Source organism: Lytechinus variegatus, chromosome 4 (assembly GCF_018143015.1).
Source record: "Lytechinus variegatus isolate NC3 chromosome 4, Lvar_3.0, whole genome shotgun sequence".
Taxonomy (NCBI): domain Eukaryota; kingdom Metazoa; phylum Echinodermata; class Echinoidea; order Temnopleuroida; family Toxopneustidae; genus Lytechinus; species Lytechinus variegatus.
The window spans coordinates 11,985,416-12,057,504 of NC_054743.1; the positions used below are offsets into that span (position 1 = coordinate 11,985,416).

At 36.4% G+C, this 72,089-nt stretch overlaps 1 protein-coding gene across 2 annotated transcripts; it reads right to left on the reverse strand.

Moving 5' to 3' along the window:
• Positions 1 to 26,543: 26,543 nt before the first annotated feature.
• LOC121413398 (biotin--protein ligase-like) lies at positions 26,544 to 59,078 on the reverse strand. 2 transcript variants are annotated; one of them, XM_041606203.1, is made up of 12 exons: positions 58,863 to 59,078; positions 58,028 to 58,232; positions 54,400 to 54,567; positions 51,617 to 51,794; positions 46,454 to 47,364; positions 45,861 to 46,010; positions 36,451 to 36,722; positions 35,405 to 35,472; positions 34,013 to 34,173; positions 30,216 to 30,330; positions 28,967 to 29,180; positions 26,544 to 28,343 (listed from the first exon to the last, which is right to left on the reverse strand). In XM_041606203.1, the coding sequence occupies exons 2-12, from the start codon at positions 58,199 to 58,201 to the stop codon at positions 28,166 to 28,168; spliced, it is 2,589 nt and encodes an 862-aa protein (XP_041462137.1). In that variant the 5' UTR covers positions 58,202 to 58,232; positions 58,863 to 59,078; the 3' UTR covers positions 26,544 to 28,165. The 2 variants fall into 2 exon arrangements, with proteins under 2 accessions (XP_041462137.1, XP_041462136.1); XM_041606202.1 differs by having other exon boundaries at positions 58,028 to 59,076.
• Positions 59,079 to 72,089: the final 13,011 nt, after the last annotated feature.

Genomic DNA, 72,089 nt, shown 5'->3' on the forward strand with positions numbered 1-72,089 from the left:
AGATAGCAAGGCCCGTTGCAGAAAGAGTTGCAATCAATCGCAACTCTGAAAAATCATGAGCAACTTGATTTTCAACCAATCAACAGCGCGCATTTGGGACTTGCGATTGATTTTTGGACTTGCGTTTAAACGCAACTCTTTCTGCAACGGACCCCAGAACATGCAGAAAATAAGGGCAAACGTCAAATGCGGAATCACAACTGAAGAGTATTGTATTGCGTTGTTATATTTGTTGTTAATATGTTGAATATGATGTCTCTCTTTAAGATTTATCAGGGCATAACAACCCCCTGTGGGGTTTGATTTAAAGCGTGCGAAAATAATTATCCCAGATAATGTATCCAAATAGAATAGGAAGAGGCTGTCTTCTTGATCATTCTTTATATTTGATATGAATGAATTTTGTTTTGAAATTTGAGTTCAAATCATTCATCATTTTACATGAATAAGGAAACCCAAACTAGTGAGAATATTTTGCAATGCTTAGAATAGCTGTGTCAACAGCTTCAGTCATTTCAATCACACTCTACACTGGTAAAAAAACCCCTGATTTTACAGAAAAAAAGCTATAAGAGAATCATTCTGTAAATTCATGAAACATGAGTTTTTTCTGCAATTTAACAGAACAGGTCAGTTTTAAAAGGGGAAAAGGGTGTTTTATTAAAGGAAATTTGTAAGGTTCCATAAACCAAATACCAATTTCCTGTAAGATTACGCAATCTGGTAAGATTAAAGGTGTTCTCGAGATTGCTGCAAGAACTTCTTTCATTTCAAGGATAAATTTTCTAACAGTGTACAAAATAGAATAGATGATACCTTATTTTGTTTTTGAGAATGGCATGGTTGTTGTATTTATTTTTTTTATGAATTATTAGATTTTTTTGTTTATCTCAGCATCGATAGTGACATTAGATCTGATAATCACATTAATCAATTATAGCAGAATCCATGCCATTTGAGCTTTTAATTTTGTGACGCATTTTTACGAAAACCTGATTATATTATATTTTATTATATTATATCATATTATATTAATTTTAATGAAGATTTGTGTTCACACGAGGCTACTGTGTTTCAAATTTCAAACTAGCTTCAGACGTTTAAGTCTTTATTCTTTTACATTGACCACATTAAAAGGATATCAAACAAAAAGAAATATTGAAGAAAATGAAATGCTACTTTTCGACCCATTTCACTTCCAATCTAGGAGCTCATTCTTCTATGAAATTGCGATTGGACTGGGCGAATGGGTTGCGGTAGTATGAAACGGCGCTTGACTTCATTACTAAATGAAAATGATTTCTCACTTTTATCTATACATCTTGCCTTCACTGTAGACCTCGAAATATGATCAAGTCAGACATAATTTCAAGACCAATTTGGGAAATTTGTCCGGTCTTTGTCATTTAATCTTCTTAAACGTCATTCTATTTGTCCTGTCTAACGGCTGTTTAACGACAGAACATTCGAATACAAACACACCAACGCGCAGGCTGCAGAAAGTGCAATTTTTCGATTTCTCGGCTAGTGCGAAATGAGTACACAACATCACCCTAAAAATGGCATAACGAGAAGGGGGTATAAATTGCTGGGGGAGAGGGGTAGGAGAAAACATTGTGATAAAAGGTAACAGATCAACGTCTCTGATAGATTAAATCATTCTCGGGATTGGTTCTTTATTAACATGATTAACATAATCAATAATTGATGATGAATATACATATTATAACTCAAATAGAAAAAATGTTGAAGATTTTTTTCGTAGTTTGCTCTTTGACTTTTATTTGTAAAATAAGCAAAAAGGCAATATATCAACCTCGTGAACTACATTAATGACTGCATAATGAAAACTGCTGAGTTAGGGGTATCAAAATAACGTTGGTGCTTTATCGTGTATCAAATCAAATTAAGCTAATTACAGATTAAAGAACTAATATTTCTACATGATATGATTCTCCATACATCTCCTATGAGAGCAGATTGAGTACATGAATACACATTAAAACCTTTCATTTTCATTCCTTTTTTTACCTGCTGAAATAAGAGGAGGGAAGTACGACCCTGAACCTCCTTGCTAATCTAGATTGGTCTAAACACAATGTCAAGGCATTGACGGAACACCGGTAAACGATTTTTAATTCCATCCCACAGGGGTTTTCCGACTGGCCGCAGTTATTTGAGATTTTGACCTTGAATTCTAAACCCCACCCATTAAGTATAGGGTGTTGCGCGTCCTCGTTCAACGCCATTTAAACCGTGTTTGCCACTCGAAACTCAAACCGTTAAGCAAACCAAACGGCCCCGTCGCTCAGGATTTGCAGAATATACGTTTTGTGCTTGTTTTCTTTCAACTTAGAAGGACATGAAAGTATGTGTATGATATATACTCTCGTCACCCCCCCCCCCCTCTCTCTCTCTCTCTCTCAAGTACACCCCCCCCCACACACACACACACACACACACACACACGCACACAATCGAGATTTGAGTGTTCTAACAACAAAGACTATGTACAAACCTTCAGAAAATGTTACTCCCCGAGACCCTCAACAAAATACACTTCAGCATCCTACAGATGAAAAGTGTTTATATAAATAATCATTGGCACATGAAAAATGTCGTTCGAACAATGGTATAATTTTGCAAATACTTGGAGGTATCTCAATGGGATTTCTGTTTTATACAGACAATTGCCACTGATCATGCTGTTTGAAACTCGTCTTTTATACTGAAGCGCCGGACCATGCAGAACGAAGGATTTCAGTATATACGGAGGTGATAGTGATGATGAAGATGATGATGATGATGATGATGTTGATGATGATGGTGATGATGATACTGAGGATGATGGTGTTGGTGGTTGCATTGGTGGTTCACTGATGATGATGGCGGTGCATGTTGGTGAAGATGCTTCTGCTGCTGCTGATAAATTCATGGTAATGACGTGGTGGTAACAATTGCAATGGTGCTGACGATCATTTACACATTTTGTTATTCGAAAACAGCTTGACGTCTTAAATCCTGAACAGTTCTTGAACGTAATAAGTTCACCTTGTATTAAAAATGTGATTTGATAAATGTGATATATTCCAAGTATATCACAACGAAGTTGTTTTTTATGTAACCTTGTAATCTGTTGAATATTTTTCAGCTTATGGATTAGCCAATCATGTGACGATGTGTCTTTAAACAAAGACAATTGGAAAATAAAGCGATGACCACAATTAGTTTTTGATCTAGAAGAAAAGATGATAGGAAAGATGAAACATGATAAATATAGCAAAGTTCGTTGACATCATTCTACCCAAATACCATATGTCACTTTTTCATTTATCTTTAAACGCGAAAGATCATCTTTCTAAAAAAGAAGTTGATAGAGACAAATTAATAAACACTGCTTGCCCGATTAACATTGACCATGTTTACAGGACGATATTTTTTCACACAAAGTCAGAAAGCTTTAAAAGTGGGTTATGATAAAGTGGGATTTTTACTGTTGACCTTGATATGTCTAGATTGACATTAATAATTTCCCTCGAAGAAGTATTATTGAATAAATTCAAGAAATGTTTGAAACAAATAGCGACATTTAATTTCTTCCATCTCTGCCTCTGCTACTCTCTCTCACCCTCTTTCTCTCTCAATTAGTTTCCTTCCTTCTTATACTTACTTTCTTTCTTCTTTCCCTCTCCCCTTTTTTCTTCCTATTTCCCCTGTCTCTTTCTCCTTCCCCCGCTTTAGTCCACCTTGTAACCTCTTTTCTCTCCTCTTCTATACTTAGTTCCTTTAACGTTAAAATAAAACGCACCCAAATTTATCGAACCTTTCTCACAAAGAGACCGTATACGAACCAAAATGGTAAGGTTCAGACGGCATACGTGGGACTATGATGTTCGTGATTTTTGATCGGATTTTCGCGCGTAGCTTGGCAATGAAACCGTGACACCAACAAAAGGTATTACTCTCTTCTTAAACTAACATCTGTGCCGATCTTGTTCTCCCTCACCTCCCTTACTTTTTTAGCCGATTCTTTGAGAAACGAGACGGATTAGGCATATACATGCCGGCATAATATTTGTCTTTGCCTTTTTCTTTGTTGCATCTGTCCAATACAATAGTTTTGTTGAAACACATACCAGGTATAAAGTGAAAATTATGATGTCAGTTGGAACAGAGCGAACGCTGTCAAGGGCATCGTTGATCACAATCATGTGATGGATTTAGATGATGAATTAATATATTCATGGTATTGGGAGTAATATTCAATTAATATTCATTGTACCAACTTCACTGAAACTTTACCACAAATACAAAGGGGTATCAAAGCCCCCTCCCCCCATACGATTTTTCAAAGTAAGAAATAGGAGAAGAGGGAAGAACTTTGAGAAAAAAGACGCCACTTTACGTCGTCGTCACCCCATCCCCGACCCATCACATACCTGGTATCACCCTTGCTTATACATAAGTCAATTTAATTTAGTACAATTTAATCAAAGGTGCTCTGAAAACACAGGAGTTTCGACTCTTGAACGGTTCAGCTATCTAAGACGAATTTTTCATTTGTATTTGTTTATATTTGATTTGTATTTGCTTATGGTGTTGATAATGGAAATTGAAAATAAAACTCTCAACCTGAACTAGTGATATATAGTTTATTTAGTCTGTATCAATGGGTTTGTTATTGATTTGTGAAGAAAACTATAGTAATTTAACAGAATATTTGTAGATGTGATAAACAGGAACATAAGTTAATATAATTCTATGAGTACAATAAATCCAGTCGAGATGACGCAAATAATATTATGATAAACGATAACGATAAAAATGCAAATTATTACAGTGCTTCATACATGTCTGCAAGACTGCAATCCGGCTTTAGCACGTATCTGCCAATAAGGCGCTTTAGCATTTTAAATGATAATGTGACTTTTAAAGCGACAATTCCACTCTGTAGAGTGCTCAAGGCGCATGAAGAGCTAAGAGTTAAATAAAACAAAACGTTTTTAGAAGATTTTTGAAAGTTTCGACAGAGGTACATTTTTTATGTCTTCAGGAATGCTATTCCACAAAGCGGGGCATTTTAATGAATAAATTCATGTCAGGTATCCATTTACCTCACCTGGGTCGAGTGTGTCAAATGGTGATCATCGCCGAGCCAAATTATGTAGGTAAAACAATAAAAACTTGTCAAGTATAACATGTATTGTCAGGTCCCCATCTATTTATTGCAAGATATCTTTCATACAGGTAACCCCAATGCTATGGTTATGGGGCATATTTATTTATTTATTTTTACAAAGTTCCGTTTATGGGATACCTAAGAACTTGGTATTAGAATGGCTTTGAAATATGAACAACCCCCTGTTCTGTTTTTATGAAACCGGTTTAAGTGGAGATCGTGCATGGGCATCGGTGGTCTTGCAAAGAGGTTCAACTCGGAACTGAAACAGACCCCTATTGCGTCCTTATTGTAACCTTTACCTGACATTTCATTATGATACCTTCGACACCAAACCACAACACAAAACACCTACTCCCTCGGGTCAACTTTTAAAATACACCAGAAAAATGCTATTAGTCCCACCCATTAACAATGGCGTTACAACACCGCCCGATGGGGTACAAGAAATGGGGTCAACTATTCAAAAGTTTACAATGGGATATTGGTAATACTGAGTTAGAAGACAATGGGCTTGTCCCGATTTTAAGCTTTTACGAATACTCCACGTATGCTGTAGTATACGTTTTGAAAGAAGTGACTGTACTTTAGGGGGAAAAAATCACTTCCAGTGGTCAGGGTTAAGTCATTTCAAAGAACCAAAATATGAATATCTGTCACCCCTTTCTTAACTATCTAACAGTATGTTCATCTTTACTAATATTACGTATCAAAATATTTGACGAATCTGATGTATTTCTATATCTATATAAATTATAAATATTGTCAGTAATCAATCAATGCACATATACTGATATATCCTTTATTCATAAAAGTATGATCAATCTGTTCATTTTTAGTGTTCGCCAAATAGATGAAATCAATATTATTATCACAAGAATAAAACTACAAACAAGACTATTATGGTTGTAGACCGAATGATAAGCATTAAAGAATTATGTTGATATTTCCTAACATTTAAAACAAAAATACCGAATATTGTCACAGAAAACCCGCACTGACCTTTCTTGAAAAGGGAATACCTCTATGAGGCGTTAAAGTAAATTGAAAAAAAAATGACCTCAGTGAGCCAGCAATAATTAATCTCCTATAAAATCACCTTCAAAATCAAAACGAGCAAATTGCCTCTTACTTACGCCGAAGGGTTTATGGAGTGCCGAAACCCTTTTCTCAATTTCCGAGTACCATACTCGACACTAACGCTCTCAAGGTTCGCAAACTTTTCAAACTTATTTTCCCCTCTCCTTATTGAAATATTCCTAACTCTTCTATTGACGACATTTGGGTGACCTAATTTTCATTGTGTTCTTTGGTTTGTCAGCTGGGTCAGCTATTTTCTTTTAGCGAGGATTTATTATTCCATGGCCTAGATAAGTTGGTGTTATACTTGTCAGCCATTTGTATTGGTATGAACAAAATCGAGGTAGCCTTCATTCAAAATTTATTGTTAATGAATATAATTACTTAATTATATGACGCCCTCTCCACTAGAAACTCCTTCATGAATTTCCATTTGCCATTTTTAAATTTATTTTTTAATGTCTTATTTCAGTTTGATTATGGTCAGACACTTCAAAGAAATGAAGACCGACTTTATTTAAAACAAATATCATCATGTTACAAGACGAAAGTTGACATATTCGGGGAAGCTTTTTTATGCAAGTCCCCCCCCCCAGAAAAGTTATTTAATTTGGATTTTTTTTTTGGGGGGGCTTTATACTGCGCCTTTCGATAGCTTGCAAATCCAAAAAAATGCATATGCTTTGAATTGTGTAAATATTGACCAGGGGATATGAGGTTTTTTCCCCTCTCCGAGAGACAAAGTATAGTTGTATTATTACAGTACAAGAATTTGTCTATATTTTTATTTTTCCCTCCCCCTCTCTCTTTTTCATCTTTCTCATTCAGAAAGAGATAAAATATAGTCAAACATACGAGTCAGTACCTGCATTAAAGCTGCGGTGTACTTTTAAGTTGGATGTGTAATCGTATTGTAGGGTTGATGTTGACGATAAATACTTTTTAACATTGTTTACTGAATTATGTATGTTTATCCAATTGTTATCACTCTTGAAATTCAAAAATAAATTATCCTATTCATAATCATTATCAATAATCAACGGTAATTAATTATTTTCGAACGAATATCTTAAAAGTAACGGTACATTCATGGCAAAAAGTAGAAAACATTTAAAGATATGTTGTGCTTATGAACGTTCTCTTTTCTTAAAGATTGTATTATTATAAGAATTTGATTATACTTACTTTTCTGAAGAAATAATTCTTTGCCTTGAATGTATTTATCGGTCACAGGATATTCACCGTCCGGTCACCTTAAATCAACTTCTGAGATGTATGACAGTATGTTAATCGTATAAGAAGACCATTAAACTCTGCAAAACTTTGCTAGGGAGAAAACAATGCTCTTGGATAATGTTCGGCCAATTAAAGTTTAACCTCAGTTCAATAAAATAAAGTTTGAAAAAGTTATCCTCAAAGCGACATTAAACTTGAAGTGCACCGTCCCTTGATCCCGAGGTAGAGTGGTAAAATGCAGCAAAGAAAAAAAATATGAACGAATATGAAATTAGGCCATGACCAAACATCACCGCGAGGTCCACCAGACCCCAAAAAATGACAAATGACATACATCGTAATTACTAGTTTAGCGCCTTTTATTATCTCCTGTATTGTTGATTGCGACTAATTTTTCGTGTGACCTTTGACATCATTGAACATCATCAAACATTGCATGTAGCATTTGTTAAAAGGCATCCATTGTCATGGTCGTCAATGTACACCTAGGCTCAATGGATGTTAAACTGGATCTCGTTGGCAGGATAAGGGGTGTGATTCCGAAAGGGGTGGGCCAGGGTGTAAAGAACATTTAGATGGCATTCCAAAACTGTTGTCACTGTCATGATCATAATCAAATTTTTATCATGAATCTCATTAAAACAAGATCGATGATAGTTTGCTTCAATGCTGGTTTTGTTTGTTTGCACAGAGTGAACAATGTTTAAGAGTCTCTTTGAATCTTTGAGGGGGTAATGATTTACCCCCGTCTCACCCCTATACCATGCACCATTCTCGATGGAGGGTAAGTTGGTTGGGGTACTATCTAGTATGGGCAATTGATTCCGTGGTAATCATCATTGTCAAACCTACCGGCTTCTTTTGTCCGAAATAGGTCAGGCTTGTTCAATAGCAGACATAAGATAATGGAAAATAGGGCATAATATTTTGTTCATCTCAATGAGTCGGAAGGCAGGAGTGAGGAACATGTGGGTAGCAAGCTCTCAAGAGGAGAGAGAAAGACGAGTGGTGGAATGCAGGGTGAAAATTAGGAGAGACGAAGTAAAAATGAGTGAGCAAGAATAAAAATGAAACCAGTGGATATAAAATCATACTTAAAGGGAGATTGAGAGATAAAGAAATAGGAAGGGGGTTCAGACAGGCATACAGGAAAAGAAAGAGAAATACAGAAATAGACAGAGAGTAAAATGAGGGAGAGGGGGATACACTGGTTTATTTCCACTCCGTCTAATACCAATACGCCCAACTGCCAACTCGTCTACTATCAGTTGGTCTACTATCAGTTCATCCAATATCCACACGGTCTAATTGCCATTTCGTCCACTCACCATTTCGTTTAATAACCAGTTGGTCCAATAGCCATTTAGTCCATATACCATTTGGTCTAATTAGACTATAGGTGTTAATTGGGCAATATGAAATGGATATTAGATCAACTGGTTATGAGACAAAAATGGTCATAGGCGAAACGGTGATTAGACAAAATGATGATTGGACCAAAAGGTCAGTAGACCAAATGGTTGTTAGACGAAATGTTGATGGACGTAATGGCATTAGAAAGTAGACTATGTTGTGAGTGGACTAGTTGGCAATTTACCGATACACCGGGGTAACTTCAAAAGTATCGCCAATCATTCAAAGAACTACGAACGTTGAATATTGGAAGAGAAACCGTAATGCCTGATTTTTATACGCGTTAGAAACAATAAAAAATGATAATAATGATAAAATAGGCATTTATATAGCTCCAACTGTTGCATAAAAATAGGATCTTGAAAAAGAATAGAATGTATTTATATTTCAAAATATTGTTTTCGAAATTTGAATAAAGAATAAGAGCAACATGCATTTTCAATTTACCTTGAAACTCATGGATGTACAACAGTCCAAGTTTATAGTACTGGAACTTAAAGGACAACTTCACCCCAAAAACTTTTAATTTGAATAAAAAGACAAAAATCCAATAAGCTTAACACTGAAAATTTCATTAAAATCGGATGTAAATAGGAAAGTTATAACATTTTAAAGTTTCGCTTTAATTTCACAAAACAGTTATGCACATCCTGATCGGTATGCAAATGAGGAGACTGATGACGTCATCTACTCACTTTTTCTTTTGTATTTTATTATATGAAATATGAAATATTCTAATTTTCTCCTCATTGTCAAGTAAAACAACGATTAATTCTTCCCAGAGCATGTGGAATTAGCATTGTTTAATACTATATGGTTCAGTCAAGTTGGTCCTTATTGTCAAATCTGTAAAAAAATGAAATATTGTATAATTCAAACAAGAAAAAAAATTGTGAGTGAGGGATATCATCGATTGTCTCATTTGCATGCCACTGAAATGTGCATATCACTGTTTTGTGAAAAATAAGCAAAACTTTAAAATATCATAACTTTCTTATTTTACATCCGATTTTGATGAAATTTTCAGTGTTATGCTAGTTTGATTTTTCTATATCTATTCAAATCAACATTTTTTTTTGGGGGGGGGGGTGGACTTGACCTTAATAAAGTTACAGATATATACGAACCGAAGAATGAAATTGATATTGGACATTTTCATATTAATATTTTGAATACCCAGAATATCAAAGTCATCCTTTATTAACGAATCATTTAATTGCTAGCATTGTGTCATCAATATGATTTACCATTTGCTTTGACGAATAATATCTCTGAAAAACATTTTTTATAAACATTACAGATGATATCCTCAGTGAGACTCAGATGTATACCGTAAATTTAGAAATCGGATGTGTCGTATTTACCAGACCACATTGTATTGATCCGCGTGAGAATGAAGAAGAATAACAGTTTTGACAAGCCTCCTTTGAATCGAATTGAGATGTCAAAGATACATCTGACATTAATCTCAAAGCTGTTTTATGTTGTTAATCTAAAGGTACAATAGGACCAATCGGAGGTGTTACTTGTGGGGGGTTGATGGATTGGAGATACCCTCGCGTGCAGGTGTCACTCTAAAAGAACCCGGTCACACCTTACCAATAAGGAATACTTCTTTTCACCTTTTGGGTTTATTTTTAGGCATTATTCATCGTCTGTGATTAAAAACAAAGAAAATTTAATACATACCAAGAGTTTTTCCCAGTAATTCAATGATCACAAATGAGAATTATGAAATGCAGTCCTCTTGCACTGCTTTAATGTTTCTTGTTGACTGGCTAAGCAAAATTACTGGACATTTCTTGAAATCCTCTTACATTGTTAATCTAAATTAAACCGATGATTGATGATTTGTCTTCTTTGAGACTACAAGGGAGTAAATCATTCAAAGAGAAAAATCAAGAAAAAATTAAATCCCACACGAGAATTAGCGGAGAATGAAAAGTGATATGAAAATGAGATGCCAAGATCTGTCAAGTGTGACCGCCGTGTAGACAGACAGGTTGGTACAGACCGGGTACTTTGTAAGAGCAATCATTATTTTTAACAATAATCTCAGGAGTACAATGATAGAACGGAAATGACACTTTGGTCAACATAAAGCAACAGAATCGTCTCGTATCCAGATTGTGCTACGAAGAAAACAGTTTTGAAAGTGTGAATCTACCCTTAGGCGTTGGATCACTTTACAAACATTATGTTAGAACATGGACCTGTAGGTCCATGGTAATCATGGTAATAGGGAGACCTGTTATAGAGTGTGACGTTAAATGACTGTCTTAAGTCATTTGTGAAAATACTAATTTACCTTTACATCATTTTCAAATAATATTATCATCATTATTAATGTTATAATTATAATAATAATTATCATTGTTTTTATTATTGTTGTTGTTGTTATTATAATTTTAATTATTATTATTATCATTATTATTAGTATTATCATTATTATTATTATTTTAATCGTTTTTGTAAATCAAGCTTGCATTTTTCGCCTATAAGATTCTCGCAAACAGTATGAAAGGTATTCCAAAAGAGAAAAGGTATTTTGCTTTCCACAGTTGCGTCAATCTAGAAATTAAGCGGCGTGTATACAACTTATACAAGTAACACTTCCGTACACGGCCTCCCCAATTAACAACTTCTGCCCATAATAAAATGATAACGCCCATGTAAACCAATTGACGATTCTCCTTCATGATATAGTTTCTGAACTCAATCGGATATTCATTAATTTCCTCCATTTTCCGCAAAACCTGCTAAATCTTGTCACCTTACTTTTAATAGGCATGAATGAGGAAAGGGTATTGTAATTAACACCAATTGTTTATGATGCAATAAATAGATATTGATGTTGAAAGAGGTACAAGCCCTCTATCCGCCATTTTTGGTGATTTTTGTGACGTGAGACAAACATCTTGTGAACGAACTGTCAACAGACATCAAAACAATCACAGTAGCTTGAAAAGAAAAATGAGCGATGGCGTCATAGTAACCAATAATTTGGATAAAAAGGTAAAAGAGAAAACTATTTCATGATATTTATCTTTCATAATTATTATTAACTGGTTATGTAGCATTATAACTGGTTATAGTAAATAGTGGTAGTAAAACACGAGCTGTGATTGGCTGGATTTGTACCACCTGACCTCCCTTCAAAAAGTTATATTGTACATATGTACAATATAACTTTCGATTTTTGGATGGCAAAATCCATGATGGGGGGCTTAGATTGAGGGATCTATTTACTATAATAAATAGTGAACGTTCTATCATACAATTACTGGACTATATGAACTCCAAATATAAAATTATCCCTCGTGCAAGCCTATTTCACCTCGGCCTTCGGCCTCGGTGAAATAAACCTGCACTCGGGATAATTTTATATTTGTCGTACATATAATCCAGTATATTGTACAACAGATTGTACACTATTTATATAATATAGCACTTTATTCAAGATTTTTAATGATTTTTAATGTTTTCAATCAAGAAGTAAGTCTGTAAGCGATTAGTTACATTTCAAGAAAAACCGTGACAACCGAACTCATGAACGGAATGCAATTTATGAAGAAAGGTGCTTTAAAAGAAAGTTTTGGGTCTACAGCACAAAGATCGTCAATGACTCTATATTTTCAACGTGCCACGCCAACTATCGATGCTGATAAAGCAACGAGTATTTGAAGTCTCGCCTTATACGAATCGTCGTCTGCTATTGATCACGCCATGCAGTTTATCACGGGTATCCTCGCTCAAAAACTCAGTGTTGGACTTCAATTTGGACCCTATCAGACCAAAAGACATCAAAAATGTCCTCCAAAAGAAAAGTTCACATTCTATTCCAGATTCCGATGGTATTTTACTATGGTATGCTTAAATAATTACAATATATTTTCTTGCAACGCTCATACCCTCCACAATCTTGGTCTCGTATATAGTAGAGTATCCTTAATTCATAAGATTTTAGAAAGATAGCAATATCAAACACAATGGATAGATCTTTCATTAAATATTATTTACGAAATATGTATATGTTTCAATTATTGACGCTCAGAGGCAATAATTCAATAATAACGAGAATCATGAAAGAAATACAGTTTTCATCAGGTATGATTGTACAAATCTACAAAAAAAATTATTCATAATGAAAGAGAATAATACCATCACATTTACGGTTTCATCTGTCTTCTGAGGAGAGATCCAATTATTCTAATGAGGTTATATCGGATTTCAGCGATAATTGATGTTAATTAACGCGGATATCGTGTAATGTCAAGTAATTAGAAGATTTTACTAACGAGGTGATTAGATGGGTGTCAAATTAACGGCATTCGCGTCATTATCTAATGTAGGCCTATACCTATAAAAAGTTGGCCCCTCAATTGCATACATGTTAGCGAGAGTAATGAAGGCACTTTAAAGACCACAGCACACCTTACGACTAGTCAACGATCCGATGTTGGAACAAATCGCATTTTTATCATTCATTCTGAAAATGTGAATGAAATGTATCCTTTTGTTTGAGGTTCAAATTAACTGTAAGAATACCAGTTAAGTTATTTTGGATGATTTCTATATAGCTTTTATTTTGGAGTAAAAGTAAAATTAGTTTCAAATTGTAGCCAATCGTACGATCGCTCTGACGTCACGATTAGATATCAAATCCGCTTTTATTCTAATAAGGATGATAGCATAGTAACAGATTTGAGGTCTGATATTCCTACGATGATTTAGAACATTAAACAGTATTCTATGTCTCAAGTAATATTAGCATAAAATTCTAATGCGTTTTATTCCAAAAGCGGGTCGTAGACCAACCGTAAGGAGTGTGGTGGCTTTAACATTATGTCATCCTAATCAATGGTCGCACTCCTATAATTATATTATTCCATAGGTTATGTTTAAGAAAATATATTTAAAAATATCATAAGGGATAAATGTTAATAAACATATGATTTTAAGGGAAAGTTTTCATTTAGTAGATAGTCCGATATCCTCCATATATAGGAACATGTTTTCGGCGTTTTTGTTTTCTTCGATAGGAGGTCTGCATCCAAAAGCATCACTAAACATGACTGCAGTGGTGTTCTGTAGGGTGACTGTTGGGCAACTATAAAGGAGTCCTCATAAAATAAAAAATGACCTCTTCCTCGTTTGACTCATATGAATCAGCAATATAATCCCAATAATAACAATGTCCATATTTTTTTTCAGATGTGCTTGATTCCTTCTGTATAAATTTTCCCCTATTCAAACTGTACGAATTGAGAAAATCCCGAAATACGACAGAACCAACAGAGGAGATTTCGAGGAATGTCAATGTAGATGTTCTGCGCATACTCAGCCCTACACTCTTAAAAAGGATTGGTCAAAATGACCAATCTGTTGGTTAATATGTGTCCCACCGATAAAATTGGTCAATATCAACCAATATTTTGGTCGATTTGAACCAACAATTTGGTTGCTTTTGACCAATTTTATCGGTCGGACACATATTAACCAACAGATTGGTCATTTTGACCAATCCTTTTTTAGAGTGTAACATTCTAACGACAGAGCATGCGCAGATGGAATTCCATCTAAATCTACCATCCATCTCACTTGTTTTACTGTATTTTAAAGTTCCTTACAATGTCGAGAATGTCCTCTCTATGTAAATGAAAGATAGAATGAAGAATAGATGAGAACCATCCCCGGGAAAAGGTAGAGGGCAGTATTGTTTTTTGAACCACAGTTGTCAATATTGTACCGAAACTGATTTATTTTTCCATTCGTCATTGTTTTCTGTCTTTGGGGCCTTTTGATCCTCTTATTACACCTACTTGACGACATCGACTAAATCAACACTTGTTTAGATCGAAAGTAAACTCGGACTCAAAGAACGAAACAGGTACTGGGGTCCCAAAACAAATTTTAGAATGAATAAAAAAAAATCCCAACGGAGATGAATTGCCGGCATGGTATGTGAATAACTTCAATTGGTTTTTCAAATAGTGAAGTTGAATTTCTCATTTTGTGCTTATCGTACTGGCACAAATTAGCACAGGTGATATCGGACAATGGACAGGTAGATGATTCTATAGAACTCCAAGTTCGTGAAGAGTTTAAACGACATTCTGCTCCTTAAAAACACTTTGAAATAAGAAATAAATAAAACAAAACAAAATGAAATATGAATTACAGAGAGAACGATTGCTGTGCAGCCTCATGATACGTCAGCATTATCGTATTGACATGATTAACTTGTATTATTACTCTTTGTATGCCTCCTTTGGTCGTTGAAGGTGAGACAAAAGATTAAATTTGACCATTTTATCCTCGGCATCTTAAAAATTTGGCTTTTGCTTGATTCATTGAAGAACTGTTGTAATATTAAAGTAATTTCGATGAAAATGATCAAGAAATTGCGAGGAATATCGACATCCAAAATATTTGTATGCTTTCAAGCAGGGGCATTGCCACACGACGAGGACATGGGACGACCAATTCGATGATTTTTAGAGATTAAATAAATGAATAAAAGAGGGGGGGACATAATATGGGGGGACCCCTCTTCGCCTATATACTGATGTAGCAATAGCGAATGACCGTACCCCAGAGTCAAAAGCAGCTATCACATTTATAACCAATTATAATACATCGGTCTCTTTGAAGTCGATTCTGTTGGTAAAAGTTAGTGTCGGAAGTTGGATTATTTTTGGAAAGATTTTTTTGTATGTTTTCAGTGAATCAAATGCATATTTATACTTCCGAAATAAAGGAGGATCGAGTCTACATTGTACATACTTTTACAATGAATTTTTCCTTGAATATTTCATTATTCTCATACATAATGATAGCTGATGATAACTGAATCTGAAAGTGATCTCAATTAGGCAATGAAGATGCGCTTTGCATGATGATGATGTTGTGTAAACGAATACTGTGAGAGGTGCAGTATATTGGAGCAGGGCGTTACAGCACGATGCAGACATGGGACGACCACCCTTGTGATTTTTTTTTGTTGAGGGGGGGGGGTGGGGGGTAACGATAAAAAAGAAAATAATATACTGGCATTGCCCCTGCATTTTTTTTTCTCGTTATCGTGTATCGGCGCACCCCTTTTTCAGCCTGCATCAGTGATGCGTACGTCAGTTATACCATAAACTACGAAAAGGCGATCTTTTTTAATTGTGAAAATGATCTATTTTGCACCTTCCATACTTGTCCTTCCCGTCTTTGTTTTGTTTACACTTTTATTTCCCGAACACACGTGCGTTGGGGAGATGGGTATCGGCGAGAAAATCCCTTAACAATGACTTAAAGTGAGAGAAAAGGGAAGCAATTTCCACCCTGAATAAAATTTCAAGTGGTTTATTGAGTACTTTGGTAAATACGAGATCTCTTGCTAAACTCATTGTGTTCTGTTTCAAGATGCGATTGGGGGCCATACAAAATAAAATTTGGTTCCCATGCAATAGCCCCTTCAGACGATGGTCAATTTGGTAATAAAATTAAAGCAAGAATGGAATTGGATTATGTGTAATCAAAGGGTAACTTGATTAAGTTTACGTATCAATGAAAGTTTCATATCATTTTCATATCATAAAAATGTTAATAGGAAAATCCATAGGCCTATACAAAAGTTTATAAATGAAAAAAATATCAATAAGCTTGTATGAAATACGAATCAAGTGTTAATGCAAGTGCATTATTCAACGAAATTATATAGGCCAACTTTACAGAGATATCATTTTTGAAAGGAAAGACTTTGCATCGGATTTTTTTTGAATCATAGAAAATTTGCATTAAAGTGTAACAAATTATAAAAAATCTGTCAAAATTCTATTAACTTCAATGAAATGTGTGTGTTTCGTTTTGCCTTTGTCAATTGTTGCAGCTTCATTGTAACTAGTTGTATCTCAATCACTTTCACATTCTTCGACTTACAACTCCAGGTTACTTTTTTAATTTTTACAGACTTCAGCTAATTGTAACAATACACGTCTTAATAATTTCACGTCATCTGCATTGTATTTATATTGTTGATTGTATTTTTTTTACTTGCCACTTTAGCTTTGAGATTCCTTCACATGTACTTACTAATTTATTTATGCCTCTCTTATGATGTGTAAATGAATTGTTGTAATTGTTATGTTATGCTATGTAAATTGTCACATGGCCCCATGGGAGACCAACACATTGTTGAATGGGCTTCCCTGTTTTTAAACAAAATAAATAAATAAATAAATAGTATAGTCCCCATGATGTAGGCTTACACAGTCATCGTACTGCTTTACGAGCGCTGCAACGATGGGCAAAGGCAAAATGAAACACATACATTTCATCGAAATTTTTAAAAATTTTAAACAGATTTTAAAATCTGCCTTTTCTTAATTTTCCTCCTGAGCTTTTATTTTCGGGGGGGGGGGGGGGGATGAGTCTCATACGTACCGAGTAACAAAACGCCAAACGTCCAAGTTTCTGATAGACGTCCACTACAGTTGAAATGTACACGAATCAATAGCATTGTTCGGGGCTTTTTCGCACTTCAAAACAAAGGGTTTTGATCGCGGTGAAATGGACAACAATGCTTTGTGTTCATCGATATCTCAGATCAAAGTAGTCAGAGTTCTATTCCCGTGTATTCCCGCGGGAATTGAACGGATATACAGGTGTCCTCATATGCATTCATTATAATGACGATGGTTTTGATTGACGGTAACGATATAAAACAGGGAGGAGCGGAGGGGGGGGGGGTTCTTTTATCATGTTTATCGGAAGGGAGGGAGAGGTCGGATGGCAAAACACTACTACAACTACTACTTAAAAAAAAATCAAAATCATTCTCAAAACCTTTCATTTTACTTCTTAATTTCTTTTATGCACCTTGAGCATTTTACAGAGTGGTTTTGGCGCTTTATAAGCCACATGTATTACTACTACTACTACTACTGGAGCGTTGTGGCCCAGTGGATTAGTCTTCGGACTTTGAAACAGAGGGTCGTGGGTTCGAATCCCAGCCATGGCGTAATTTCCTTCAGCAAGAAACTGATCCACAGTGTGCTGCACTCAACCCAGGTGAGGTAATTGGGTACCGGTAGGAAGTAATTCCTCAAAAAGCTGTGTGCGCTATGAACGCCTAGCTTAGCCGGGTAATATAGGAGCGCCTTGAGCACCTAACAAGGTGGATATGTGCGCAATATAAATACCCTATATTATTATTATTATTATTATTACTACTACTACTACTACTACTACTACTTCTACTACCACCACCACCACTATTATTACACCACTACTACTACTACTACTACTACTACTACTACTACTACTACTACTACTACTACTATACTACTAGTACTACTACTACGCATGATAATAATAATAATAATAATAATAATGATGATAATGACGATGATAACAATAATAACAATGTGATTATAATATTTTTATAGTAATAATACATTTGTAATTTACTTAACATCCATATAGTACTATAAGCCTCTTTTGTGACTTAATATCAAATTCAGAAATTAAATTACTTTGATTTTTCATTTAACTGCCACACTGCTCTATATTATCTTCCGCTTATTATTTTTTTTAATCTATGTATGTCCCCCCCTTTTTTTTACAGTAAAGGCCTTCTTTATTTATTCCTGTGTATGCCTGAATATTTAATTCTGTCTGTGGTCATGATTGTGTATCTTTAATTGGTGCCCACACGTGCATGGCCTGGCGCCTCTGACGTTTACCCTTGCATTCACCCATGCACCTGTTGAGATCTAATTATCACGTGACATTATGACGCAACAACGGAGATCACTTTATCTTGAAGAGCCGTGACAGAAGTCACAACTAAGATTTCCTTTCTGTTCAAGATTATCTCTCTCGATACCTAGTTTCTTTATTTCCTTACATCCAATATTACTTTATTTTGTAATTGTAATACCGCAGATAGCTTCCACGACTAGCTTAAAGTAATAAACATGTAAGAATTCGGAACGTAATTGCAATAAACAACACAATAGCCAAAATGTACAATGTATGAGACACAATCATGTAGTGATATATTAATTATCGCATTGAAATGTCATGCTCCTTTTATTTTTAGACTTTCTTGTCCCCCTCTCTCTTTCCCTTTTCTATCTTAATTGCCCTCTATTTCCCTTTATCTCTTCCTTTTGTTCTTATTTTTTCTTCTCACGGTCCTTTTTAACCTTTCCCTCTTCTATTTCCTTTTCGTTTGTCTTGTATTTCCCTTTCTTCCTTTTTTTCTATCATTCGCTTTCTATCTCTTCATCCCCTCTCTCTTTCTATTTCTTTTACCCTATTCTATATCTTTCCTTTCCCCTGACGTTTTAGTATTATTGTGTATAATGGCCGATCGCTTTACTTCGCAGGTGTAGCTACAAATAACTCAAATGTGATTTTTTTTAACGCTCTGTCTTTCTACAAAGTTATTCCAACTTTCCGTTTTATATTTTGTCATGTACTTTTATACAATTGTATATTAAATATGCAATTTTATTGTTAGGGGACATCAAAAAATCTATTTAGTTGCTCTCCCTGGCCCTCAGCAGAAATATGAAATGTTATGTTCTTCAATTTGTATTCTTTTGTATGCGGTTTTTTAATGTGTATTGTGAAATATCAGTCATGAGATGATTTTATGCAACTTTTGTTTGTACATGACAAATAACAAATTCAATTCAATTTACCCCTTCTCCAACGGCAGTGAATAAACTAAATACACGATCCAAAAATACTCATCAGTTTATTGAATTACTCATTCGTATCTATTAAGTTATCCATTTATTAACCTATCTATTATTGATTTATTTATTCATTTTTCACTCATTACTGCATTCATTTATCTTTACTGCTATTATTCTATGTTTGTACTTATTTCTCTCTTTAGAAAAAATAATTGAAAAAGCCCATGAGTATTAATTTATTTTTGCACAATATTGTTCTATTATATTCAGTATTTTGATATTTTCCAGGATTGGGCTAAAATAATTCTATTTTTTAAACGATATATTGTTTCAAAAATTGAAGTCTATAAACAAACGAAACAAAATTTCCTCATGGCGCAGTCTTGTAAAAAAACGAGAACGAAAAAGGGACATGATTTAAACGTAGAGGGCGGAATGTCAATAACTTTGAGGAGTGAGTTAATCCCAGAGATCTACTAACCCAGTCTATTGAAATATGTTTATTAACCTCGTGCTATCAAATTAAATGCAAGCCCGATCTTTTAATCATGAACTATTCAAAAAATACCCCAGTTTAAGAAGTTAATATCAGTTTATCAAATCAAATCTAATAGCTGTCTAAATAGTTTCTTTAGATATACAAAGTTTGTGTGTTTTGTGATCACACACTGGCCTATACATAGCCGGGGGTCTGGGAGGGGGGGCACTGGACCCCCCCCCCCCAAAAAAAAAAAAGATAAGTAGATAAAAAATAATAAAAACAAACAAATAAAAGTAGAATAAAATATATAATAGAGAAAATATTTGAGACCCAAACCCAATGTGCTAAATTATCCCCATATATACATTGCATCCCAGAAAAAACGAAACCAAGATTTATCATAACTGAAATTCAATAGACAAGTGACCTACCATTGTAAAGCTTAGACTATCTCCTCTTTCATCTGAAATTACTTTGATAATTTCTCATTCACGCATGAGTGAACAAAAACAATTTGAAGAGGGGATACCAAGAAGTCACTTGGCGGGCTGTATCTGGGTTTCAAAAATAAAACCACATTTCAAAAAATTCAATATCTGCTCTTTAATTTGATACCTCAATTACAAAAAATGGTCAAGAAATAACAAAGTTCTGCTTATTTGAAATAAAGTTTGAATTTCAATAACTTTATAAAATGAAGAGGTTTTACAGGCTGGCGTTCCGAGTCACTAGTCACTCCGTTATGTTGATGATCAGCCATGCACTAAGTCTACTGTGGGAAACCGGTGAAAACATATTTATTTAATGAAATTATGAAAATACAAGCATTGTTTAGAGGGAACAGAACTTTTTCACTTCTCGACCATTTTTGGTGATTAAGGTATCAAATAAAAGAACAGATATTGAACTTTTTAGATGAAAGAAAGGATTCTAAGCTGTACAATGGTAGGTCACTTGTCTATTGTATTTGTGATTAAGTTATGATAAATCATCAATAAATCTTGGTTTCGTTTTTTCTGGGACGCACTGTAGTCTGTATAGGCTATGGAAATCCAATAAACCCAAATTTTCAAATGACACCAAAAAGTTGGAAAATTATTTATGCATAAAAAAGGGATAAAAATGAATCTTGATTGGTTTTGGCTGTATGAACAAGTTTCATGAGTTACTATATTAAAATTTAATTCATGAGTTTTACCTTATCTTGTGGACCTCAGCAGAGTGTACATGGAAGTCAGGATAATGTGATGGTAAATGATGCATGCCAGGGGGTGAAAAAAAACTTAAGTGCATTTTCATGTTACACGGCACAATTTTACACTTTTCATTGTGTGCTTGATTATCTCTAAAACAACAAATGATGGGAGTTTGTTTTAGTGATAATCATATGCAATGAAAAGTGTGTTAAATTGTGCTGTGTAACGTCAGTTACCATGAAAATAACCTTAAATGGGAGAGATAATTACAGCAACAAAAAAAGGAAAAGTCGGTGAATCATTTAATGTATATTTCTTGAAATTTACTCCATCATAAACTCAATGTGAATGAAGCATTAAATCAATATTTTTATCAAACAATCCTGTATTTGCACCCGTAAATAAACACTTCACAATGCAAAATTTGCAATGAGAAGAAGACAACAAAATATCATGGCACGCAAATATCTTACATCTAGATTAATTACTAAAGCAAACTTCTCCCACAACATTATACAGGTGTAATTAACAAAATGCATCAGAATTTTCTTTTTAAAACAGTATTATACACTCTGAAAGGTATTGGAATTACAAAATAAACAGATGTTTCCCTTCTGTTTTATATAAATATGCAATAATAGCTGATCAGAATCTAAACAAATTATAAATGTACACAATTTCACAATAGGTATACATTGAAATATATCATCATACCATGTATCCAAACTCCAATTCAACCTGTTCACACTAGCTACAACTAATAGTAAAACCTGTTCAATACCAATAGGATATGCAGTATTCTGAAGTTTGAGTAAACACTCTTTCTTCTTTCACTAGTCACATATCAAATTTTCCTATGCGACTCCATAGTATCTCGTGTGAAGTATCAAAATAACTTCATAAGCAAAGAATTTGCAACACTTATTCTATTTCATTTCCATGAAAACGATAAGAAAGATCATTTAAAAAATTGATCACTTTAATTTTTGAACTCTTACATGATTCCCCATGGGTTTTCATTGCCAGAGGTATCATAAATCATCTGACAATTTACTGCCATGAAAGAGAAAATACTTGTTCATAATGCATAATAGTTGCCTGATAATTCATTCAAAAGAAACCTACACAGTACATGATCTTACAGTATCCGTCAGTGTGCATTCGTAAAAGGCAACTCATTTATCACATATTTATTTTTGGCAAAAATTTAGGCTACATCTAAATTATTTACTCTACATATGAAAATACAATAATATGTCAACATACATAACCTGCCATCCATGAACTATGCTTTTTATCATGATTAGATGAGAGTACTGAGGATATTGATAAAATAGACAATATTAACAAAAAGAGAGAAAAATCAATAAATCAAAACAAATTTGTGGATTTCTATTTCTGATACTCACTAAATAAAATCAAGATGGTCAGATTCAAGGCAAATTCTCTCTTCATATTTCATGATCTTTATTTTTGTACAAACTTTGTGATGAAATTTCAAACGGACGTGGGCTAAAATTCTCAAATACTTTTCAAAATGTGACAAACTTATCTATGCTGGTGCGTCTGCTATATAATGATGTCACATCTCATTCAACAAATAGCCGTAGAGAAAATTATCTAGCTATATTCTATAAAATTATTCAAGAATGCTCAACAAATATTTTTCATTGTATAATTATGACACAAATCTGTCCAATTTCAATTGCACAGGCTAACATATATTATAGAAAAGCTCTGCTTATTTACAAAATGAAAATAGACATTTACCATTCTTAGCAGACAAAAATAATTCAACAATATAAATACAATAGAACACAGGACTTACAATACATTTATTTTGCAATGAAAGTGACTTTGGTTGTCATATAATCAAAGGTTATAATTTTAGAAGATATCTGGAATTCATCCAGTTGTACACAGTTCAGTATGCAACCCTTTTCTCAAGTATATTTACTCTTCGCAATGAATTAGCTGTGTGAATAAAACAATCACAGATATGACTCATGGATAGATGGTTGAATCAAATTTCATCCAAATTCAGAAGTTGAATCATTCTGCAGCGTATGTAAAGCAATCAGGATAAAAATCAAATCCATCATTTCATTTTTGGAGGACAAGATGAAGATCATTTGAATTTTTCATTCAAATTTATCTAGAACAGAAACAACACTCTCAGTCTATGCATAGAAATATTGACCTGATTACTACGGTAAGTGATACCACATAACTTCAATCAATATTTTCTCCAATAAAATAGACAAAAACAAGCAGGAATCGCATATCCACATGAATAACATTTGACACACAATGATCGTAACATACATTTAAGGAAGACTGAATATGATACATCATTTAATTATTCAACAAAAATTAAGGAAAATCTGACTTTAACTACTGAACCAAATGTTTAACTCTCATTCTAACTGAAATACACAGCTATATTACACAAGAAATGTCAACTCTGAATAAAATAAACAACCAGGGCCACGTTACATAAAAAGTTACTCTTAAGGTAAATTTGCCATCCAATGGTAACTTGCATTGTAACAATGATCAACAACCAATTAGAATCAAGGATTCCATGCAAGATACCATTGCATGGCAAAGTTACCATAACTTTTACCATAATAGTAACTTTCATGCATTGGGCCCCAGGATTAATATATTTACCATACTTAATTTCTTTAACCCTTTGCATGCTGATGTAGCAATCTTGCACATTTGGACAGTTAAATTCAACAATAGCAATAATTAGTTTTCTCTCCTACCTTCAAATTGGATATAAAGCTAATTAAAGGCAATAGTTCTTGGATAACATCTATATGATAATAACAAGTATCAATGGTGCAAAATGGAAATCTTGAATTCAAGAAAATAACATGGAAAGAATTGTCATTATTACCCCCCCCCCAAAAAAAAAAAAAAAAAAAATTCAGCATGCAAAGAGTTCATAGATTCTTGATTTCTTAGTTGGAGGGGGGCAAGTGGACAGATGTCCCTGGTGCCTGGGTCAATTTCAAGGGGAAGCTCAAAGGCAAAAGTTGGGGGATTTTATGGAAGGGAAACAATCTTTTTTAATCTGACCAACAGCCAAAGTAGCTTACAGCATCAAATGATGCAAGGGGCAAAATTTTAGTGCCATTCATCTGTGTCAAATGTTGGAAGAGGAGCAATGTTGTGTTGCATCATAAAAGAAGTGGCATTGCAAGTATTTTAACATGAAAGTTATAATTGGAATTAATAAAAAGAATGAAGCTCTTGACTAATCTGGTTTGCTTGCACACAAATTATGCACATTCTCCACTCCCTGGGGAGAATTCCAGCAATAGTGACATGTTGGCATACCACTTGGCTTTTGCATCATGGGTACCCACTGAACGCTTACATGGAAAAGTGGCAAAGAGTAGATCGACGTCTTGCCAAATAACACAAGTCTATGGTAGTGATGATATATAAAACAACCCTCTAATAAAGGCATGAGTCAGAATCATTGTATCACAATGACTTAACAATGTTGTAATCACAGACATGATAACAATTATATCAAATCTTCTGCAGCAACTATCTACATACCCTGTGTGAGCTTTTATCTCAACATGGTGAAAAAATACTATCGCCTGATCAATTTTTTCCCCTTCTAAATGACTTGCATAATTAGTAGTAACCTGGTTGAAAGTTCAGTGTTGTTTGGTGCAAATCACAGTGACACCCAATGAGTAATAAATGTACCTGAGGAATTAGAACTATTCATATTCATACAATCTGATCATACTTTTGTATATACTACTGTGTGTTAGGTTAGAGCAGATTACAGTGTTTGCTGCCATCTGTTGGTGAGATGTGTCCAGTTTAGTAGTGTCAGATTTTCCTGCATTTTCTGTTTTTTGTTAACCCCCTAATGGTGGCTGCATGATCGCGAGCCGTCAGTGTACGATAATTTTTTTTATAAATGTAAAAAAAACTCCTCGAAACAGACAGCTGCCAGCTGTCTAACAATGGGGAGACTGCAAGATTTTTCTATCTCATCACAACCACTTCATTATAAAGACATAAGGTAAATGCCAGTTTTGGTAACGATATCAAAATGAGTTCAATCCAATTAAATGACCACCAAAGTGTCTGTTTGCATAAATAAAACATATGTGCCAAAGGATTCTGGAAGAAATTGTGTAATTGCTGAGAAATCAGCAAATAAGCATATCATTAAATCATTAAATTTGGGTAATGGGATCATATGTCAGAAATGCGTTAAACATTGATTTTCCTCTCAAAAACATGAACATTATGGGGTGTATGAATGCAATGAAAAAGGCAGAATTTATAGCTCTGTGCGCATTCATCAAAAAAATATTAACACCAGTGCTGCATGCTGAACACAAACTGCTGGGAATAAGTCACATTTTCCATCTTCATTCCAAACAAGAGTCTCATTTCATGGTGTTGTGGCTGATGTTGTCACAACACCAACACCAGATTTTAACACCATACCGGTACTTGAAATCAGGGTTAAAAACTGCCCACCAGGTATTGCCGTCAACATTGATAGACATCATGGCAGAGATTACTTTACTAGTTAAATATACAAATAATGCAAATTAGGCCCGTTTCGGGTACACATGTACACGTGTACACGCACGGTCAAGTCAGTGCACGTGTACTAAATTCCATCACCGTGTACACGGTGGCATCTGCATAAAGCTTGCATGGGACTACAAAGTCAGTGAACAAGCTCACAGCTTCACATTAAATCTTAGTTCTCAGAGACTCTACATGATTTAATCACTAATATGCCAATATATTTCAATTAATCTTGAGTGACTTCACTTCCAAAATCGCCGATTTAATCCACATTCATTCTGGAGACTCGAGTTTTTGTACCACGAAATGGGTCTGCTCTGGTCTTGAAAGCTCAAAAGCGTTGCTTAATCACACTCAGAGCCAATTTGAGAATCACCAATTGCGACAGCGATCATTGCTATAACTTACGTGTTATACGCCCGTACACATGTGCTACAAGCCTACAAACGCTCCTCAAATTGGCAACAAAATAATGAAAATCAATCGATAACTTCAGTTACACTTAACTCTGCAGCGATCTGTGCATGCATGTACGGTACAGTATACAAAATGCGCATCCAACGAGCGTCGGCGCTAGCTAGGGCCCTGCACTGATTTTATTATGAATTCTTTATTAATTTAATGCGCTGCTAAGCTGAGTAAACTTTTAATTTGCACCAATTTTTGTGGATTACTTCAAAATTCTCAGGTAAGCTTTAAAACCGTGACTTGGGCTATATATAGACCCCTTTTTATGACATGTTGATGCGGGTCCATGTCGACATAAAAACATAACTTGCTCTCACAGTGTTTACTACGTGTACACGACCGAAAAACATGCCGTGTACACGTGCATCAAGAATGGTCTTTCAAAACGGGCCTAATGCAAATTATGAGTGTTTTATCGTGATGCAATGCATTTGAGGGTACTTAAGAAAATATGCTTTTGCATGTATTATTGTAAACATCTAAAGATGCCTACATCATCGCAACAATTTCTAAAATGTGCATTATTTTATAAACAAGTGGTGTGCCTCTGACAGTCTCACCTGCATTGCATGATTCAATATAGTCAGCAGAATGAATATGTAGTGAGAAATTTGTTCATATCCATCCAAATTTTCTAGGCTGGCACAGATGAATATGTCACATAGATCTGCTTTCTTTATAACATGGCTGGAAGGTTGCATAGGACAAGGCTTGTATGCCACCGATATTGGCAAAATTGTTTAATAGATTAAAATAAGAATAAACTCCTCAATGCATGTTTGCATTGTTTAATATCTCAGGATACCTCATACCTCTTGAAGATGAGACAAAGCAAAGTAGCCCAACCATCAACAACATCTTACAGTGTGCCGAGTGTGGTGCTGAGGTCTCGTTCAGATCTTCAAAAATTCATCTCAAGATCATTGAGCTGGCAAAAGTGCCATAATAAATAGGACCAAGCCTCTGAACTTGGACTGTTGAGAGTGGGCCTGGCGGATCTCTCCAGCATCATTGGAATAGCACCACTGCCGTAACAGCTTCTGATCAGGTGAGTAGATAAGTCTTGTCCGAGGTTAATTTTATTATGTGATAAAGTGTTCCGAAATCAAAATCCAATGGCTTTTAAAATACTTAAGAGGAAATTGAATACATTTGACTCTGCATAAGTTTACCTTCTATAAATAGAATAACTGCCTAACTCTAAGCATTATTTCAGACCAGATTAGATTTAGGCATAGTTAACTGTAGAAATAAGATCCTTTCTTTTTCCCCCTTGTAATAAGGATACACATTTTTCATTTCATGTATAGTGTAAATTTATTAAAGGATGAAAAAAATCTGATGCTGATTCAATATCGACCATGTAACCAATACTAAAAGGATTCTTCTCTTTTTTTTTACAGGCATGTAATTGATGGAGGCTGCACAGTGCCTAAGGGACAGGGCCCACAAAAAGAAGACTCCTCCATAAAAGTGAGCTTTTCTGAGCTGACCTCAAAAGCTGATTTTGAAATACAAAATTTTAACACCTCAGTGACAATACCACTTGGCCTGAAGTCACATCATTGGCAGAAGTCTTAGATCAAGACATCACTGACAATACGTCTAGACTAAAGAAGTAAGTCTTAGACTAAGGTTTAAACCGATTTATAGCCTAAACTTACATCTCGGACATTATCAAAGTGTATGAAGTACATGCCCAAGTCTGTTTCATCAAGCTTCTTCTCCATGACGGGTTACAAGCTACTGAAAGGCCGTTGTTTGGTCAAGAGCAACTTTGCCATAGCCTTTATCATTGACGACAGGTACTTTGAAACAGGGTCCACAGCCAAGTTCAATGCTTGGATGACTTCATACTGATAAGGTTCTTAAGCATATCAAACGTATTCCCATCTGGTTGGACACTGAGGATAGAGCCGTCCGTCTTCTTGACCTGTAGGAAACCAGAGTTGTCCAGTCCCGTTATCGTTACCTCGTCCCCGTTGGCACTCTCAAGCCTGATCTTGGCATCACTGGGGATAAGATAGAATCAAAGGATAGAGATCAATAATAATCTTAACAAGACAACTTGAGGTAGCTATATCGTGAAAATAGGTCCTGTATTAACACAAAGCTCAATGGCCCATATTCTGAAATCAGGTTAAATTTAGACCATGGTCTAACTCTGTGCTAACATTATGGGAAGCCAAAAGTGTCAATTTTTTTATTTTGTATGTTTCATATATTTACTGTACTCTCTTTCCTGATTCTTTTGATTTGCATATGATTTTACATAATGCTGAATGCGATTAACTGCAATAAAATCAATAGATGTCCAACAATACACACGCCAAAGGCATAGCCGAGGCAACAAGTGTTTCTAATCTTTTCAAAGGCAACAAGAGTAAGTAATATCTCATACCCGAGCAAAATAAAGAGTATTGTACATTATATATGAAGGTGATATGGATCCTTGTATTTTATAACCATCCTCATCTAAAAACCATGACCGGTCGATAAAACAAGTCGTTGATATCACAGTCATTAGCAAAATTACTTATTATCTGAAATAAATGACTAGTAATTTGATATATTTCGTTCAATCAATCAAGATCCTTAACACCATTTGATTACATTTCACTATCATATCCTATACCTGTGTAGCCACCTCCTATAGTAGACTGGTAGGAAAGACTCCACTCCCTTCTCTTGGAAAGCATTGATCATCTTCTCCATCTCAGTAATACTACGAGCTATGACCATCTCCATCGTGACAGGATTAAGACTGGTACGCTTCTCTTCATTGTGTTTGTGGATGAGGTCATTGATGCATGTGGTTGGGACACTGTTAGAGACGTTCACACCAATACCTGAGGAGGACAGCGTAGGAAATACATGAGAGCAACAGGCAATTTTGCCTTCATGAGAGCACAAATAGCACCTAAAATGCATGCTTAAATCCGTCACAAGATCCGTCACAAGCAATATTCAAGATTATTTAGAAATTTAATATTCCAACTGGCAGAATGATATTTGAATTTACTGCATTACCGGTAATTGCTTGTAGCTCCTAAATAGTAGCTCTTAAAATAGAAGAAATAGCCCCCTAAATTCTGCAATCGCCCCAATGTCAAGAAAAAGATAAAAATTGAAATGATTTCCCACCCTACAGGAAGAGTTGGTACAGAAAGTTGGTGTCAATCTAAGGTTTTTCATTAAGCTGTTCAAATTGTTTAATGTACAGACCAATGACGTTTTCTTTCTTTTTTGTTAATCGTAACTCCAACCTCTCTCCTCTTATTCTTTTTAAATACATATGTTATCAGAAATAAGCGATCATAGTACAGGGGGCTGTTGTAGAAAAAGTTGTGTTTAAACGCAAGTCAAAATATCAAGCGCAAGTCCCGAATACGGGTGCTTCATTGGCTGAAAATCAAGTTGCACAAGATTTTTTGAGTTGCGTTGATCGCAATTCTTTCTGCAATAGGTCCCTGAACTTTATATTAGTTGTTGTATTATTACCAAAATGTAATATTTCATGTCCATCATAGTTGTGTTAGAAATCTGCCCCATCCTCAGCGTTTCTTCTCTTCCCCCTCTCTCAGTTTTCCTCCCAGCTCTTCCCCCCCCCCTCTGTGAAACTCCCTTTATTTCTCTCTCTCTCTCTCTTGTTTTCATTTTATTTATTCTGGGGTGTTTCACAAGATTTTAGGTATGAATTCGAGTTGCACTTAAATGCTGATGAGTATATGATATGCATTTTATTGATTAATATGTAGTAGTGCACGTCCTCTTGGCATGATCTGTGGTCATGCCTTTTATAATGCAAGCAACTAGGCCTTTAAGTGCGACACTAAAGTCATACTTAAATCTTTGTGAAACACCCCCTAGTATTATTTCCTTACCTATTATTGCATGGAAGACACCATCAAGGCAGGATGAGTTCACAATGACCCCTCCCAGCTTCTGTTTGTTACCGTAGTAAATATCATTTGGCCACTTCAGACGCAGGTCAAAATCCTAATGAGAAAAAGGAAAGGAAATGCAATTAACAAAACAACACACACAGCTAGCTTTAGGATTATCCCCGGAATTATCTTCATGAAGCAAATATTCATTTCAAGAGTTTTTTTTGCAAAGTTTGAGATTGTTTTCACTTGATATGAACTTTGATGTTTTTCTGTAACATTCACATTCAAAATTTTTAATGTGTTTTTGAATAATGCACAAAACAGATACATAATTTGCTTCTAAAAGTGCCTCAAATTTAATTTGTTGTCACAAATTGACCATGCAGGACAACTGATCAATAATGCTCATTTTCTTTAACCCTATCTAGGCCAGGGTATTTTGTGAGATCATATGGCCTCCTAGACCCCCAGCCCCCTTCAGATCTCACCAAAAAATGACATTCAGGTTGTCTGGGATATAATCTACAATATTGATTTATTTCATGCGAATTGCTTTTAATTTTTATGAGTAATTAGTATGCAAACTCATACTTTTTCCTCTAACTCCATAATTAAAGTTCCAAATGTTCTAATTTTTTGTGTAAAAACTCTTTGTGGTGTTTTCACAATTGTACGTGAAAAAATTGCAATAACAGATCAATTTCCTATGTATTATATTGAGTTTTGCAATTTCTTATTTCCATGTTTTTTTTTACCTTTTGTTTTTCATTATTTTTTCGATGAATTTTGTCAGGGACTCTTTTCAGATCATACATTTATGATTTTTGGTTGAAGCACAATTTGCATTGACTTCGTATGCAAAATCATGTTTCTAAAGCAATTTTTGGTCTGACATACGCTTACAAAATCTTGCATGATTTTGAAAACTGCTTAAACAGTGTACCTTGGTCACATTTGCTCTACGGCGGCCGTAAGGCGAGTCGAAAACAGCTGTTTTATTCATTTTATACAAACCACCTATAGCTCGTACATTAAATGTTAAAACGGCTGTTTCCGACTTTCCAACTAGAGCAAATGTGACCAAGTAATTACACAGCATCGCAAATTTTGTCTCAAAAGATGCGCAAGACTTAAAGTAAAAGTCAGTGAACGGTGCGGTAAAAAGAAAATCGTGCACTCCCACGCAGTGAAAATATTGCGTGAATTGTTGAGGGGCCCCCACCAGCCTTGATAGGGTTAAAGCCATTATCTACCTAAATTTGAATATACTTGTAACACATAAGGTCAAAATGAATGTTGACATCAAGAATTCAAGAAAAGTTTTTGTTTTCATTTTAAAACGACACTTGCACTGCTTATTCAAAAAGTTAATTAAATAAATTGATGGCATTTATCAAAGAATAGCACAACTGTACTGCACTAGAAAAAAAATCAACTTTTCAGTTTGGAGATGTGTGTTTATACATGGTGTACAGGCCTGTATATGAAGTGCATGTAGTAAAGGTCATCGTCATTAGATTTTGTGTTCTGAATCTAAGTGGAGATATTTTGATAGCTTATACAGATGCAAATCACAACTCCAGATATTCAATTAATTAACAACAATGAGACACTTCAAATGCTACATCAGTTACTGTCTGGCTGTTTAGTGTGATTGGAGATGGGTAACAGGTGCAGAGGAGGTTAAAGGTCCTAGTCAGCTTTTGATATACAAAAAATTAAAGGTGAATGAAACCTTTGGAACAAGATAGCTTGTGTGAAAATAGAAAAATCAAAGAAACAGATCAACTAAAATTTGAGAAAAATCATTATGAGCATTTGAATATTGCGATCACTAATGCTATGGATATACTCACATTGGCAATGCGACAAATATGTGTGATGTCACTTGTGAACAACTCTCCTCATTACTTTAGTATATATTTCACTTAAACAGCCTCTTTCATCACATCTATCAATAGATCATACAGTATGTTTGGGAGGGTATTTTACAGTCCATCAAAGGGAAAGTTGTTCACATGTGACATCACACATCCTTATCACATTGCCAATGGGAGGATCTCCATAGCATTAGTGGTTGATTGCAATATACAAATGCTCGTAACTTTCTCATTATTATGTTAAGCATTACAAACATTCCTTAATCAGTCCGGCATGGGTATTCAAATTCTTTCTAATACCCGTCTTTATTTCTTTTACTGTATCTTGCCTGGCGTTACATACTTTTTAGAATGTTTGTCAATGTGTTTTATTTGAATTTTAATAATGTGCAATTTTATATATCAAATGTGCAATATTCTCTCAACGGTTTTTCCATGAGGGCTCGCATGCCTCTGGGCAATAGTACTGAATTTTACTTTTGCGAGCCCTGGCCCACGGAAAAACCGTTTTCTTACTCTTTTCTTTTTCATTTCTACTTTATCTATATTTAATTATTCAATTTCAAATTGTATTTATGTAATTGCATTGTACAATTTTTGTATGTTTTTATGGCCAAATAAATAATAATAATAATAATAATAATTATTTGCCAAATTTTTCTCAAACTTTCTTTGTTCTTATTCTTTGATTTTTTTTTGGTTCGACAGAAGCTTACTTGTTCCAAAGATTCCATTCCCCTTTAAGTATCAAAATGTCAATGGAAGCAAGATTTCATAGTTTATTACAATGAGAATTTTCCATGACACCTTTCTTTGCATTTTGAGGAATACATCCCTGAGCCTATGTGTATAAGCTTTTCCTTCACTCATGTGGGTCAACCTTGTGGAATTTATAGTTTAATAACCAAGATATCAGTGACCACCTTCAATCAAGGACAACCTAGAGACATAACTAAGAGTTGTTTCGTTGTTTAAATTTTGAATCAGTAATTTATTTTTGCTGCTGTCGATGTTGTTGTAAATATCTCTTGAAGCACCTTGAGCATCCAATAAAGATGAAACGTGTGGCATATAAATCTAATGTTCTGTGTTATTACTATTAGTAGTAGAAGTTAATTGGATTTTAACCTTGTGGAAAATTACATCTGTTTCGTACTCACTTATTCTCTTATTTGATTTTGTGTCATTCATGCATTAGTAAATAAATTATTTAGGGGGCAGTAGGAACCGGGGGGATGGGGCAGTCAAATATAAATTGCTGTACACACACATGACCCAAAAAACACGTTTAAAGGGGTGTTTTTTCAGTTTTGGATGTGGTCTGCATGTGGACTCGTTAACGGTAACAAAAGCACCAATTTTCAAGAAAAAGGATGGTTTTGAGAGACTGGTCGACGGTCAAACATGGGGTCAAACATATTTCGGGTATGTTTTTTTCCCAAAACCCTCTTTTTTAAAGACTAGCCAAACGTGTTTAGGGTATGTTGTTTTCCCAAAACTTTTTCTCCGAGGTCATATTTTGGCGAAAACTTGTTTTGGGGCCAAAATGTGTCAATAAAGCCAGCGATAAACTTGTTAAGGGGCTGTTTGGAAATTCCTTGGTCACGCGTGTATTTGACTGGGCCTCCCTGGAGTAGGGATGGATGGAGACAGGTTGCTATTCAGATTGGGTCGGAGTGAGCATGCCCCTTTACTTACCTCATGACCTTGAGGTGACCTTGTAGCCTTGACTATCACTGCCCCTCATGCAATGTGATGAAGGAATGAAAGTCCATTTGTTAGGTTGAGTATTTAATGGGATAAGAACATGGACTGATAACATGGTATATTCGGAAAGGGGTATAGAATAGGATGGGGGGGGGGATAAGATGTATAGTAGGGGCGGTTGGGGGGTAAGATCCCGCTACTTACCTCATAACCTTTGAGTGACCTGACGGCTTCTACTACTGCTGCCGATGCGATGTGCTGAAGGAATGGAAGTTTATCTGCCAGGTGTGTCTTCAACGGGATGCGAACGTGAAGAGAGAACATAGCACAGCCTATGGGAGCTAACCACCGGTTACCACCACGCCCTATTGGAGTTGCAGAAATACAATATTTACAATTTATAAGAAAAAAAATGCCCCCCAAATGCCTTGGATGGAATTCTTGTAGCATTGACTCAGCTTATACCCTAAATTGAATTAGAACACACCTGTATCTAGTGCCAGTCAACTCCTTTACTAAATACAAATAATTCAAATTCTCTTATGAGAAATTGTCTATATAATACATTTTTTTTTCTTCAATAAAATGAAGAGAAAAAGCGATATGGGTATATCAGTTTCAAATCACCCACTGCTTTTAGGATGGCAAGTGGTCTTACACCAAGTCGTATTGTTTTTCACTTTTCAATTCATATTATTTTCTTCTCTTTTTAATCCAAATGAAAACAACAGGAACATTATAAGAAGCATTATTTCAGTATACCTAACAGAGATGTTATTGGACTATCACAAATAGACATGGCTTTTGGTATGGTGTGCATGCTCTTTGAGTTTTTAATCATCATTTGATGCAGAAATTTGAATATAACTATTGCAAGAACGTTACTGTAAACGCTGTTATTTTCGCAGGATTAATTTTTCACGCTTGGCGGCTTCAAAACATATTCGCGGTTCTTGAATTCGCGATGCACACTTCATAATCACTTCCTTCTTCCCCATCTGTGAATAGTTTTAATTAACATTTCAGCAATGAAAATTGTATTTTCTGATCACAATTTCAGCTCTAAAGTAGTGTAATTCAGCATTGTTTTGATGCAATTGTTTTCTTTGCAAGGCGGACATGGGGGAAGGCAAAACGAAGGCGCTGCTGGCCTGGTATGGACGGCCGAGGACCGGGGGGATATGGCTATTCAAAGTGCATGGGATCAATAAACAAACCTGGGCGATCGGCAAGACGTCATCTTAAAAACTAAACAGATCTAAACACTCACCAATCAAACAGCAAAAGAAACTTACCGGTATATTTCAAGCAAAATCATAATTCAATACCAATCTGCGACTGTAAAAAAAAAATGATCACATTGGAACAATTATCGGGATGCATATGATTTTGGAGCTCAAGCTTGCTTGCTTGAATGTCGCCCTCTATAGGTCAAATTATGCAGTCTCCTTGCCAAAATGATATACGCAATTGAACCATGGTTCAAAACTTGCATTAAAATAGATGCTCATAAATTCGCGCTCGTCGATTTTGCCGCGAAATTTCCACACCGCAAAAATTTCCACTTTTACAGTATATGAGCTTGAATACATTTACCTTTCCCACCAGTCATTCTCGTTGCTATGCATACACATCCAATGTTGTCTGGAACTTTGAACATGAATCTGAAAGGAAACATGTACGATAAACGTTATTAAAATGTGTAATTTTTACCAATTAGTTCACAAAGATGGCAAACTTTGTACTTATTTCAAAACTGGGAAATTAACCTCGCATGGAAGCCAATCATGTGCAAACTCAATACACATGTTTCAGAAACCCGATTTTGCCCAATAAATAGCATGTATTATATCCTACATGTACATGAATTAAATCCTGTATGCCTATTGGTTTAAATAGCATCATGTGACCAAACATATTCTCACTATTTTGCGATGTCGAAAATGAAACGCCCCCCCCCCCCCCCCGAAGAAAATGTGCTATTCCGTGACGTCAATGATGGAATAGTTGACTATTCAATCATTGACGTCACAGATCATGCAATTTCTCGGGCGCACCGGTCAGCGAGTTCTGTGAAGGGATGGCGCAGGCACAAATCTGCGTTCCGCTAAGTGCGTGGTTTCGGGAAAAGTAGATAAGTCTGTGCAGCGCGTTAAGAAAAGATGATCTACGTGTACAAGAGTACACGTAGATAGATTATTGTTTTATATGCCTTATTAAATGTAGGATATAACACAAATATACCAGGCCTTTATTTCGAAAGTATAGAGGGAATTATTTATCCTTGGTTGTACTGGCAAAATTACTATTTTTCCCTCGGGGCGAATGCCAGTCCAACCCCTGAAAATAATTCCCGCTACACTTACTCAAAGCCTGGTATATTTGTATAATTATTGAATGCAATGGTAGTACTATTCATGACTTCCAAGCGCATTAATTGTAAAAATGTGAAATAGAAATTGCTTTGGCAGTTTCAATTTTTCAATAAAAGACAATAAAATATAATGAAATTCCAAAGTTAAGACACAAGCAGACTTACAACTTAATAATTTAACCTCACAGCACTCAAAATACTCCCGATTTAATCCTACTGGACTCAATATGATGTACAAAAAAGATGATCATGAAGTTAGTGATCTTACCCATCAAACACATCCATCGTTGTTGGCAACACCTCTGCGTACAGGACCACATTACCCAGAATCCTCGTCTGGAGATTGTTACGATAGACATCAAAGTTGAAGAGCGACCCCATGGGTAAGCTCTTGCGCCCTATGACGACCGGTAGGAGGGACGGGCTGACGTGTTTGATACCAGATGGATCGTAGATAAAATGAAGAGAGACGGGCGTGCCTCGTAGGATGGGTGACGCATCTTTCTGGCTTGTTATTGATTTGAGGAAACGTTCATTTGCCTGGAGGAAGGAGCAAGGAGAAAATTAAATAGATTCAAAGTGAGGTACCATGTTTAACGGTTTTGATTGCCATATTACAGCAGTGAATTATAAGCATCTCAGAGCTTAACTTTTTTAAGAACAATGCTATATAATAAAGATTTATGAATCTTATTTTCTCTGTCTGATTTTGTATATGACTCTCACACAATCGCTTCTCATGACATCCTTAGTAATCCTGAACCTATTCCCATAGGTAAATCATGACACAGATCTCTGACTAATCTTCTGGCTCTTTCACTCCCACATGTATGTTAGAGGTAATTTACTTTATATATATAATAAAACATGGGGCTAAAATATGCATCTCATCATAACTCTAGCTGGAATAGTAAGAATCCAACCCATTATACTTTCATTACCCATCAATACATGCATACACTCTCACTCTTTCTTGCAGTACAGATACATGTATGTCTGTATCCCTCCTCCCACTCCTTCTCCCACTCCATCCCATATGTACAAGTCACATTGCAGTGCATACCCGCTCCCTCATCCTACAGACAAGCCTGCAGCCTTGCTCAACAGATACCAGTACATAATTGATAGTGACAATCTGGTGATCTTTCTTCCCATCTGTTCTCTCAAATGAACACAACTTTGATCCAGTGACACAGCCCTCGAGCGAGCGGCAGAGTTATAGATGAACCAAGTCAAAAGAGCTGAGCTCTCAAAGGTGAGGAAACAACAAACATGCCCCTAAGCAGAGACTATGGTATAGAATCAATCTAATCCCATTTTGATCAATTCTGTCACCGTTAAAAGAAAGCATCTTGATTATTTGCAGGAAACAAACTTGACAATAATAACCTCAAGAAAGATTATAATCATGTACATGTAAGACTCAAATATAAGTACAAATATAAAGTTGCTTTCTCTATGCCTCTATTGCAGAAAATGGATGAGGAGACTCAAACCATGAATTCAGATGCTTCCTACCATTATATTTTATTTTTGCATAGAATTGCTTTTATCAATTCATTTTTGTAATTTCAATATATTTAAATACCTTTTAAACTGCTATTGTTATCATTTTCATAGACATTATCATCACTATCCTCATCAATTTGATCAATTAATCAAATCCCATCATAATAACTACACTAAATACATGTAACAAAACAACTATCAAGCTTCATACAGCTAATCATACCAAATATATAAAGGAATCAGAGATGCTCAGAATGACTTAAATAGAAAGCTCTATTATCTGTAGTCAAGGCTCGACATTAGCGGTGGCCCGGTGGCCCGGGGCCACCAAAAATTCATCTCGGGCAACCATTATTGAAAAATGTTAAGTTTTGGTGGCCCGAATCGGGCAACCAATAATTTTCAAAGTAGCGCAATTTTTCTCCCGATTTTGCATGTATTTATCAACTTTCTACAGTTCAAATTGCAAGCCAATTCGTCATGCGCCTTTTTTGTTAATCTACACACAAATACACACACACAAAGATTGCATAGTCATGACAGTATGTAGGCCTAACGCTAGCATACAGTAACTATTATTCAGCCGGCCGTGCCGGCTGTCTGGCTGAGCTTTGCATGCATGAAACCACTGCAGCTAGCTGTGCGCGAGCAGACTATTCACTTCAAACTCAGGGAGCTGCGATACGAAATGTTACTGCTAAGAAATCTTCCCCAGAACTCTGAAAATCTACGTCAAAGTCACATTTTACACCAATGAAATGCCCTTCTACAGTCCGTATTACTGAAACCTGATTATCTGCAAGCATTAAAAGGAGGAATTATGACCTCTCTTTTGACTCAAAAAGACCGATTTCCAAATGCATTAATACACATAAAACACATAGGTGAGTACTTCACAGTCCCGTATGTGCATTTGTATGTATGTTGATATTTGGTTTATTTCGAAGCTGTGTCTCTTCTAGCCAAAAATAAATAGGCAGCTTCTTTCTTTCTTGTTTACAAATGACTTCTTAAACCACTCTTAAGGAAGTTAATACTTTGGGAAGGCATTTCATTGATATGAAATGTGAATTTTTCCATCATTTTGTCAAATATAGGGAAGGAATTTTCTCACTGTTTTTTCCAGATAATTTTTGCCGTTTTCTCATTTTTTTTCTTTCATTTTTTTTACAGTGATTAAACCATTTATACCCCTTCCCATTGAATATGCCTGATTAAAGAACATGTTTCTACTGAATAATAATCATAATTTTCCCCATTTTTGGATAATTTTGTCTTATTAATTTTTTTCTTACATTTTTTTTTTGTTTTTTCTCAATTTTTTTTTCCTGTTCTTTGTTTTTTCTTTCTTCATTTTTCTTTTGTTTTATTTCACTTATTCATTTTTTTACAATATTTGATTTCTTTTTTCAGTCACAATACTATTCTAAAAATGATTTTTGTTTATTTCCCCCTTTTACACATTGTTCTAATTCTGCAGCATATTTTTCTGTGATTTTCTCCTGCTATACCGGTACTATGCTGGAAAAGAGAAAATAAACTGGATTTGGGGCCTGCATAATCTAGGTTTTATGATCAAAAAGAAAGAAAGGAAAAATAATTGTTTTGTAAATCTATCTGAGTTTGCTATATGCACTATTTCATTATCTACTTTACCATTATGAGTGTGTGTAGATACGGAGATTAAAAGTCCACAACCTGGGAACAATACAATTCTTTTATTCTCTTTCAATCATTTCATATTTACAATGATAGAACAATTTATGTATTACCACAAAATAAGCAAAGTAAAATAACAGCAAGCACGATTTACATACAAGATGTACAAAGAATAGTGGTACGTGTTACTGACTGCAGAATATTTCAATTTGTTTTATTAATTTTAAATTGTTTTTCTTTATATTTTTCGGGCCACCAAACTTTACTAATGGGCCACCAAAAAAAATTATTTGAAGGTTTTGGTGGCCCGAACGGGCCACCACCAAAAAAAGTTAATGTGGAGCCTTGCAATAGTGTTTATATCTTCCTTTTCAAATCACAGAAAAAAATGGTGAATATAAATAATGACTTTTAAAAAAGTCTATTTTGACAATGTCTCAAACATTGAGTAGCACAGGAGGCTACTAATACCCCTTTCATAAACCCAATTACTATGAATTAGGCGGCTAATAGCAGCATAATTTGGTCGTAAAATTGGAGGAGGACAAGAGTTATCCACATTACTCTGATGCTGCTATTATCCGCATAATAGCGGCATCGGGATAAGATTTTGAGTTTATGAACGCATTTCCAAATAATGCGGATAATTGCCATGGTGCGGTCACAAGGTCACCCTTTTCCAACACAACCGCATCGGAGGGGGCGTGTCCAGTTGTCATGGCGATTATCCGCCTTTTTCAGGACGGGCGCTCGTAAAAATAATGCGGCTTATTTTCGGAGTTTATGAACGCAATTTTTATTGAATTATCCGCATTACTCTTTACGCGGCTAATTGGAGGATAGGTTTATGAAAAGGGTATGACTTGTACTCTGTAGGCAAATTAATATTTCAAAACTAAGCATAAATTATATAATTTCATCATACAAAATTCAAAGAGAAAAAAAATACATTCTACAACCCATGTAATACTTATTATTAATGACACAAATACGTCATCTGAATCTCATTTTGTTTTCAGTTACAGAATGTTATCTCAGATTGTCAATGCCAACTACCCATGTCACCTAAACAACCCTTCAAGACAATGTACGCCAGCCATTAATAGCAACATGTCATTGCTGTTGGACACCCTACTGATACGGAGCACGCAAGTCCCCTGGGCTGGAAGGAAGGATGACATTTGTATTCCACCTGTCTAGGGGCACCCAGAGAGTACTCAGAGAGCAGACTGAGATTGGTCTCTATCAGCCAATGTTTTTTCCATGTTAAGGTTGTTGCCCAATTCGCTCTCAAAGAAAACATTTTAGTTTCTATAGAATTGACTCGGTTAGCTCAAGCGGAAGGCGGGGGGGAGGGGGGGGGGGTCGTGGATTTCAGTGATTTTGCTGGAGTATGACTTTTTGAATCTCAGCATCTCATGAGCACCTTAAGCCATTATTCTGTCTCCAAAAGGAAGTTCACCCTGATGAGAAGTTGTTTTTTTTTTTATAAAAGCAGTCAAATTTAAATGAAAAGTATCGGTGAATGTTTGACAGAAGTTCATCAAAGGATATGAAAGTTTTCAAGTGTTTGAATTTGCAAGGAGCTGCACCATAAGTCGTGTAATATAAATTCAATATGGTTCACAATGATTAAAAATATTTCCTCACAGTAGTATGAAGTGATGAATCTGATGCTTAACTGAATTACTAGGTGAAACCAATAGACATTTTCTGAGAAATGTTACTTCACAGAATCAAAATTAGAAATTTACAGCTCTTTGATTGATTTTCTACCAAACCTTCACTAATATATTTTTTCTGTTTATTTTTTTTACATAAAATTTTCATATCCGGATGAACTTCCCCGAAACTGCATCATCACTTCCAACAATCTCATGAAACCTTATTCTTGTAGCTCAAAAGCTGCAAGATAATGAGTTAACTCAGGCTAGTGACAACAGACCCAATGACTAGGGAATAGTGAAGAGGCATCGTCTAGTGAACAGAGGTCAAATTCAATCAATTTAATTTGCATTGATTCATTGCCTGAGCATGGCGCCTCTGACCATGGCATTGTATCTACTGCATATCTCAATAACACCTTAACACCTTCGTGTGTAGGAGTACAAGGATTAGGGGGCATGCTTGAATGAAACTCGAAACCACATTTATGTATGCATGAATTCATTTCATCCAGGGCACACTCTACATGCATGTCTTTCCCGAATTCAAATTCTGACTTGGAGGGAAGATTTAAACAAATATCCTCAATCCCCTTTCAGTACTTTTTTTCCAGGAAAAAATGCATTTAATTTCCACTAGGTTATCCTGTTTGATCGGCTCACCCACTTCACCCACTTATCTTCAATAGTAAAAATGGAAAAAGACCCTTTTACTTCTACATTTGATTTTCAGACTAGTTAAAGTGGAACTAAAACTTTTTCCCTCATCCCAAGACAATGGTAACAGTTTCTACATGTATGGGCTCACAAGACATATACTTTGCTTCTACACCTTTTTCTGCATTGTCTGCATGTATCAAGCTTTCTTATCAGAAAGTTTTGCAAACTCCTCTCTACAACCCCCCGCCCCCATCCCCTCCCCTCCCAACCTCCCCAGTTTAATTCACAAATCTTCATTTGTGTTTTCACCTTTCAGAGTGTTTTTCTACTCTGAAAATAATGAAAATTTATATGCCTTCGTTAATCCTTTCACATCACAGGCTATTATTCAATATAATTAGTTTATTTTTGTGCTGGTATCTCCTAACGGAACCTCAGTGGGCCAAATGTGATGACAACCTAGCAAGCATATTCACAAATGAGTGATATCATCACATCAATTCAAAGGATATGGATGCATCTTCTAAAAGCTTCTTAAATTTTCCATTTCCCATTTCCAAGCTTAACTGGCCCTGAAGGTACCCACCGCCATCACCCAAAATACTGAAGAGTTGATGGCACATTTTGAATTATTTAAAAGCTTTTAATGTTAGGATGCTTTGAATAAGAACTGACATTGCAATATATTAGTCTAAATATCACTTCATGTACATGTATATGGAAGAAAATGCATGAAGTGGTATGTTAGGATGTGACCTGTTTTTTTCTTTTATTAAACTTATCGACTTCTGATTGATTAATTTCTTATTATTTCTTTCTATCTCTCTTCAACTTTCTGTTTATCTCCCCCTCTCCCATCTCTCTAGCTTTATCCCCACTGACCTGGCCATGGAGGACTATCTATTGTTATTGGAGATGCTACGACAATACTCAGCACCCCACCTACACCCCAGTAACAATAGAGTAATCCTCCATGGACAGGCCCCGATCCCCCCACCTTATTACATGTACCTCTCTATCCACTCTCTACCCCTTCCATCCCCTGGTTAATATCCAATTCATCTAATGCCATTTCGTCCTATTGCCAACTTGTCTACTACCATTTGGTCTATCATCAGTTTGTCTACTCACCACGTGGTCTATTTTCATTTAGTCTAATGCCAATCCGTCTAATAGCCAGTTGGTCCAAAAGCCATTTAGTCCATATACCATTTGGTCTAATTAAACTAGTGTGTTTAAATTGCGCAAAATGAATGAAAAGAAAATGGGTATTAGACCAACTGGTTTATATTAGATGAAGTGGTACGTTACAAAATGGTGATTAGATAAAATGATTATTGAACCAAATGGTTGTTAGACAAAATGTTGATGGACAGAATGGCATTAGACTAAATGAAGGTAGACCATGATTGTGGTGAGTGTATGAGTTGGCAGGTGGACGAATTGGCAATTTACCCCTTCCCTCACTCATTCTCAACCAATTTCTCTCTCTTCATTTTCACAACCTGATGTTTTTTTAATTATTCATTCTACATTCAATGCCATATTTTCTTCCTCAATTTCAATGTCATACATCTAAAAACATTTAATAAAACATGAAGTACACAGAGACATGATTTAAGTTCAAGGTGATAAATCTCTTAATTTCCCTGTAATATAACATGTAACTCTGAGCCACTAAGTGGTTTCAAACCGCCTCGATCATAAGAATCCGAGTTAAATTACAAGAACTTTTTTTAGGCTAAAAAATACCCATTATTTTATATTCCTGCATTCACACAGCCCCGAAACATTCCCTTCGGAATAAGTTCCTGAAGTTATGAGCATGCGTAGTATGGTCTGATAAGCAGGCAAGGTGCGAGATTCAAAATCACTAGCTCAGCAGCCACCCACGGCGCCCACGCCCAACTACACGCCAGGCTAAAAGTTCCTGTAAATTGCTTTCACATTGCTAAAATACCCGAGACCTTGGAAAAATCCCAGCGAAAGTTCTTGTAATTTTGACAAGTACCTACTATTAAGTGGGTATTTTCTTTCAGGGTGATTACTCTTAATATGCTTTCACATTCAAATGCCAATATTACCTGGTATTTTCTGATCAGGGTAATTTTCCCAATCAGAAAATACCTGGAACTGACGAGGCGGTCTGAAACCACCCACTGCTATTCAGATTTCATCAGAAAAGAGATTTTCCTCAGGGTATTTCACCTCTCCTAAATGTATGTCGTCCTATTAATTACTACTTGTCTGGGCAAAACAGGACAATCCTGGAGTAAAAGCTAACCTACTTCAATTGAACTTTCATTATTCCTTGAAGGTAACATGTGGGCACAAGTTTTAGGAGAAAACAGCTTAGCAAATTTATGACATGCCAAGTTCCAGGAATCTAATATTTATCATCAGCTTGTGAATAATAGATTAGGATCAAGAAGATCATTTGGAATTCACAGCAACTTTAATTTGTTGAAGACTGGGTTCGCATATATATATATGCAAGCTTGGGTCTCTGGAACATGCATGTTGTTAGAGCATAATCAACTACAATCGCAACAGTTTAACCATTAATAAACGGGGGGGGGGGGGTCAATTTGACCCCCCCCTCGACAAATTTAATTTTTTGAATTTTTTAACTGTGCCGGTTGCTGACTTTTTACTTTCAAGTCTTGCCCATCTTTTGAGACCAAATTTGCAATGCCCAGGTACGCGGTTCCGAAATTACGCAGCATTTTGTAAGTGCATGTCAGACCCGAAATTGCTCAAAAACCCGACTCTTTGTACAAAGTCAATGCAAATTGTGTTTTTCAACAATAAAAATAAATAAATGTATGATTATTTTTACTTTTGTTGGTTTAAATGGATTTATTTTATACTACATATAATCGCAAAAGGGTCCCTGAAAAAGTGCATCGGAAAAACAATAAAAAAAACAAAGGTTCGAAAAAACAAAGAAATACATAAGAATTTAAAAAACAATAAAATACATAAGAAATTAATTATATTTTTGCAATTTTTTGTAGTATTTGTTAGAAATGTAATTATTGATACTCCCACTAAAAAATAGCATTCTAATAGCTATATAAATTATATATATATATATATTATATTAAAAGCAAACATACACAAAAGAACAAATTTCATAAGCTTATTTGCATAATTAATAAAAAATATAAACAATTGATTTTTTTTGAAAATTTTATTACACAGTCTTGTATTTTACATTCGGCTATACACGCATTCAAATTTTCATGACGGTCGCGCAATCAGCGGCCAAGATATGAGGGGGGGGTCAAATTGAACCCTCCCCCCGTACATTCTTGTCCGAAATAGCCCAGTTTGACTAGTTCAAAGTGGCCGTTTTTCAAAACAAAGATCAGTGTGCCTTAAAATTTATATTTTATCAAACAACATATCTCACTCATGGCTACAGGCTATAAAGTGCAAGTCCTTGTAACGCATTATCATAGAGTTTTTAAGCATGGTTTTTATTAAGTAAAATTTAATTCTCTGAAAGAACAATCTGCATGCATTAGGGGAGACCAGGGGTAGTGGGAACATGGGGTAAGTAGAAACATTGTAATTTTCTTTGACGCCTGTAAAATAAATTTATTGCAATAATAATTCAACACTGTTGGATAATTAATAGCAATAGATTGAATGCAGTATTGCATAAATTTATGTTACAGGCTTTAAAGAAAATTACAATGTTTCAACTTACCCCATGTTCCAACTTACCCGGTCTCCCCTACACATTTTAAGTCAATACTCTCTCTGGCAGGGTATTTTTTTCTGAGATAATTCATAAGGCATTCCAGGATAAATGTATCATAGTCAGTACAGTGGAAAAAAAAACCCACAGTAATGCCAATTTTCTGCAATAGATATTGTGTAAAATATACAATTTGGGGGGAAAAGTATTTCTATGAAACCAACAGTTTTTTTTTATTATCAAATGAATCAAAAATGAAAAAAATCTAAAGTAATGCCAATTTTCTGCAGTAGACATTGAGTAAAATATAAAAATTTTTGGGAAAAGTATTTCTATGAAACCAACAGTTTTTTTTTATATTATAAAAATGAGTGCAAAATACAGTTGGCATCTGCATAATGATACGGGAATGTCATACAAATGTTTAATCATGAATTAAGAGTATGAATCAGGAATGGAATAATTGTGAGAGATCTTTACCTGATTGATACCTAGCAGATATGCTGGTGTGAGCTGGATGATGTGTTGACTGGTAGTCTTAGAGCTGATACAAGCCAGACCCAATCTAACCAACATGTCTATAGCCATGTCCTCTTGAGTACCCTCAAGGTGACCTTCTGGAAAGCATATCTACAGAGATGAATAAATATCATGGAGTTTTCATTGATATACATTACAATATAAAATAAGAGAATTGTGCAAGAAAATGAAATTTATAATAAATATGATAAAATATCAACTCAAAGCAAATTTCAATTATCCTTTTGAAATGTATTACTACTGATCTAAGTCAAATGGAAAAAGTAAATGAATTCGCATATTGAGACAAATATTATTGAAAATGATTAATACATATTTCCTTATTAAGACAGGGGTTGGTCGAGACAGAGTTAGGGTAAACTTGATTTTAACCAATGAAATGCATGTATTAGAGACTTGTGTTTTTTATTTGTATTGAGACACAAATCTTCTTGCGATGAGCCCTCCCCCCCCAGGTTCCCCTAAGAAACTATAAAAAAATAAGCAACAGTAATTTTCCTTCATTTTTTCCCAAAATGCGAAGAACGACTTACTTGTGAGAATATTGCCATTCCTCCTTTTGACTTCTCTGATGCCTTCACAACCATAGGTAGTATCCTGTCCTGAGCCAAGATGCTAACCTCAGTGTTCTTATCACCCTCCCCGTCATTCACATGGAGCCTCCCAGGCCCACTCAAACCCTGCACTCTGTATGGCTGAGACTTTACAATACCCTGATAGGTTGCTTCCACTTCCTTCTCTGTAGGGGCACCAACCTGGAAGCTCACATCCCCGAGGGACAACGGGAGTCCAAAATTCAGAATGCGTCCCCCATTGTTAAAGTGGGAGACAAACCTGGAAGTGGCTTCGTCAGGAAGGTTACCCTCCCCTGCGAGGACCATCAAGGCGCAATTGTCCGACCATGGCTGCGATAACGTGCTTGGTTTCAGGAGATAAATGACATATTTGTCATGTTCAAGGCAATGTTGTAGGGCTGCTTGCACTGCAGCAAACACCTCATCCTCAGTCTCCGATCCTGTGTATACAAGAATGTTTGGAGGTTTGCTATCATTCATCATACTCCTTGCATGATGTCTGTCATCTCTGTGCTTCCCAGACCTTGACAACTTCCCGATTCCGTTGGACAGGTTGCCACTGTCATCACCAACCTGGAAGAACACACCATCTGTCGCTGGGCTTTCACTGACATTAGGACTGTCCTCACTACCATCAGCTGTGCTTGACCAGGAACCAGAAGACTTTAACTTCTGCTCCTCCATCTTGCGTAGGAACTCTGAAGAATGCTTCCGCCGAAGCGATTGATGCTGCGGCTGCCTGAAGAGCTGTGGTTTGCCACCTTTGTGAGGCGATGCAGGAATCGGTGGTGTCATGGTACCTGATGGGCTCTCACCCATCTTTAGTCTGCTGTCTACCAGGTTGAAAGGCTGTCCCTTCACCTCAACAGCTAAATGATAAAGAAAAAGAAATGCCTGAGTGAGGCCATCAAAGACAAATTTTGTATTGTACACCAATGCAGCATACTAGTTACCAAATTCTCCTTTTAATACAAGTATGTCTCGATCCAGTGAAACAAATTTTTCTCTGTCTTTGATGAAAAGAGGTAACAAGATGGGGTATTTAAAATTACAAATACATGTATGAAAGCGTGGAAGAGATTTTGTTGTTTGTGAACTGAATTTGATCAGAAGTAAGTCACAGACCTATTCACATGGAAAATGAATCACAAATGATAATTAAATGTTAAAAATCAAATTATCAAAATTTAACAGTGTGAATGAACAAACAAAAATTTCCTTAATATATGAATTACATCAAGATATATGAATTATATCAAGATGTAATAAATGTACGACTATAACGGTGGGTAGGCATGGTAGGCATGATAGGCAACAGCCGCAACATCAATATATTAGATGGCCCAAGTGTGAACAGTCTGCACAGGGAAAATTTTAATTCAATTCCCTTTTTTCCTATGGTGTGAATGGCTCTTGTGACTGATGTCATTGAAGGACATATGGATTACAGAGCTCTTAATGTAATCTCAACAGACCTGCAGACAGAGTAGCTAATATGACAAATACACTGATAATGATGAATCTTTGATCCATTAGGTACCTAGACCCCACACCCGGCTCATCCTTGTAATGGTCAAACAGGCATTCCGATAGATTGGGTTTGGATTTCAGGAAATCAGTCGAAAGAATTGACATTTGTGTTCTTCATCGATGTTGGGTGAGGTACTCTGGTTGCGGATTCTGTTTTTGTATGAAGCTCCATATGGGGATGCTATTCCAATGAGATACTGGGCTTGGGATGCTAGCATATTATCATTAAGATTAAGAAGATTCTTTGGGGTCTGAGAAACCGAGAACATTCCCTTCTGCAATTTTGGCACTACACTACTGTATAATTTAAATGTCACTTTCCTCACAATATATTTCTTGTGATTCAGATTTATATTTTTTAATTCATGTTGATTGAGTAAGAAATGATGCTGTTTTTTAGAGAGAAAAGGAAAAGGGGGGGGGGGGTGGGCAGAAGGAGAAATACATGCTGAAGACCAATTTCAGAAGCCATTTTCAGATAATCTTTCTTTGCTTTCTTTATGAGGAAGATAAAAATGGTAAGGACTGAAGTTGGTATATGAACAATTGCTTGAAGAGAACTATAATATGAGCTAAATGTCAAAAAATGAACACTGTGTGTTCATAGTGTGTTGTCCTTCAGCAAGAAATTCAACTTTGTACTGCACTTTAAAGATAAATTCCAGTTCTGGTAACGATCTCAAAATGACTTTTTACAGAATCTAATAGTGTCTGTTTGTACGAATAAAAAATATGTGCCAAAGGATTCTGGAAGAAATTGTGTAATTGCTGAGAAATAAGCAAAATAAGCGCGGATTCTGTCACTTCCGTCGGGTCTTTATTCCAGCAATATTAATACACTGTCCCACGTGTGCCTATCTGTGGTGGTGATCTTCAGTGTGAATATCTTTCCGCGTAGATTTCAAGATTTCACAAAGTTCAGTTTATGTAACTGTACCAGATCTAGATCCTCGATGATATACTGACAATTAAGCCTGGTTTCACAGACTTTCTCATGAAATCAGTGTTTACTGCAACTACTGGAATTTCTCTTTAATAACCCACGTGAGGTGAGTGGAAACCCTGCAGGAATAATTCCTTGAATGCACTGAGCTGATAGTGGCAGCTTGAGCCAAGCCTATAGGGGTGTTTCACAAAGATTTAAAGATAAATGAAAGTAGTTGCAGTATACACTGATTACACAAGAAAGTGTGTGAAAACAAGCTTAATTGTCACTTTATCATCGAGGATCTAGATCTGGTACAGTTACATAAACTGAACTTTGTGAAATTTTGAAATCTACGCTGAAAAATGTTCACACTGAAGATCACCAACACAGATAAACGCACGTAGGACAGTGTATTATTATATCTTTGAATGTCAGCCCGACGCTTGACCCAAATCCCGTGCTTATTTCCTAATTTCTCAGCAATTACTAGGGACAGTGATTTTCCGCGATCGCGGAAAACGGACGGAATTCACGGAAAATGCTTTTTGAAACGGAAAGTGGCATTTCAAACGGAAAATCACGGAAAATGCATTTTCCCTCAAAATACACAGAATAGCAACAGAAATTACTCCAAAATCACAACAAAATGAGTACATTAAATGGCCACAAAACCCCAGAAAACACGATCTCGCTTCGCTACAATCATGACAATTCACAAATAATGACTGCATCCGACATCAGCACACTCGATTGTACAGTACCCCACGCCCGTACCCGGCCAGCCGCGCCGGCCGGGTTGGGCTTCACTGCACTGTACACATATTGTTCCAACTATGCACGGTCGTGTGTTGCTGCCCTCTACGTTTGAAGATGTAACAGCACGATATCGTGGTCTTAAAATCCAAGATGGCGGATTGGCAAAACCCGTTGACTGATGATAACGATGTCAGAAAACCCCCCAAATTATCGATGAAAAATCATTTCACCGTGAAATAATGCTAATGATGTGAGAGGTGAGGATGTATGCATGCTAAATGTCTTTGTAAAAATAATATTTACACCCGCATAGATCCGATTAGAATGGATTCTATTGTGTTGTTGGTACAGTAGCAGATATAAAGTTTGACCAGTGCGAGTGTACGTTCATTTTGCTATTCAATTTGGAAACGGAATTGTCACTTTTCCGTGTGTACAAAGTCAATGGGGAAACGGAATTTCCGTTTTCTGACGTGCTGAAACGGAATTTGAGATTTTCTGAAACGGAAAAGGCAATTTTTTGAAACGGAAAATCACTGTCCCTAAAATACACAATTTCTTCCAGAATCCTTTGACAAATATTTTTTATTTATACAAACAGACACTTTGGTGGCCATTTCATTGCATTCTGTACGGACTCATTTTTAAATCGTTACAACAACTGGAATTTATCTTTAAGTATAGACGCACTTAAATGCGTACATGCTACGCATAAGCACTCTTATAGATTAACATGCAGTAATGTGTGTCCTCTTGGCATGATCTGACCAGTGCGGTCTTGCCTTCCATACCGAATGCAAAAAGAATTCTAAGTCATACTTAAAAGTCATCTTTGTGAAAGATCCCCCTCAACCCCCAGTGAATAACATGCCTCAGAATACAACAGCCGGTGGTAAATAAATGCATATTCAGAGATGCTAACTGATAGCTCAAAAAAATCCTGAAAACCCAGGCCGGGGTCCAGGGGCCCGCCCAGGGCCCCTGGCGGGGTCAAGGGCGAAGCCCCCGGCCCCTGAAGCTGGAACGTTTTCTTATTCTTTAGAGGGCTGAAATCATTAATCTACAGTAGTACATAACAAATAATTAATGACATAATAAACTTCATATCATAGGCAAGAAAGGTGCTCAAAAAAAAAATCATGTAACCCGTACTCATTACGGTACGGGTTAACCTGCTGCGAGTTAATATGCTGCGGCCAATGGGTGCGACTCGGGACGGGTGTATGTAGCAGCTGGGGTGCCCTTTTTCACTCACTGTACTCATTAACAAGACAATCCTATACTATTGAAAATCCATAAATCACAATTTCTATCAAAATGATGGATAGTTCACACATATGAATTGATGAATACGCACCAGAGAAGACATATTTCATGGTAGCAAATAGGTTTTCAGCTGAAATCCCGCGGCATGTCACTCACGCAGCAGCAGGCAATTGCAGCCACACCGGGCCGTGCTTCGAGCGGTTCTACCGGGCGATCGCCCGACTGGGATAGCGCTGACACCCGTATCCCTGCAGGGTATAGAGCGGCGTTTGCAACTGCTACAATGTATTGCTCGCGCGTACCGTGCAAGTACAGTACCAGCTAAACTTCATGCTGCGCACAACGCTAATAATTTTCCGTCTGCGCAAATTGGCCATCCAAAATTGAAATTGCGCTCTCCGTAGCGAACTCCGTGACAAGATTTGGAGGGGAAATTTTTACGGATTTCACTTTGACAATCGATTTTTTTTCCCGGAATATTTTTCAGCAAAGGAAAAAAAACGGAATTCCGGAAAAATCCGGAAAATTAGCAACTCTGCATATTACTTTATCCAAAGTACATGATTGAACACAGCCTCGGCAAAGTCAGTAATTGAAAAAAAATTCCCTAAAAAGACACAAGTTATTGAAAAAAGACTTACTAAGGAGTTGATTTACCAGGAGACCATCATCAAGCTCCAGGTAGCCCTCCAGGTAGGCGGTACCAATCCTGGAGAAGTTCTCCTTACTGGCTTGTACTAGGATCCCAAACGGCTCCCCTGATCGCCATGCCAACGGAGTGGTCAACTCTGAGAATTTCACCACCCTGTCTGGCGGCACCTGTTAGACAAGGAGAGGAAAATAAAACATTTATTTATTTATTAATGAATAATTGATTCATAATATATCATAGTATATAGCAACAAAACAATACCGGTAACTTTGTCTAAGTCAAATCAATTGGATCCACATAAATCAGTTCAACTTTCTAAAGAGGAATTCAAATTATAAGAGGTATCCTGTAAATGTATGCAGGCTTTGCATAATCTGGCCTAGAAATAGCTTCAAGGTGAATATTTGACTTAGGGAAGGACAAGTACAAGTTTACCTATAATCTGTACACGCAGATATTCCTACCGTGCAAATGTCCAATATCATTATCATTATCAACCTTTGGACTAATATTGGTTGGTGGGCACCATACGTTATTTATATCAATTCAGACATGAAGATTAGCGGGTCACCACACAAAAGGTCTTTTTAGATTATTAGATAACAACGATGCGCAAACTAAAATTTATCCATGAACAAGAGATTACAAATATTATCCAAGTACAAAAGATGAAAAATATAAGAGCACATACATGTTTTATTTGGTGCAATACTTCATCCCGGTAAGTCGACTTTTCAAAGCATATCATGAATACTGTTAATTTCAAGAATCTCGTTCTTGCTTGCACCACCCCAGCGCAGCTATTATTTTGTCCAAGTCTTTTTCTACGCAATACCTTTTGCCCATTATCATTAATCACATACCCTACAGCCTTAATCACAGATATTCTGTTTTTATGCTTTTATCATTATTTCAACAGATTACACATTACATGTACATTATGTATATTATACCGCTAATAGTTTCTGGATGTTAATTTCCACCTTCCCTCTGTTCCTCCCTCTCTCTCACTGTATCACTCTCTTTCGCTGACAACCTTTTGCAACAAGGAAAAAGCAGTTTGTGTCTCGCCCACTTATGAAAATAACCAGAAATATCGTGATTTGCGAGGGCACGCAACAGAATTGTCATAAGAGCCTCGCACGTAAACTTTCATGTTGACCTGAAAATGACCTTTGACCTTACCATGTGACCTTCCACTGCAGCAAAACATGCAGTTCGCCTGGTCCATCTACCATCCAAGTTTTGTTGAAAAGTGACTCATGGTTGCGAAGTTAGTTTAGATGAAAAGCGACCTACGGTTGCGGAGTTAGGTGTCATAAGAGTCTTGCATGTAAACTTTAACGTTGACCTGAAAATGACCTTTGACCTTATCATGTGACCTCCGACTGCAGCATAAGATACAGGTCCCCCAAGTCCATCTACCATCCAAGTTTAGTTGAAAAGCGACTTACGGTTGTGGAGTTGTGTCATTAAATTTTTCTGACGGACGGACAACGGACGACATTTGGATCCCTAAGTCTCGCCTTCACCTCTGGTGGGCGAGACGATAATGAAATTTCAAGACAAAGATGAACAAAATACTTGAAGAATTATGTATCACATTACCAATGCCATTCGGTTCTCCACCTCCAAACTTGTAAATCCATTGGCCTAAAAGGGAAAACCCCACATTACTGAGATATCCAATGATGCTTTACTGAGTAGACAAGGTTTTAAAATTGCATTTACTAATTCCATGAAATATCAGCCTCCTCCCTAATGAATTATGCATCAAATCATCTTCTCTTGTACATGGACACTGAGTTTTTAAGTAATTACATGAAGCACATAGGTTTGTGAAAAGGAACTGATAAAATATTCATAACTTTTTCCCCACAATTCTCATCATACTCGGAGTAAATGTGTGATTGGGAGGAGAGGGGAAGGGGTGTGAATTTCGTCATACTCACCAGCAAGATGGTACAATGGGGACCTATTTCCAATTAGGAAAAAAAAGATGGGTGACCTACAGGTACTTGTAGATGTGGAATGAGTCAGTTCCGTTTACACATACATGTACCTTGATAATGGACAATAATCTAAAACCTGTACTCATAATAAGAGGGCGGGGTTGGGGAGGGGGAAGGCAAATTATACAACTGATAAAAGGGTACATGCACATTGTATAATTCTATAGAGGAAGTCTCCATCTTGGGAGGTAGTGCCTACACAAACACTAGTGGAGATGGAGGGGGCAAAATACAAGTGAGCACCCATAAAGAAATACTTAGTGTATAGGAATTTTTTTCACTGGGCGTTGTGGCATGCGCCTGTAATCCAAGCTGTGGGGAAGTTACAAATTGATGCAGAGGTTCGGGGTTTGAGCCCTGGGGAGCATTTCATCAATATTTTCGTCCGACAAGTTGTCAGGTCTGAAAACTTTCCTTGATTATGATTGGCTGAGAGGCACCGTTACCATAGTAACTGTCGGATAAAACAGTACTTGTTGGACAAAATGTCTGACAAGTCCTTTCATGAAATGCTCCCCAGGTCATGTCTTTCGGATGGTGATGTTAAAGATCAGTCCCAGATGTAAATAATCATATCTGATTGATACATGTCTGACAAAACTCAAATACACACACACACCAGTGTCTGCCACTAATTTTTTTTGGCGGATACAGGTCATGAAGCCTCTAGGAGTACAAAGATAGATGATGTGGGTGAGGCAGGGGCAACAGGTAAAGGTGCCTTGAGGGCTGGGGTCGGTATAAGCTTAGGTCCACTTACCTTGCGAAGGGCTAGTCGTCCGTATCGATCTCTCTTAGGAGGGGATGCCTCTAGGAGTACAAAGATAGAGGATGTGGGTGAGGCAGGGGCAACAGGAACAGGTGCCTTGAGGGCCGGAGTAGACGAACCAATGAATGAAGTCCAATCATAGCTCAGATCTACAGATTGCTGTGTATGAAATAGGTGAATAAGAACGATCACAAATACAAGTCATAACAACCAGTGGAAACAAAACGTTTGAATCAGACACAAGTGTAGGATGGGTGGGCTATTAGTCATTTTAAAGTGGTTTAACCTATCGCCCCTTTTCAGATCACAAAGGTGTCACTACTATTAAGCACCAATGGTAGCAATTCAGCAAATAGCTAATCTTCCAAAACCGGTCCTCAAGTAATATGTTGTCATTACCCTTCTATATATACATTCAAAGATGATGATGAATACTTGGCTAGAATACTGGAGCCTGCAGGTCCAATTTTAATAGTCTTTGGTAAGGCTTGACCAAAGATTAAAGTAAACCCCACAACTTCCATTCATCAGGTAGGTACGTGACCTGCAAGCCACCATGCCCATGGATGTAAAATGACTTTTTACAAGTTTATAACAACAAGAGGTAGGTAATAAAAATCCAACATGACTATTATCTCTGATATCATGTACTTGTAGTAAAAGCATTAATTCTTATTTATGAGTTAATAGCCAAATAAACAATACTAAAAACAACGTTGATGGTTTGTACAGGTCCTACAGTACAATCAATGATCTAGGACTGGGTAAACATTGTGAGAGAACTGGGGCCCGTTTCATTAAGCTGTTTGTAAGTTACAAATGACTTTACGCATGACTGGTGATCATTTCTTGTGCTAAATGATATATTCCAGAGTAACCGATTTAGCACCTAAGAAGAGGTACCAGTCGTGCGTAAAGTTGTGCGTAACTTTACAAACGGCTTTATGAAACACCACCTTGCATGTACTGTATGTTGTAATGGTGACGTGTTTTCATCTGCATAGTATGACGAATAACACAACATAACTGCAATCAAGATCTACTGTACATGTGTGACATGAAGTCATCTTTTGAATGTACATGTAGTTCCTTGGATAATGTAATTGCCTTTCCCTTGTTGCAAAAAATCCAATGAAATAACAGACATGTCAAGTCAATTGAATTTAAGGAATAATTCAATTCTTGGAGAAATAGGGCATGGATGTATGGAAAAATTATGAAGAGCAAAGAAAGTACTTCAAACCTGAAGTGAAAAATGCAATGTGCTCCTTATAGAGAATACAAAAATTGAATTTGTGAGGAAAACAAAAGAGTTACAGAGGGTGAATCCATCTCAATATAAAGCAAGAACACGAATTGAGAGTTATTATTTCAACTTTTCCATCCAATGGTATCTTTCATGGAATCCTTGATTTTGATTGGCTGTTAAGCACTGTTCCATGGTAGTTACCATAATAGCATCTTTTATGCAATGGGCCCCGGACTTTTATTCTTTTCAGGCAATCATCGTTTCCTGGGTGATTGGGAGAGCATCATGTTATCACTGGGTCAGATGCATAAAAAGTAGCAACTGCTTTTGCTTAGGCTTTTTACTTGGCTTTTGCTTGATTCTATACATGTGTATGGCTAAAAATAAGCGAGCAAGTGCCTTTGCTTGTAAGCTCAAGCAATTGCTAACTGCCTGCCAGCTTTTGCTTGATGATTAAGCTAATGCTAAAAAGCATATGCATAAAACCAAGCATTCGCTTGGGTTATGTCAAGCTTCATCAGAGCAGCATGAGTGTTTGCTTGATCAGAGCATTTACGTTTTATAATAATTTTGAGGCACCTGAGAGAGAACTGCAAGGTGTGCAGTAGCCTACATGAACAGGTTTTCTTCCTAGTAAGAGCAGTCTAAATGCCAACTATATTTATTATTAGAACAAATTAAAGGAATAATTTGACACCACATCTATGGAAAAGTTGTTAAATGAGAGAAGCAGTATTTTGCACTGCCACAATTTTGCAATCGAGTCCCGCTAAAATTGTTCTGTGAGTCGTGTTCGGCTCAGTGTGATGTTGCTATTGTTCAAACCGCTAGCAAACGCTTTCTGAAAGCAAGAAAAAGGTTTACGCACAAGCAAAGGGTTATGCATACAAAATAAAGAAATTGCCAATTCATGATCTTTTGCTTGGCTAACAATTGCTTGTGCTTGAAGCAATTACTTTTTATACATCTGACCTAACAGTCCGAGGCAAACATGCAGGCATTTTTAATCTTGAGCCCTAGCAATTGACCGGCTGATGAAAACAATGCAACCCGTATAGTAGCGCAGCATTTTGGCATGCCTACAATGCGTAATACACAAACATTGCATTCATACTTTGTGCTGAACGTCGTGATAATCGACTTTACCCACTTCGTTATCTGGAAGTTTGAGAATCTTTCTGAAATTTTAAGTCCTTTTTATGTTATTGCTTTATTGTGTTTCTTATACTTTGTTTTCATCGCACTAAAAATCGGTGCTATCGTTGTTAAGCTGATGTGACATCACTCCGCCCCACCTATACCTCCACTATCACTCAAAGTATAGCCTCATAGGCCAGCTTGAAGCTACAACAAATGTACCCGTACAATCTAAAATCAGAATGTAAACCTAGTGAACAAGACATAAATTTCAAATACAATTTGGAAACAAAAGTCTTCATGCAGCTCCCCCCAAAAAATCATCTCATTAAAAGGTTAAAACTCGTGCGCAAATAGTAATGAATTTTTCTAAAAATAAAATTTCTAGCAGGAAAATTTCAATCGCGGAGCATTGTTGCCCAGTGGATTAGTCTGTAGAAATGTAAACATGTTTACATTGTACAATTTAATGACATGATGAGCATATCTGGCTAGCGGCAATCAAACCGATTATTCCTTGATGCTTGCACAAGTATGATATTCCTCGGTCATAGACCTTTCCTATATGCAGTCTGCAGCAACAACCTAACTTAATAATGTTGTTTGAAAGGGGTATGCTAAATGCAGAGTATGTGATTATTAATTTCAATTTCATTAGAAACGCTTTATGCAACATACACATGTAGCGAATTATACGAGTGACTGACCGAGGTCATGATTCCATTCAGTGTTTCCATACAGTAATGAACGTTCATAATGATATAACCAAGGTGAATACCCTCATTCTACATGTACATAATGTAGCAAATCGCTTTATTCACTTCTTCATTGAATTTTTTTATGTAGAGCCTGTACACAGAGTACATGTAATGCTGACTGATTACTTAAATTATCGATTATCAAATATTGAATCAATTTTGAACCAATCTGCATAATTTTATAATGATAATACAAGACATAATAATGTACCATCCTTAGAATATATCCATTATCTTCCTCCGATGATATTTCTAATCTAAGCATTCCTTATGGTAATTAGTCAGTTTGTAAATATACACATGATCAATAGTGTATTGATTATAGAAAATGATAATAAATAAATGAATTGAATGTGCTCCATTATTAACCCAATACTAAATTCTTCAACAGATAATATGCTGTAAATATTTTAAATGTTCAATCAATGTATTAAGTCTCTTTTCATGCTTCTTAGAAAAAAATAGTCTGACTCACCTTTGGTTCCATTGTGAGCATCTGCTTTCCTCTGGCTTCTTCAAGAACGTTTGTACTCATCTTCTGATCCAATGCCTCACAGAGAAGAGACGCTTGGTGAGGTAGCTCCGCCCACTCTGCGATGTTCGCTGGCACCAACTTGCGGAAGGCCACGCTGGCCCTGCCGGAATACATCTCGACCGTTTCAAGGATGGTGTCCTTGAGTCTGCGATGGAACCGAGGCCAGAGATGAAGGAGATAGATGTAACACAAGGTCATAAGCATGGTGGTGGTGTTGGCATCGCCACAAGGGTCTCAAAATCACACCAAACGCAGTAGCTGGGACTACAGACATGCAGTGTTACACTTTAAGGGGTTGTTGCACATTCACCAGTGTGTACCAAAGCTTTGAAAGTGCAGATACATGTAGGTTCAAGGCTCAAAGTCAAACAAATAATATTTAGAGCAAGTATCTTTAACTGTCACCACAAAATTGCTGGACTTGGGCCAAATTTCTGATATGTATTCTCAACAAATCTCCCAATGGATTTAAGAATTCAAATTTGTTGACACATTGTAAATAGAAAGGTCATTATTTGGAACTGAAAATAATTCCTCAGCCATTGGAAAGAAGTTCTGTCTGCAATGGAAAATTAGATGAAATATTCTGTCTCGAATATTAAGCATCAGCTTCTGAAATGGCAAATATCTGCTGATGAAGCTTAATGCCAAAGCAATCTGTTTTTATCACCAAGGAGATGTTACTTCTTCGCAATAATTCGATCAAGTGCCAGGTTTTTTCATGCATTATCAAGTTTGTACACACTATACCAAATACAGTGAGCTTGGTGCTAACATTAAGCATCTAAACTACCACAGAAGCACAGAAGACTGTCTCATTGTCCAGGAGCTCAGGGATCATCTAACATCATGATGGGGTGCATCCAAATCTATTAGCTGGTTAACCACACTGACACACTGAATAAACAAGGATAAATAAAACAGAGAAAGGAGCATGCAGTCATTAATAAGCTAATAATATAAAGAAATGCAAAACAAATACTGTACAGAGATATCCAAAAAGTGCATGAGAAAATTTTACTATAATTTCAGAGCTTCATTAGGAAAAAAAACACTTCATCAAACTTTGGAAAGGGATCATGTTCAAGAACCTAAAAAAATTGCATAGCATTTTCTGTGATACAGTGAAAATATATATGCGCTAAACAGTCAATGGAATATAAATGGAGAACTGAAGATGACAAAAGATAATTTTTAATATATCTCTTTGAAAAAATGAATTATCAGAGAAGAAATTTTCCATAATCATGAAATGAAATCATTAAATGTACACCACAGCATAAAGGAATGTACACTAAACCTATGTAAATCCCAACACCTAATGAGTGACTGGAGTCCCATCTAAACACTTTGGTGTCACCTTTATGACCTAGCCACGTTAAGGTACTAATCAATCATTTATCAGGTTAAACAGGTGGATGAAAGAATCAATATCTGATAATCAGCATGTCCTTCACCAATGTGGCTTCATCAACTCATCAAACCCCAATACCTACAGTTCAGCATTTCAAGCTGGATTTGCTGGTGCTTTAATACCTAATTGATTAAAAGGACCTGTAAATCACCAGAACTTTTTGCCCAAGCCTAAAAAATACCTGATCATTCATTTTGTGTACTTGACAGTGACACCACTGTAAAAGGATAAAGTTCCCAAAGTTTCAAACCAGCAATATGACTCTTGCATCGTATACAAGGATATGCATTATTCTTTCCTTACAAAGTTCTCATAATTTGATTTCACATGATAAAAATCTTTGACTTTGGTAAGACCCTCCAAAAGTTCTTATTTTAAAAGTACCTAGACATGATGTAACCTGACACATTGACAAAATACCTGATTATAGGGTAGAATTCTTGATCAGATATATATTTTTTGTGATCTAGTGGGAAAAAAGCATCTGTTTCAAGAGCTTTACATCCTTTCGACTTTCTAGTTAAAACCCAAACGGCATGCCCTTTGCCTATTCCCGCTTCACCGCCATACCCATTTTTTAAAAAGCGTAAAATTCAAGACACAGGGAGTCAGCCTAGTGACCTAGATTCATCTTGCTTCTTAAAGCCCCTTGGGATGAAGACGTGAAAGCCAATAAATGTTACCGGTTTTCAGGGAGAAGTAAGCCACTCGGATGATGCATCTTGAAAAACCAATCTAGCTTGCTGTTAAACTCAATGAGCATGAGATACATGTCCTGTACCTACTCTTTGCATTCCTTTCATTGCAATCAAGGACGTATGTATATCGAGAATAGAAATTTGATCGATATTTCAATGTAATATATTCAGGGATCAATACTTTTACTCGTCTACATGTATGTAAAATGCATTTATTAGTCCCCAAACGGCAATCTCATTGATCGATTTCCAATCTAAGGGATTTCAAGATTTTATGCCAGTATAAACATGTAGGTCAGATTTGTGCTGGCAGTCGTTTCAAAGAAATAAGAACAAATTATGTACTTCACCTACAATGTAGATAGTATAGGCCTATATGTGCAGAAATAATGTGTAGACCAGAAAAGTCATGGTCTTAATAGAGTATGACACACATGGCAATCTTTCTTACTTGTAGGAGATGCTTTATATGCTTCATGTAGAAAACTTGTGACAGGGTACAGTGTACCACACAATAAATATCCATGCATAAACATTATTTTATAAAGGCATAGACTGGACTTTAATGCTTTCAAATCTCGACCAAGGTCTGTGTATGGTACTTCAACTTTACCTTTCCAAAAAAAAATCAGAACTCACAAATATTTGATTTTTTATTTCTGCTAATTCTTTTACATATAGTACATCTTGAGTAGATATGAAGCTATTTTCAATCAACCTTCACATGTACATACACACACATTTCCTTCAGCAAGAAATTTATCTACATTGTGCTGCACTCAACCCAGGTAAGGTGGATGGGTTCCTGACAGGATTAATTCCTTGAATGCTGAAAGGCAGCACGAGCTAAAGCCAGGTAGTAATAATAATAAACAATGCACCTCGGAATAGATTATTTCTAGATAGATGGCACTATATATATGCCTATTATTATTGTTATCATTATACCTTAATGGAAAAAATAAAACCAATAATTTTGTATAATGGAGATCATGGTGGTATTCATGTACAAACATATAAACGTACTGTCTGCTGATGAGAGAATTATATAGGGAGATGGGTGAACTTGCCCTGCGTGCTAATACATCAGAGCCCTGTCATACGAAGAGTAATGATTGATCTAATCTACTGCGGAAATCCATCAATGTCATAATTTTTCATACATGAAATTCACACAATGTCTCTTTGTTAAAAGGGAGGAGCACAATGACTTGTCAAGACAATAATGCATGCATGAATATACTGTCCCTCGCGTTAACAAAACCAATATAAATGCATTTCAGATGTTGGGAACGCTGGGTTTGTGGCTCATTGTGGTTGTGTGGTTGTGGTTAATACTAGGATTAATCACACTTTTTAAAAATTCTGATCTAATCTAAGGGTTATAGCTATGATTCTATCAGGTTCATTTCTTACTACACTTTTCCTTCACTTTTATTCTGTTATTCTTTCATAAAAATGAGGTTCAGAGGAATTCCTACAACTGCTTAAGTAGACCGTTGTGTTCAGTATCTGACAAATATGCAGGTCAAAGCTTGTTCATTTTTCACACAAAGTTTACCTTTGACTAATAAACTTGTTACATGACAGTAACATAAATATAATCCTGTATGCTGGTCTACATATAAACAGAGAGAATTTCATTAATAATCTTGTCTGATATTTTTGCTGACAAAGCTACCCTCAGCCAATCAGGCGCACTGATTACCATAGCTTACAATAGTCATCGGCCAAAACCCCAGACAAACTGCCCTCGTGAAACATTCCCCAGTTCTATCCCAGATTCATAAATAACCATCCTCCAGGCGAACTATCCCCATGATGAAATTACCCTTGCCAATGATTACCTAATTGATTCTACTCATGAAGTGCGTATTCACCCCAAAGGCTTGGCATATAAAAACCTTCTCTCATGAAATATTCCCGCTATCTGTCTGCTTCCATTTTTCTTCTCTATCTCCTTTCGATATGTCTCTCTCTTAAAGTACATTCTCTGTCTGGACCATTTATTTTCTTTATAATTTAAGGAGAAAATGGGTTGGTCTTGATGTAATGTTTGCTTATTCAACCTGTCTTCATCAATAAACTTGAACAATGAGTGGAACCTAGATATAACCTGACCCTTTCAGAAGTTAAAGGGGAAGTTCACCCTGACAAAAACTTTATTGTAAAAATAGCAGAAAAAATAATAAAAAATATTGCCAAGGTTTGAGAAAAATTCATCAAATAATTAAAAAGTTATCAGAATTTCAATTATTTGATTTGTGACGTCATATGCGAGCAGCATTCCTACATAGCGAATGGTAAAAAATCAATGAAATGTCATTTTCTCAGAAAATTCATAATGGTTTTCGCTGTACCTTTTGTATATCAATAGACAAATCATTTCACACCCGATCATGAATAGAAAACAAAATTAAGTCATCAGGAACCATAAAAAAATTAAAATTCATGCATTTTATATTACATAGCACATGGGGCAGCTGCTCGTTTATGACGTCACAAATGCAAAACTTTGATCTCTAATAACTTTCTTACTCTTTAACGGATTTTCCTCAAACCTTAACTAATATTTTTTACTATTTTTTCTGCTATTTTTGAAACAAAGTTTTCTTCAGGGTGAACTTCCCCTTTAAATGGTCCCTGATTCACAGATGTAAAAGCTAGTCACAAACCATACAAATCACACATCTCCATTTGTTCATCTCCTTTCAAATCTAAACATGCATGGATTATGACTTCATCATGTCATATTCCCATCAATCGTTTATCATCTAAACTCAACCCATCTTTATCACTCATTCATTCATTCCTTCAGTTTCAATCTTCCTTTTCTTCCTTTCCTTATATTTCTGTAACTACCAACAATCATTTGCACCCTCTCCCATCTTCCTAATTCCCTATCCCAAATCATCTTTTCTCCTGTACATTTGTTCTCCCACAGCAAAATGTAAATTTCATTCCTCAATACTTTATTTCTGACGCACACTCTCCTGAAGTCTGCTTCTTTGCCTTCTTCCTCTTCACAGTTCTCCATTCTCACCCTTCTTAATCCCTCTCTTTTTCATCCATCTTTCTCTCTCCCTATCTTTCTTTCTCTCTCTTGTCCTCTTCTACCTTTCTATCTCCAGGGGCCCGTAACACAAAGCTTAGCAATGATCGTAGAACATTTTTCTACGATTGATTCCATTGACTACAATGTACAATCAATCTTTATGTCCTGGGACTCTGTTCTCATTCTTCTCTCTGTCTGCTTGCATACCTGGCTATCAATCTCTCTCTCCCAAGTTCTCATTTGTCTCTTTCTATAAAATCCTCTATAGGTGGTTTCAAACCGCCTCGATCACAAGAATCCCCGTTAAATTACGAGAACTTTTTTGGGCTAAAAATACCCATTAATTATTCCTGCATTCACACCGCCCTGAAACATACCCTTTCGGGATAAGTTCCCGAAGTTACAAGCATGCGCAGTATGGTCTGATAAGCAGGCAAGGCGAGAGATTCAAAATCACTAGCCCAGCAGCCACCCACGCCAACGCGCCCAACGACACGCTGGGCTAAAAGTTCCCGTAATTTGCTTTCACATTGCCAAAATACCTGCGACCTTGGAAAAATCCCTGCGAAAGTTCTCGTAATTTCGCCAAGTACCTACTATTTAGCGGGTATTTTCTTTCGGGGATATTACGCGTAGTTTGCTTTCACATTACCAAAATACCTGGTATTTTCTGATCGGGGTAAATTTCCCGATCAGAGAATACCTGGAACTGACGAACTTCGAGGCGGTCTGAAACCACCTTATCTCTCTCCTCCTCCTCCTCCTACATCTTCCTTTTCTTCCATCTCATACAATTTCCCTGATATCTGAACTCCCCTCACATGACATTTTGTCTACTATGAAGGGGATGTTCCAAGTATTCCATCCCTTACTTTGTGCCTCCAGACAGCATTTCTAGTACGATATTAACCTGTACTTGACTTGATTACCAATTCTCAAAGGGTAATCAGGGCAATAGACCCATCAGTCTGCAAATCTTATAAATAATAAAAGCCTCTACATGCAAGTTCTATAAAACAAACAATTAAAAAAGATATATAAAGCATAATCTTTTTGATGCAGCCTGACGTGATATTCTTTCATCTTTAATAAAAAGTACTTGAATGTTAGTATGGAATTTTACTTTTGTTTCCAAGAGTACTTGAGCTAGATATATTTATCAAAAAATTAATGTCATAAAGTCCCTGTTTTGCTTGTATGATAAGATATAGGAATTCAAGCCTCTTTGCACAGTTGGGAGGCTAGTGGATTTTGCTTCAGAAGCAAGATATATGTGTAGGGGAATACGTTGCTGGCAAACATATGAACAAAAGATAGTATTGTTTGTTTTCCATTTATCTCTCACATCCACGGGGGAAAAGCCTCAACCTTCCAGACACAATTGCACCTGTAGCACAATCTCCTGACAAAGTATGTAAACCAACCCATCCGGAATAACCGCATCACTACAAATTCCATTAACGCCACACGGAATGCTTAGCTCGATCAGGCAACGGTTGGATTGTATCGCCAAGGCAACATTGCAATCAATATGTTTTTCAGCCTCTCCCGAGAGTGCCTTTCAACGGAACGCTTACAGGTGATTGCAGCCATCCTGCTACACCAAGTAGGGATGGAGTGGTGGTTGGGGCCATGGAAGTCAGGTCTGGTTGTGTTTTTATAAGATTGGTGAGGAAAGCAGGTGTATGTGTTTCTCGATCAAAGCAAGATGGCAGTCATTAGGAGGCTTTCACACCAACCCAATCAAAAAATTATCAGCGTGAATTATGTGAACTTGTTCAAAGCCCCCGTAACATAGAGCTTAGCGATTGATCATGGGGCTATTGTTTTAACAGAAATTAGCCCTATGATTGATCAGTGAACTTCAGGTTACAGGGTCTAGGCCTAATCACTTCCTGCATTCACACCTGCCCGAACCAGATTTACGTTAAAATGTACATGCATATATGCATCTGCCTGCTAAAATCATGCTTCTGTAGTAAATGATGCAGTCTTCTTGACTTAAATCAAAATTTCCTACACTTTGCTTTCACACTTAAAAAAATTTCCCCTACTTCAGAGATTTTGCTGAAAAAAGTCCTTGTAATTTTTAAACGAACCTAATAATTGGTTGGTATGCCTTTTTAGCGATATTACAGGTTTTTGCTTTCACCTATTAAGCAAATTACCTGTTTTCCCTCAATTGGGGTAAATTTCACAATCATGAAAAAAGTCCTAGCATTCTTCTATCAGACGAATGTGGGAGTGCATGTATCTATTGCTATTTTTATGACCTTTAAATATACAGATATGTAAATCTAAACTTTTCATCAAATGAACAAACCCTTTCATCATCGACTTGGAACATTAAAAGCTAACCATCTTGATAGCTGAAGGTATTTATACTAAATGTATTCTTGGAAAGCAAGAACATTCAACTTCACTTTAATTCTTTTTATTTCATAGTTGCCAACATGCAACATTGATTTAAACCTCATAATGAAATTTGTGGGCAGTGTTTTCCACGAAAATTAAAACCATCTCTACAACAGAAAGTTCTTCTTGAAGAGAGAATGAAAAGATTGCCTAGATTACTTACAAGTAATCATTACAGAAGATTAGGAAATAAATATGAGCGAGGCGTTCATTTCAAAGTAGGCTGAAGTCAACTCAAAAGTTCATCGGCTAGCCAAACAAACAGACCATTCCATGTAAAATCAAACCTCCAACTACTGGAGTGCTGTGATTAATAGACTCAATTAAAGATAGGATATCCAAGACCAAGATGATAAGCGGCGCCTCTTGGCCACCCTTGATGTCGGCTCTTAACAAGGTCATAGTCAGATGACCTTTACCGACCTCACACATCCCCAGATATCAACCAAGCACTACAGCACAATCAGGGGAAATATGTTTCATTTACTTGGCGAAAAGGCAGCAAGTAACAAACACCTAATTTCCTGACAAAGAACAAAATGTCAGTTACTTACATAGATGCCATTAGCAATGGTGGTCAACCAGCCATGTACCTCATAGCATCATCAGTGGTTTTTCTTTGAAATTTAATCCTGAAAAAGAAATCGACTTGTCTAAAAAAAAGGGCAAAAACTCAATTTTGGGTAATACGCTGCTTGCGTCCTTTTGTCAAAGAAGGGCAGTATAAGTTTCATGTCCAGCCATTTATTTGACAAAAGTCCCTCTTTATTTCCCCCTAATGAAGTAGACTGCCGTCTGGAGAAGATAAAGAGTTTGATGGTGATGTCATAAATGAGCGATTTCACAAGGATAGATCACATGGGAGTTATCAAAAGCAGACAGGTTAACGACAAGGACTTCATAATCTCACCAAGAAAGTCTGTGTGATAAAACCTAGAATATGGAGAAATCATATACCTGTAAACTTGTCCTATTGTATTGCATTCACCATAGCCCTCCCCCTCTCTCTTTCTTTCTCTGTCTCTCTCTCTCCTCTGTATAACTATATGCAATTCTCTACACTTGACCTTTCATGTGAGATACATGTACATGTACAAGTTGTCTGTTTGGCAGAATGAATATGTATTTTATAGCTGTAGGCAGATCATCATTAGAATCAGTGTCTTTGTTGAATGGATGAGTTACATGGGAACTTTGAACATGAGCAAATTTGCTGTTTTTATTTCAAAATTATTTCATATCTACCCGAGATGGCAATTACATACATGAGTGTAAAATGTGAATAAATTACAAGGGATAGTACGGTATGCAAGTGTTTTTGTTTGTACATCTGACTTTATTTGGTGTACAAACTGGTCATCAATTATTCTAATTTCTAAAATGCATTTTTTTCTGATATCTAATTTATTCATATCTACTCTAGATGTATGTGTGTGCACACTGTGTTCAATATAGTATTCTAGTACTTTTTTCCTGCTTTATAAGCTCTCACTTAATCAGGAGTAGCTACAAACATTGATTTCAAGTCCAGTGTTGGCGTTTGTGTTCGAAGCACAATTTGGATTGCATTTCCTAGCTCCAAAACCTATTCTAAGTTTACACAAAAGATCCAGATCACAAAATCGACAGCGAAACAACTAGAGAAAAACTTTTCAGGACCATCTTCATTATGGTTGGTGTTACACTCATGTAAAATATTGACCTAACACCAACACAAATAGGTCAGCACTGAACTTTGTATTACCCATTAATTAATCAATTTCATTAAATAGAATAACAAACTATAATTTATTTCAGTTGTTCTTGGCACCATAAATTAACAAGTGGAATGCCTCTGGCCGTCTCACCTGCATCACGCGGTTCAATATAGCAGCAGTGCTGACTTTGCGTACTACTCTAACTCGCACAAGATGTTCAGTGATACATGGTTACTCTTATGTCCTCTTTTTATGAACTAGACCAATAAACTTACAGAGATATGATGGTTATTCAACAAAAAACCCCAACATGGCCAAAGTTCATTGACCTTACATGACCTTTGACCTTGATCATGTGACCTGAAACTGGAACAGGATGTTCAGTGATACTTGATTACTCTTATGTACAAGTTTCATGAATCAGATCCATAAACTTTCAAAGTTATGATGGTAATTCAACAGATACACCCAATTTGGCTAAAGTGCATTGACCTTTGACCTTGGACATGTGACCTGAAACACGCACAGGATGTTCAGTGATACTTGGTTACTCTAATGTCCAAGTTTAACGAACTAGACCAATAAACTTTCAAAGTTATGATGGTAATTCAACAGATACCATCGATTCGGCCAAAGTTCATTGACCCTAAATGACCTTTGACCTTGATCATGTGACCTGAAACTTGCACAAAATGTTCAGTGATGCTTGATTACTATTATGTCCAAGTTTCATGAATCAGATCCATAAACTTTCAAAGTTATGATGGGAATTCAACAGATATCCCCAATTCGTCCAAAGTTCATTGACCCTAAATGACCTTTGACCTTGGTCATGTGACGTGAAACTCATGCAGGATGTTCATTGATACTTGATTAACCTTATGTCCAAGTTTCATGAACTAGGTCCATATATTTTCTAAGTTATGATGACATTTCAACAAGTGGAATGCCTCTGGCCGTCTCACCTGCATCACGCGGTTCAATATAGCAGCAGTGCTGACTTTGAATACTACTCTAATGTCCAAGTTTAATGAACTAGACCAATAAACTTTCAAAGTTATGATGGTAATTCAACAGATACCCCCGATTTGGCCAAAGTTCATTGACCCAAAATGACCTTTGACCTTAATCATGAGACCTGAAACTTGCACAAAATTTTCAGTGATGCTTGATTACTATTATGTCCAAGTTTCATGAATCAGATCCATAAACTTTCAAAGTTATGATGGGAATTCAACAGATATCCCCAATTCGGCCAAAGTTCATTGACCCTAAATGACCTTTGACCTTGGTCATGTGACGTGAAACTCATGCAGGATGTTCAGTGATACTTGATTAACTTTATGTCCAAGTTTCATGAACTAGGTCCATATATTTTCTAAGTTATGATGACATTTCAAAAACTTAACCTCAGGTTAAGATTTCGATGTTGATTCCTCCAACATGGTCTAAGTTCATTGACCCTAAATGACCTTTGACCTTGGTCATGTGACATGAAACTCTAATAGGATGTTCAGTAATACTTGATTAACCTTATGGCCAAGTTTTATTAACTAGGTCCATATACTTTCTAAGTTATGACATCATTTCAAAAACTTAACCTCAGGTTAAGATTTGATGTTGACGCCGCCGCCGCCGCCGCCGCCGCCGTCGCCGTCGCCGTCGGAAAAGCGGCGCCTATAGTCTCACTTTGCTTCGCAGGTGAGACAAAAACTTAACCTCAGGTTAAGATTTCGATGTTGATTCCTCCAACATGGTCTAAGTTCATTGACCCTAAATGACCTTTGACCTTGGTCATGTGACATGAAACTCTAATAGGATGTTCAGTAATACTTGATTAACCTTATGGCCAAGTTTTATTAACTAGGTCCATATACTTTCTAAGTTATGATGTCATTTCAAAAACTTAACCTCAGGTTAAGATTTGATGTTGACGCCGCCGCCGCCGCCGCCGTCGCCGTCGCCGTCGGAAAAGCGGCGCCTATAGTCTCACTTTGCTTCGCAGGTGAGACAAAAATGTTATATTTCATCTATCTTTTGGAATTTGTCACTGTGAATGTGTGTCAATATCACTATGATACATGTACCTACAAAATGATGGATATACAAAAAAAATACACCGTCATTACTGTCATACACCAGGGAGATTCGAGTTGTATTTTGAGATCAATGCCCATCCCTGTACATGGTTTCGATCTTCATTGACACCCAGCTGTCATGGAGATGATGTATGCAGGAAAGTACCCTAGACTCCACAGGGGCCTGCACTATACATCCCTCATATTTAGCTAAGGGGATCCAGGAAATGCCTGATAAGAGGGGGATGGGGGGGGGGCATAGAAGGTTTAAGAAATGTTATCGCCATTAGCAAGTAACATTTACTCTCCCATCCCCCCCCTGCTAAACAAAAACAGATGACAAGAAAGAAAATAAAGGGTCTGGAAGGTGCAAGGCCCCCTCCCCTGCCCCACTCCAACCCTGGGTCGATCCTGTGCATAGTTGCTTCCCCTACAAACACAATCCCTTGATACAGTATAGCCTTGAGACAGAAGTACAAAAATGTTTATAGGAACTTGATGCATTATACTTTCAAGCTATATCCTCAATAAACAACAAACCTGGTGGGTGTTTCATAAAGCTGTAAGAACTTTGAAATGACTGGTGAACCTTTCTTACACACTAAAAAATCACCAATGAACATATAATGGTGAATATCATCTCCCGCATGTGAGGATCACCAGTAATTCTTGAAGTCGCTCTTAAAGAGAAATTCCAGTAGTTGCAGTTAACACTGATTTCATGAGAAAGTCTGTAAAACAAGGCTTAATTGCCAGTATATCATCTAGGATCTAGATGTGGTACAGTTACATTAACTGGACTTTGTGAAATCTTGAAATCTATGCTGAAAAATGTTCACACCGAAAATCCCCAACACAGATAAGCGCATGTGGGACAATGTATAATTATTGCTTAGGGCGTCGGGCCCGATGCCCTACCCGAATCCCGTGCTTATTTGCTGATTTCTCAGCAATTACACAATTTCTTCCAGAATTCTTTGGCACATGCGTTTTATTTATACAAACAGACACTTTAGTGGTCATTTCATTGGATTCTGTACGAACTCATTTTGATATCGTTACCAAAACTAGCATTTACCTTTAAATTACAAACAGCTTTATGAAACGGCCCCTGAGCCATTTCACACAAGCGTAGTTTAGCCATTGATCATATAGGGCTATTTTTTCAAGATAGATCTTTATGTGAAAATAAGCATACAAATCAACTGTACAATAATAAGTTTTGTGTTAAATGGCCAAAGAACTAGAGTCAGTGTTTTACAAGATGAATTATGTCAATCATGACATGCTCCCTTAGTTAACAGGAAATAACCACCAAACATTGTAGGGCTAAAAAAAATGAAAATTGATCCTAGCCATATTTACAAATTTAACTGGGGGAAAGTTGACAAGCTGCTAACATGTTTACAGAGCAAACACAAATTTTTTTCACTTGCTTTATGAGGTTTTTTTTTACTCTAAATTTAGTTTCTAAAAAGGGGCTATAGAATTACATGTACAAGTATGTGAACCTAAAGGCCACTGCACAACTTCAACCCGACTGGTCTACGACTGGTCTGCGACTGAGTGAAGGGAAATGTGACATCACAGCTCTTGTCAGCTTGAGAGCCGCAGAGCGGTCAGAGACTAATCGCAAGGAAAAACATGAGGATTTGACATAATAAATCCATACAACTTGATCGCAAGCTCAATCCAACTTTCAGCCAATCAGACTGCAGAGTCGCACTTAAATACTGACACGTACATGATATGCAACGCGCATACATGTATGCAGTAGTAAGCGCCATTTTCTCAGTTGCTATGGCAAAAAGCAAAAAGCGCATGCGTGAGTCGCAGACAGCCGATAAGTCGGATCACAAGGTGTTCAGTGTCGAGGCTTATGACTACCTTGCGATTCCTGTCCCCTCACTCAGTTGCAAACCAGTAGTGGTCCAGTCGGGGCGTGAGGTGTGTGGTGACCTTAAATGTTCTGAATGACATCCTCCAGGTAACTATACTAAATCATTTCACTGTCGCGAAGAAAAGGAAATTTTTGTTTCAAAAAGTACCCAAAACAGCTTTTAAGAAATGCTTTTAAAGAAACTTTTGTACAAAAATCAAATTTAATTCATGTCTTGTCATATAGAATCTTGGGTTTGCAAAGAATGTGTAACACAGGACGACATGATCATCCATGAGTTCACTTAAACATGCCAAACCGTCACTCAGGCCTCTCTGCCAAATTTCTGTGGAATAAATGGAATATTGGGAAGCGGGTAGTTCAATCCCCTGTAGGCTAGTCAAGCTTAGATGAGCTTATGCCTTAATGGCCTCATAGTATGACATACTCCTGACATAGTATGTCAGTCTCGCAGACAGTTAGAGCCTCAAGCTATCCATGGCCTACCTCCATTGTTTCCCTTAGATTGCTCTATTACCTCCACAGACTCATCCCTGATAGAGAGTTGAGGGGAAGAGAGGGTGGGGGAAATGGGCGGTGGGGAGAGAAAATAGAGATTATGGGAGGGAATAAGCAGAAGAGAAGAGTAAGAGAGGGAGAGAGCTAACCATGGAATACCTCCATGGCTCCTTTTTAATACCTCACTTTCATGGGCAGATACAGGATTTTCCAAAAGGGAGGGGGGAGAATTTCTTCAGTAAAATTT

What these genes read in the sequence shown, in the direction of transcription:
- LOC121413398 (XM_041606202.1), bottom strand. Translation starts at nt 58,291, where the DNA reads ATGCTTATGACCTTGTGTTACATCTATCTCCTTCATCTCTGGCCTCGG. An exon ending in CCTGGTAAATCAACTCCTTA is followed by an intron (nt 47,365 to 51,616) that starts GTAAGTCTTTTT and finishes TTTATCATTTAG; the next exon opens with CTGTTGAGGTGAAGGGACAG. An exon ending in TGTCTTCCATGCAATAATAG is followed by an intron (nt 29,181 to 30,215) that starts GTAAGGAAATAA and finishes TGTCCTCCTCAG; the next exon opens with GTATTGGTGTGAACGTCTCT.